General features: G+C 39.2%; 1 protein-coding gene across 1 annotated transcript; it reads left to right on the top strand.

Annotated features, from left to right (window-relative positions):
* Positions 1–18,875: 18,875 nt before the first annotated feature.
* LOC142102050 (uncharacterized) lies at positions 18,876–61,736 on the top strand. The gene is made up of 21 exons (XM_075186583.1): positions 18,876–19,054; positions 21,800–21,927; positions 25,122–25,204; positions 27,390–27,485; positions 30,937–31,041; positions 31,431–31,483; positions 33,105–33,244; positions 35,356–35,402; positions 38,286–38,375; positions 40,882–40,995; positions 45,144–45,199; positions 45,617–45,753; positions 48,618–48,685; positions 48,871–48,966; positions 49,916–50,014; positions 50,755–50,807; positions 52,747–52,868; positions 53,895–53,944; positions 54,028–54,132; positions 59,056–59,149; positions 61,506–61,736. The coding sequence occupies exons 1-20, from the start codon at positions 18,947–18,949 to the stop codon at positions 59,145–59,147; spliced, it is 1,842 nt and encodes a 613-aa protein (XP_075042684.1). The 5' UTR covers positions 18,876–18,946; the 3' UTR covers positions 59,148–59,149; positions 61,506–61,736.
* Positions 61,737–72,089: the final 10,353 nt, after the last annotated feature.

Below are 72,089 nucleotides of genomic sequence, written 5' to 3'. Positions count from 1 at the left end.
AAAAAAATATATATATATTTCTTGAAGGAGAAGTGACAGTTGGGAGTGGTTGGTGGTTGCCGGGGGTGACAGTGGGGAGTGGTTGGTGGTTGCCGGGGGTGACAGTGGGGAGTGGTTGGTGGTTGAGGCCTGGGCTATGGCCCAAATGCATGACAAGAACCTTTTTAACACCTTAAGTAGCTTGATTTGACTAGAATGCATGAGTATCATGCACGGGTTAACTTGTGTATATATATATATACATACACACACAATCATTGAAAAGCCCACCAGATTGTTTTTTTTGGGTTAGTTCTGTCTTATATATTGTTGTTGATGTTATGTTAACATGTTATGTTGTTGATGTTATGTAATAGGCAAACAGCTATTTTGAAAGCTAATTTCTTGCAACAGAGTGTCTTTACACAATTGCTGTTACTATTCAAGATGTAATCTATATATTTGTTTTTAGACACCCTCCTAAACCAAACATGCGGGACAAAAGGAAACAATCTGCTAAGGGACTTGTTGACATCCAACATATTGTAAAGCTATCAGACAGCTGCATGGTATGTCTCTGACCCTTGCTCTATGATTGTACATTTAAGTACATAACCAAAAAACTGATTCCTTCCTAGTATTGTCTGCTGCCAAATAAAGCTAACAGTCCAACAAGGACACTGACCTCACTGATTGCAGGTAACCATCATCAGTTCCTACATGAAGCCTTCTCTTGGCAGATTGAAATACTGCAACGCCAGGGTCAACTGTAGACCAGACTTTGGACTATCCATACCTGTAGCAGATGCGGCAGGCATTGGAGTCTGAATATACATGTTCACCTGACTCTCCAACACCAGATGAATCCTGGGAAGTGACTGATGCAGATATTTGTGCCCCTTAGTGGGTTTTTTTTTATTTTTTATTGTAGAGCTCTAGACAAGGAAAACAGTAAAGGACATAGATCAAGTGCAGCTTATTAATAATTAGAAATAAAGTAATATACACTCGTACCGGCCAAGTAGTAAATATATAGAACAATTTCAGACACGTTAAGTAGAGTAAGAACCAGGTTAATCAGAAATTATGTTCCTGCTACGCGTTTCGGGGACCTATCCACACGTCAGGCAGTCCAGAACACTGGATGTTAGCTCTACCACTAACGTCCGGTGATACCATAGCAGTGGAGAGAGGGATTGGTTGCTCCAATGAAGTTTCTTAAACTGCATGATCGCCCCTAATCAGTCTAGCAAGAGCAGAATTGAAGTCTCAACTCTGGCCCTGATTCAGAAGGAGGTTACGGCATTTTCTCCTGAAACAGTCGTATTATCTGGAGATAAATCAGCATTACGTTCACTGGATATGTAATTCATATTGAGCTTTCCCAATAGGTCCCTTCCTTAGTATGTGGATTTCATAATAATTTCTCAACACACAGCAAATGGATGCCAACTGTCTGTAATGATTGGGAAATTCCCCAAAAAATGGTTATAGTTTTTCTTGCTAGTAAGACCCCACAAATTTTCTGACAACCTTTGGTAGCACTAAATTTAATATATCATTCACCATACCAATAGTTCTAGTCTGAATTGTGTATGGATCACCCTATTTGCCGTCCCTGAACACTTTTTAATTCTATTACAATTTAAATTTTTTGAGACGTTTTAGAACCCCGTAAATAATGTGTCAATAACAAATAAAGACTGTTCTGTAAAACTGATGCAAAGAGGATTATCTTCCACACCAGAGTCCTTTAATCCATTTTATGTAACGAATGATTGACACAGAGTGGCCCAAACATGATAGTGGTGTCTAAAGCTGGGTACACACTACAGAATTTTTCACTAACTTTTTATGCCGATCGATTTTACATGCGATGGATGGTCCGATCGCTCGGTCCATGGACTGCATACACACTAGCCTTGTTTAGGACCATAAAGGGAAGAGAGGACGTCCCTTTAGCGACTTTTTACAGCCATGTTGTCGAGAGCAATGACTGTAATTTCGTGCTCACTGTTGTGGATCAGTCGGAAGTTTATACACACAACACAGCGGAATCGAGATTGGAACGAAAATATTTAACAGTACGACCAACCAAATGAGGCGACAATCGTCCATTTGGGCAGACTTTTGACCATCGTGTCACTACACACACTGACCCGACTTTTGAACGAGCGGTCGTATGTTGGCTGATTGAGACAATTATTGGACAAAAACCCTGTAGTGTGTACCTTGCTTTAGTTGTAGTACAATAATATTCTTACAGAAATTTGATAATGAAGGTGCTGCTTCCTGTAGTATGAATTCATAGTTTTCTGAGAGAAAGAAATACTAACTGGGGAAGGCACATTTGCTTATTCTAATGATATCCATACAGCTATTCTAAATGTCGAGCATGTTATTAAATATAGCTTATTCAAGGATGTGATTTCAAGTTGCAAGAGTCTGCATGGACATATGATTTGTGCTGCCTGATCGCGCTTTAGTTTGTTATCCAAACCAAGTAGTTAGCAACAAACAAAAACTCACTGATACTTCTAAATAGATTAAATCTATAATGTTATTCCTATTACAGAGGTAAGAACTGAATGAATTGTATACATGCCTGAGAAGGCAAACATCTGTTATGAGCTGTATTTGAACTGAAAGTAAATATTCTAAACACTCCTCAAACAGAGCCAATCTGAGCTAAATCATTAAACAACTACTTGCTAAAAACCTGACATAGGTTTCGTTAACGATTCTACAATGAGGCCTCATATGATTACATTATTCATTATTATATTTGGTTCTATAAATTATATATACAATTTTAACTCATACTTACCGACTTTCTGCAGCTCTTTTCCCGGGAGCCAGCCAGTGGAGGTGGGCGTGAGGGGGGCGGGGCGGCCAAAATCGCGTCCCCCGGCCCCATTTGACAGCGGGGGGCGGGGCCAAATGCCGCGATTCACCGGGAATCGCAGCGTTTGGGATCTAATTCTGCCCACTTCACTAGGAAGTGGGGAACTTCCTAGTGAAGTGGGCAGAATTCGGGAGATTGCCACACTCGCCCGGGAGACTCTCGCAAAATGCGGGAGTCTCCCGGACATTCCGGGAGAGTTGGCAAGTATGTTTTAACTTATACGAATACAATTTTGTTTTTATGTGTTTCTTTCATTCATCTCAGGTCCATGAGCAATATAAACTATTAGATAAGAATTTGGGAATATACTAACCCTCATTTAAATTACTATCTGACTACACATTTGAGGTGTGCCTTCACCAGTTAGTATTTCTTTCTCTCTTCTTTTTCTCAGAAAACTGTTCTGTAAAATTAGAAGGTAGAAATATTTTCATGGGTTGGAGACCATACACCAGGTCCTTTTCTTACACGATACAGTCAGTCTGAGCTGATAGTGAGAAAAGCCGTATATGTTCTACCAGGATTTCTTAATGATGATGCAGAGAAGGGTGATCAGTATTGTGAGGGAGGTGACTCGTAGAACTTCCATGATGTACAAGAGAGGCTCCGTTTTGCAGTCACATTCTGTTGATGAGAAGAAAATTAATATTTTACAAGCCCTTGAGGAAGAAAAATCTTCAGTATTCCTTCTTTGAGTAAACAGTGGCAAAAAATAACAATTAATGTTAACTATAATACAAATACTTAAAATAATAAAACAGTATTACTCTTGTTTTGATCTTCTTCTTTCTCAATATCTACCGATCAAACACAAGTATTGTAGAAGATTAGTTTGACCACCAACCAGTCCAATCTTAGAACAGTTACATTTTTCAGGACATCCCTGATTATAAGTCATATGGATAAGTTACTTCCTTTTTTATGAATAATTGACTATTAATTTTAATAATAATAATAATAATAATAATAATAATAAAATTTAACTAGTGGAGAACATTATTGAAATGTTTTGACTACCAATAGAGCCTAAATAACAAAGGACATTATTAGCATACAAAGCATAAGGTTGTTTGTTGGTCATTAAGCAACATTTTTAAGTGAATTAGACATAAGTGGGGCATGGATAATGTACACTGCAAATTTAGCCTACTGTGTATTCAGTGGTTGACTGTTATATGGTGGCATTCCATACCGCCACTTCTCCTACTGCCTTAATTGTAAAACTATACAATTCCAATCACCCACACTTTCCATACGGCCACTTTCCACTTCAACCACTGTATATATACTGTGTACAGATAATATACATATATGATATTGGTAGAGTTCAGTAATGATCAAGTCCAAGAGAATGAACACTACTGCTGATAACAGGCAGCTGGCTAGTGCTACCTTACCAATACCATCATCTCACCAGGCCCCAGTAGTGGTGCCTACCTCATTCTAAATATCTTACCTAGCTCTACTAGACAGCATCATACTCCTGCAACCAAATATGCTTAACAATAGTGGGGTTTTGATGTTTTCAAATGTCTCTGCTAAAAAGTTTTGCTGGCACAGCCTACGCAGTGCTTACGTAACACTACTGTACAAGAATAGCAATAGAGGAAGAGGGAGTTATTGAAATGTCAGGTTATGTGATGCCTGGAGCTTCTGGATTCTTGGTTTACTCGGTTTTTGTTCTGTACTGTTTTACCCTGTATGGTCAACTGCTTGTATTGTGTACGGATCTGTGGAAATCTTGTGGCGCCCTATAAATAAATAATAATAATAAAAATAATAATAATAATAATAATAATAATAATGTAATGATTTCCTGCTCGGCTCTTTTTTCTTTCTTTTTGACCAATTTTGAAGGCTTGAAGAACCAAAAAAGTCACAATTGCCGCAATGGAGCTGTGAAATATTTAATCTTGGCATGTTCTAATGTCATGTATTTCACAATATATTACACTATATATAGTGGTATAAACCAGTGTTAATGTATATGATATGATGAGGAAGAGCATTCATTGGTGTTATATTAGGTAGATTTATTAGTACCTGTACCACAAGATTTCCTTGTCACCTCCAGTCTGGTTCCGTTTCCAGCTATTTTCCCCTCTGCAGTCTCTGCATGACAACAGTATATTCCTGAATCCTGCTCCGTCAGGTTAACTATTGCAATTATACTATTAAATGACTGATAGGTCACTCTGCCTCTGTAAGCTCGTTGGTCACGGAGAGGTGTTGTATCGTCGCAGCCCAATGTCCAAGACAAAGAGAAAGACGACGTTGGAAAATTCAACGTGCAATTGATGGTCACCGAGTCTCCAACGTTGGCTCCGATGAATGCCGGCTGCTTCACCATATCCTGGGTGTCACCATCTGTTTTTAGTATTGACAATAGCAGAAAGTGAGACAAATATTTGTTGTCGTGCATAAAACATTATATCTGTGTAGAGCTAATTTCATGGTTGTAATTAAAGATGCTGATAATAAAACATGCAACTAATAATAAAAACTATATATTGGTTCTCATAGTGCTTAAATACCCCAGGATCCAAATTTTTTCTGTGGATCTTCTTTCCTGGGAACCTGGGTCTGGCACAATGAGCAATTTTAGAGGTAACGGCAAGTACACCCATCACTTTTTGTGGTCGAACCTTACTGGCTTTGGGCAACTCAGTCCCTTAGGGACCTCCTGTCCATTTGGGGCATCAGAAGTAAGTGAAAGTTTAAGAGATTACTCAAAAGCTAACTTTTAGGAATTATTTAGAGTCAGCCTATAAAATGGGTACCGTTATGTTTGAACACATTTGCAAGTAGGTTCTTGGCATCTCCATTCAATGTTTCTCCCAAAAAAGACTATGAAGCCTATCCATGTGTTGGGTCATGACGGATGTTCTGAGCTTTGCTTCCTAGGTGATTTTGATCCTTTATACACTTGACCATCCCCATGTTATCTATGTCTCTCAGCTTGCAATGGCAAATGACCTTTTTCCTATGTCTTTAATGTCTAAAATTGGAAACTTTTTTGAAGGTGGTGGAAAACTAGCATCCATGTCACTGTGTGCCTATGAAACATTGCACTTTCCTACACAGTAAATGTCTTCTATTATCATTATTATTATTTTTATTATTATTATTATTATATTTTATTTATGAGGCTCCACAAAGGGTCCACAGCGCCGTACATAGAGCATGGGATAACAGCACAGGGCAACAATTCATGACATACAGGGTGGTTCAAAAGCAATATGCAGTAAAGAACAAAGGGTAGTAAGTATAAACAAAGTGCACTAGGTGTACCAGATTAGCAGAGAAAGGTGCACAGGGCAAAGAGGCAAAAGTAAATTCCTGTGTACAGATAGAAAGAGAAAGGAAGGAGGGAGGTGGGGAGTGAATAAGGGGTTGAGCCTGTGCCCAGTAGAGTGGGCACCACTTACAGGATCAGGGCAGAGATGGAGAAACAGAGGTAAAAGAGAAGAGGAAAGATAGGGGCAAGAGTCAAGTGATGAAAAGGAGAGAAGAGGCTGTGGGCTAAAGGCAGAGGTAAAAAGGAAAGGAGGACACGAGGAAAGAGGGCCCTGCTCAAGGGAGCTTACAATCTAAGGGTGAGGGGAGACTGACAGGAGACACAGAGTGCCAAGATGGGGTGAGGGACGACAACACTGAGAGGAAGGAAGCATGCAAGTAAGTAGGAAGGGGTGAGGTGTAGAAAGGTTAGTAAAGAAAGATAGAGAAGAGGGTTGGAGGAGGGCAGGGTTAGGTGGAGGAAGGGTAGGCTAATCAGAACGGATGGGTTTTGAGGGAGTGTTTGAAGCTTGACAGGCTAGGGGAAAGCCTGATAGAACAGGGGAGATCATTCCAGAGAAGCGGGGAAGCACAGGAGAAGTCTAAATTTGGGATTGAGAGGTGGTGACCTGGGTGGGAGAAGAAGCGGTGGTCATTGGAAGACCACAGAGGGCGAGAAGCAATATGAGTGGAGATGAAGTTGGAGACATAAGGAGCAGTGGAGTTAGAAAAGGCTTTATAGGTAAGGAGTTTGAAAAGGATTCTGAAGCGGAGGGGGAGCCAGTGTATGGCTTCACAGAGAGGGGAGGCAGATGAGGACCTGCGAGAGAGGTAGATAAGTCGAGCTGCAGCATTTAGTATTGACTGAAGAGGAGTAAGGCGAGTAAGGGGGAGGCCAGAGAGAAGGAGCTTGCAGTAATCAAGGCGGGAGATGATCAGAGAGTGAATGAGAGTTTTGGTGGCCTCGGAGGAGAGGAAGGGTTTGATTCGGGCTATATTGTTGAGATGGAAGCTGCAGGATTGGGCAAGGGATTGAATGTGAGGGATATAGGAGAAGGAGGAGTCAAGTGTGACCACCAGGAGTCATGGGGGGATGGGGTGTGTGCTTCTCACATGTGGTTAGTGGAGAAGGAGATTTCTTTTACGCTTTTAATTGGGCCTGCTGAATGGCAGTTCCATCTAGTTGTGTGGTTGTTTCCTCTTCATATTGATAACTTCACGCAACGTCAATAGCAGTTTCTGACATGGTCTAATGTTATTTTAGTTTGTGACACTATGGGCCCGACGAACGTATAAAATTTGCACTTTGCTTTCCCCATGGCTAGGACCTAACATATTGTCCTCAAAGTCTGTGTGTCTAAATAAATAAAGCTGTGTCACGATTTAATGAAGGGGAAAAAAGAGATTCACAAGTTTCACAATCAGAACTGCCAACATAGGCCTTCAATCCCATAATTCCATGAGTTTGACTCAGATTTACAAAAACTTAAGTGACATTTGTAAATTTTGGGGGGGAAGAGGTGAGGGAGTATTATTCTTTTCTTCATGCATGTCACAATCCTCTATAAAGTAATTGACAGTCAATACAATAAACTTGATATTGGGGCTTCCCGATACAATGAGGGCTTCAATGAGACTGGATGGACAGACTGACTGGTGACGGTGCTCTGTAAATAAAATACACCAATAAATATATCTAGACTAGGTTAATCTCAATCGCTGCATTGTAAAATTTAAAACAGTTGAGAGAACTAGCAACATACAAAATTTTTCTGGTATAAACATCTATGAGCTTCATTCAGATTTAGGTGCAAAGCAAAATAAATTTGCTCCTGAACAAACCATGTTGCTGTACAAGAGGTTCCAATGCATTTGAACAATTGGAAACATTTGCATAAATCTCTTGGGCTCCACTTGATTGTGAGTCTAACTAAAGCTGGTTCCACACTACAGAATTTTCCACCAACTTTTTATGCCGATCGATTTTACATGCGATCGATGGTCCGATCGCTCGGTCCATGGACTGCATACACACCTGCCTTGTTTTAGACGATAAAGGGAAGAGCGGACGTCCCATTAGCGACTTTTTACAGCCATGTTGTTGTGAGCAATGATTTTAATTTCGTACACACTGAAGCAACATTTGCGGGGCATGTAACAATATACCAAAGACATTAGCATAAAGGGGCAGAGCTTTCACTATAGTTAACATCCAAAGCCGCATAAAAAGAGAAGGCAACACTGTCTCTTCATTCATTTCTATAAAATAGAGGTTTATTACCATACATAAAATTTAGAAAAAACATTTAACTTGTAAAGTGCAATGCAATGATTATTCCCTAATAATAAAATCCCTTTGTGTGTAATGGAATGCTCCATTTTCTTCGCTCATCATCGCTGATTGGTTCACAGCAGAAACGAACGCCCATGTCTGAGTGTATTTGTCTGGCACCAAAGAGAAGATGGCGGGTGAGGAGAAGGTGTCAGTGGGGGTTGTGGGTGAGGAGAAGGTGTCAGTGGGGGTTGCGGGTGAGGAGAAGGTGTCAGTGGGGGTTGCGGGTGAGGAGAAGGTGTCAGTGGGGGTTGCGGGTGAGGAGAAGGTGTCAGTGGGGGTTGCGGGTGAGGAGAAGGTGTCAGTGGGGGTTGTGGGTGAGGAGAAGGTGTCAGTGGGGGTTGCGGGTCAGGAGAAGGTGTCAGTGGGGGTTGCAGCTATGGAGATGGAGACAGAGTCAGAGATGGTGCTGGAAGGGCCAAAAATTTTTGAAAAAGTTAAGGCGGTGGGGGATGGAGATGCTCAAGAAGAGCAAAGAGCAAAGCCAATGAGCCCAAGAGAGGTGGAGATGATGGTAAAAGAACTGTACAAGTACGACTACGACATTAAAAAAAGGTTAGTAGCGCGTGTAATGTACCTGTTCGAAGGACTTTATTTTATTGTAGTTTCACACGAAGCAATGTAAACGCCTAATTTTTAACATTTTTTTTTGTCAGAACGAAGAATTTACAGTGAGAAGACCAGTTTAGATACCACTGATACCACTAATGTAACACCTGTTATCAAACAAGAAAAAATTTGACGTTGAATACCAAGATATGAAGGAAGTTATACACGATGGTATTTCAGTGAACATGTATAGACAGCTAAATGCGTTGGTCACATACGTTATAATTTACCAAAATGGCGCCTGTTTTCCATATATGGAGGTTAAGTCCGCTATTATTGCGATTGCACCACAGGAACCACAACATAAACTGATCTTGAGCAGTGTGCAAGGTGACCAAATGAGAGTATTTCTGGTGTTGGATATGAATTACAGATATAAAAGTTTACTGGTAAACAATTTTTAGTTCCTTGTTTCGTAGGTAAATACATCAAAGGAATAGAAACCCGAGCGATATTAAGAAACAAATTAAAAACCTTGAGAAAAATTTTGTTGAAATGTGTATTGCTGTTTGGAACTGTTCTGCCACAAACCACTGGCACCTTTAAAGTGTAATATTATTTTTTTCACTTGTCATATTCTGCAATAAAAATTGTTGTACTTTTTTTTTTAATGCAATAAAACTGTTGCATGAACACTGCGTGGTTTATTCTGGGAATTTTACAAATATTAGTTAATAAAGGTTAATACGACTTTATAAGTTTAATAGTTTATAAAGGTATAAGTTTATAAAGGGTAAATATGAATAGGTTTCCAACATAGATGCAAAGGGTAATAACACACGTGCTTTACACAAGTGTAATGGTCTGCAGCCAGACAGGTGCAATACACATCTATACAAAACACAAGTCTGTGATGTGCGGATACCGCACCATGTGGGAATGGTACAGGCGTCACAAATTTACATACACACGCCCCCCAGGTCGAGGAAGTATCGGAGGATTGTCGGGGATTGGTCGGAAATTTATACACACTACACAACGGAAAGGAGATTGGAACGAAAATATTGAACGGTACGACCAACCAAATGAGGCGACAATCGTCCATTTGGGCAGACTTTCGAACATCGTGTCACTACACACACTGGCCCGACTTTAGAACGAGCGGTCGGTCGTATGTCGGCTGGTTGAGCCGATTATTGGACAAAAACCCTGTAGTGTGTACCCAGCTTAAGGGAGCACAGAATAGAAGTGAAGATGAAGATTAGAATAACGAGGGACCAGTCCAGAGGCACAGATCACATCATAGTCACTAATAGCATTCACAGATGTTTACCCTCACAACAATCCAGGAAGAATAAGGGCCAGAGGGTGGCTATTGACTATGTCCATGGTAGTTGGTTTCTTTATCATCAATGCTCTCTAGTTGGCTTCATTCTCCAGGGTGAGTAAACTATTAAGGAAAATTTGGAGCGAATCTGGATCAATTCATGAATAGCAAATTGCAGAAATTTGTCAGAATTTCAGAATTGTCCAAATTGATGTGCTCATGTTTTACTCAGGACTGCTATTTAAGCTGTGGCGTTGATAATGCCTATTATAGTAAACTGACGAGCTATCCAACAACAACACCTGTTATTTAAGCACTGCAGTTCTGTAATAAGCCAACTATCCTGGGGCTTCATTAATTCTGTAGCAGAATAAATGTTAATCTCTATTTGAATAGGGTATGTGTGACAGTGAAAGCTTTAAAATAGGTTTCCTTTAGTAAATGACAACAGCTGAGCTACCTTGACATTTCAAGATAAAGTGAATTCAAATGCTGCTGTGAACAGCAATTCAGAGTCAAGTTTATATTATTAGAAGATTTTTGTGAAACTGGAGTTGCCAGAAAATCTTTTATTTCACACAAATGTGTCCAGCAGGAATTTAAAGTACAACTTTCATCCTCTTTACCTGAGCAGGTACCTGGACCGGCTACTACAGAGCACTGTGTACACTGTTGGATATTGCTTGTGAGCATGATTTGTTCCTTCTGAATATAATTTAAAAAGTTCACCTAAACATGCTGCATGAAATCACATTTCGGTCACCCCTTTAACTTAATTTGAAATGTTCCTGTTTTTCAAAAATAATGGTTTTTTTGACCCTCAGTTTGAGCCCTAAATAACTTTTTGATTGGACATTTTACCATAATTTATCCATTCTATGAAATGCAAATACTTTTCATTGTTGGACACTTTTCTATTATTCTGGCACACACTTATGTTTTGGCTATTATTTTTATTATCTGGACACTATTTATTGTTGTGGCATCTTGGGTAATTTTCCAAACCCAATTAAAGCATTTGATTTTAATTATATAATTTGGGATAATCATGTTTTTTTATTGCATCACTTTATTGCATAATTAAATGTATTAATTATTTAATATTAAATATATTCATTGTTTTGGATTTTAAAATGAATTTAATCTATTTCTAGTATGGTGGTTACATTGGTGTCCCAATTTTCCTATACAGCGCTATACACTTACGTTTTTGGCCTCCTGAGAATCTATCATCGGATACTCTGACAATAAGTTGTGATTTTGAGGCTGCCTTTATTTTAAATCTTGATATATTTATTTTTTTATTTATTTTTATGTCATTTAATTAGTTATATGTGGATATGTATCCAATTCATAAGGTAGTGTAAAGCTAGGTACACACTACACAGTTTTCATCCAATAATCGGCTAAATCAGCCGACATACGACCGCTCGTTCAAAAGTCGGGTCAGTGTGTGCAGTGACACAATGGTCGAAAGTCTGCCTAAATGGACGATTATCGCCTCATTTGGTTGGTCGTACCGTTTAATATTTTCGTTCCAATCTCGTTTCCGCTGTGTAGTGTGTATAAACGTCCGACCGATCCACAACAGTGAGTACGAAATTACAGTCATTGCTCACGACAACATGGCTGTAAAAAGTCGCTAAAGGGACGTCCGCTCTTCCCTTTATCGTCCTAAACAAGGCTAGTGTGTATGCAGTCCATGGACCGAGCGATCGGAACATCGGTTGCATGTAAAATCGATCGGCATAAAAAGTTGGTGGAAAATTCTGTAGTGTGTACCTAGCTTAACATCTGCCCATATTATAGTGTTAAAAAGGCTCTTTCAAACAAGTCCAAATATACACAAATATATCTCAATTATATCTCAGTCCCCTGTAGTTCATTAGAATATCTTGGCACCCAAAAAAAAATTTCAAACGGTTTTAGCCATCCTGGCAGCTCCAGCGACACACCGATAATGGGCACAGTTTACTTAATATAATCATATTCTTCCAGTATCAGTAGGAGAACAGTCAGGTGCTGGTTGGAGTGAGGATCTCTCAAATTGCAGCAGTCCACATAAGGGGTTTTAAGGTGGGATGATGGATTTTTTGAATTAAAAAATATTATTTAACTGGGGCTCTCCTTTAATGTTGTGCCCTATGCTTTGCAAAACCATCCCCGGGCAAATTACTATTCTATGAGTTGTGATGTCATCCCTTGCTCATTAATGAATTTTGTGTATTATATGGATTAATGCACTACCTACTGTGAATGATTATGGATATTAGAAGTCGGAATTCTGTGACCTCTCGGTTTACAGCCTCATTTATTTATCTGGTCACAGAACTCTTAGATTAGAACATTTAGGGGCATATTCAATTCTTTTTTTTCCGCTCCGCGGAAAAACTATTACCGTTAATATGGTAATAGATAGCTGGATTTCAACTTGCGGCTCAGGGAGTAAATCACCGTATTAACGGTTTTTCCAGCGCACGATTACTGTAATAACAGTAATCGTGCGCGGACCACGAGATTCTCTGCGTTTCCGCTGATAATTGAATATGCCCCTTAGTGTCCCTATATTTTACAGTAGGGTGCACATTATCCTATATAGCTTCTCTCTTAATCACCATAAGATATAACCATTGGGCCCATAAACACAGATATCTAAAAAAAATGATTAAAAATTGAGTTTGTTTCTGTGTGTTTTCATAAAATTAAATAAAATGATATGATATGATTATGATATGCCACAAAAAAATAAATAAAATCTGTATTTGCACAAAAACAGAAAAAACACACTTAAAATGTTGATAAGATTGTACCTTAATACTACATGATATCAATATAAATCATATAGAGAGATGCTGGAGACTTTGCGGAAGTGGGGCACGCTATCTCATGTTTTATGGAACTACCCAACACATCAAGATTTCTGGAGAAAAACACTTTGTTTCATTAAAAAATTTATGGATATTTCTATTCCTCCTTGCCCTCCTTTTCCCTACTCTGTCGCTCTATTCCAGAGATAAACAAAAAGGTATCTATACTTATTAATCGCATATTAAGTGCCGCCAAATTTTCAATTATGTCTTTCTGAAGCAACAAGAAAACTGAAAATTGTTCACCCATAGATATCTAATTTTGTGGCCTCAACACAAACATTAATTTGAAAAATAATGATTAAAATTACTATCTATAATTTTCCCTAAGTCTCCTATTTGATTTTAAAAGCCATAACTGCTATTTAAATCCTCCCCTCTAACCACTACTAACCTTCCTCTCTTCCCATCCCTATTCACACTCCCTACTGTATAAAACCATGATCACGACAATATATCATCTTTTATTCTTAAAATTATTTCTTTTAATTTGTATCAATGTTAAAGAAATTTGTTATCCATTTTATCATTAAAATATTGTTTATTCTTCGTTTTGTAATTTCAATATTATATGTTATTATTCTATATATTGTTAAACAATTTCTTCCATAAATAAATGTATTTTTTTTTAAAAAAATGAAGTAATATTTAATCAATTAATATTTCAGGTTTAGACAGAAAGTTTTCTAAGTGCTCTCAAAGTGGTCTATTTCTATATTTAATTTTTTTCTCTCTCTCTCTTTCTCTTGCTCGGCTTCTCTTATACTCTCTCTCTCTTTCTCTCTGTTTATTTCTGTATTTTAACCATAGGACATTAAAAAGATAACTACAGTGACAGAATATGACATAGCTTTCTAATATAGCACACTGTGAAGATACAAAAATATATATAATTAATATATTATATATTATATTATTATATATATATTTATTATATTTATTATATATATATATATATATATATATATATATATATATATATATATATATATATATATATTATATACTTAATACATAGTATATTATAATTAGACAATGATCTCTCTGTGATTTTTCAGATCTTACCTGCCCACTGGGAAAATGTGAGATGTTGAATGATAATTAACACAAATGAAGATCTCATTTTCTTCAGCTGTCGAAGGAAAATTATGTAGAACGGAGGTCAGAGCTTCAACCTACTTTCATGAAATGATTTCTGTTCCGGTTTCATTTGTGACATAGTGGAAACTATAAGTATCTGCCCTCTGACCACCACATCGTGGTCATACCATATTTTTATATGTTAACTAGATTGTTTTACTTTCAGCATGTGAGGTCTGCTCTCTTGGTAGGCTTACAGTACAGGATTTTTATGATTTTGTGACTATTCAGCGACAGAAGCGGAAACCTCAGGCAGCTGTCTCGGGCAGCACATTTTGGGGGCAGCAAAAATAAGAGAATTCATTTTTTAAAATGCCTAATTTTTCGATGATATAGAATAATGACCGTTAAGTACCCCATTGGTCGATCTAATACTATTTTTGGTGGTTTGTTTAACGGATAAGGGATAGTGGGCAAGGGATAACAATTTTTGGCATACTTCTGAGTACCCTCTACTGGCTGTGATAAGGTAACTGCTTTCTTCCAAATAACAATGTGGCCAAATGCACGAAAACAGAATGATATTTAGGTACTGACCAGAGTGCTGTCCCCAAGTCTGCTGTAGTCATCTTTTACCCTGTGTCATTAAATGTCCATGCAAATTCATTGTGGTCATTCCTGTCCTGTCTCACCAATGTAAGGTACATTTACACATTTATGTTTTTATGTGTTTATTATGTTATGTAACTTTTAATAGGTTTCATGCGGTAACTGCAAACAGCAATTTGTACTAACATGTTAATATTGGATATTATTATATAATCAGCTTACACGTGTTTACCAAAAATGTATGTAAATCATCCATGTCTGCACTAGTTACATTGTATGAGATATATGATATCACCAGGGGAGGAAAAGTACATCCGGGGGCAACATAGCAAAATTTGGATAGGGGTGCAGTGATCCGGGGGCCCCATTTAAGCATGCACCCACTGCGCATGTGCTGTTCAGAAGAGGACTCCGCTCTGCTCTTGGGGCCTCGGGAGTGCTGTGGGGCCCTGAGGGGGGCGTGCATGGCCTTAGATGGGTGTGGGCGGGTGCAGGCCTCCTTCACCTCCTGGCACCACAGTGCACAGCCTGCTCCAACAGAAGTATTGCAGCTGGATATCACAACAATACGATCTTGTGATGTTAAAAGTCACTGTTGAATGTGGGAGACTTGGTGATACATTGATGTGGCTGCATTCTTTGCAGCCAGCTAATTCATGTTTGTCTCAAGCTAGCTGGTTTCCTGACAGGTGTCTCATATAGTATCTTCTTCTAGTTAATTTTCTCTAATCACTTTACAGTTGCTATTATCTTATGTATACCTTCTTTTCTGTATGTTGCTATTAGCGGTATAAGTGTATTATTTTCTTGTGAGGTTTTCAGTGCTGCATTCATCACTATATTTCTTATCCTAGGATTGTGAAAGTATGTTGCAGACGTTCCGGAGATACTTTGCAGTGGAGATTTTGACAGAAATCTACAATCGTTTTTCCTTGCACCCCATAGAGGTGCAAGAAAAACTGAGACAAAATTTCTACCGTAATTGCCGGCAATGTGTCCGGTACAATGTCCGAGCGACACAGCGCTGGGAATTGAATCACCACCTAAGAGCTATTTACTAACCACAAAATATGCAAACATGTAGTGCATTTCATCTTGCGCCAGTGCTCCCATTTGCCCAACTAGTGAAAAAAAGGTCTACCCCCATTTCCCAGTTTGGGAGCTGTCCCCATGCATCATTCTGCAAAACTATTTGTGCAATAGTGTGTCCAGGTGGAAATGAACATTGTGGAAAAAGTAGAAATAGAATTTCACATTTCTGCCTACTATCGCTTTAGGACTGTCTCTTTCATTAATTAAATTAACTTACATCTTTCTACTAAAATATTGCTAAGTCATGAGAGTGAGGGTTCAAGCTGAGAGTTTTCCAGTGGGTTTGAAAAACCAATCAGATTCTAGCTATCATTTATTTAGTGCATTCTACAAAATGACAGCTAGAATCTGATTGGTTGCTATAGGCAACATTTCCACTTTTCAAACTCACCAGAAACCTCTCAGCTTGATACATTTACCCCCGGGACTCTCATTATTACATGAATCATGTTTCTGTTATTGACATATTTTATTACATTGTGTATTGTGAACATTAAAAACACGCTTTCCTGCTAAAGTTGTCTAAGGATCTGGCTATGCCATTCGCGCCGCTGGGCCCCCATTCTGCTCTCAATAGAGCAGAGTCGGGCCTCTTATGAACATGAATGGTCCGAAGCATCCATGAAATGCGCTTGTGTCACTCTGAAGAGACCTCAGCTCAGCTCTTTGGAAAACAGACCGGGGGGTAAATGTATGAACCTCCGGATTCTTCATCTCTGGCGAGTTCAGTGTCTTCAGCGCTTAAATTTAAAGCAGCGCTGCATTGTAAAGGGAAACTTTAAATTTAAGTGCTGAAGACACTGAACTCGCCGGAGATGAAGAATCCGGAGGTTCATACATTTACCCCGGGTGTCTCCAGGGAACTGGAGGCCCTGGAGTGGGAGGCGACTTAGGGCCGCCCCCACTTCTGGGCTCCATACCGCACCCCTACAGCACCCCTTATTGCTACGCCTCTGTTTCCTGCATAAAGTGGACCAAATAGTTGTAAAAGGTGTCCCAATGAAAGTATAGGAAACTCTCTGATTACCCCAACTCTGAGGATGCATAAAATAAGCTGCTTTTGTCTAGGGGGATGGGGAAGTTTTGTGGTCTCCTTCTCCCAAATTATGCATTCAGCAACCCTAGAGCTCACTTAATTATTGCACCCCGCGTCATAAAATCCCAGTGATAGTGATCCAGCATTAATTTGACAAATTTGTTGTGTAATCTATTTGTCACAATATTAGTGTGTAAATGTGCAAATATCATTTGTAGATCAAGTAAAAGTAGGACTGCAACATCTCCGTAGCAACAGTAACCTCACTACAGTTCTATAAGATATGAAATTAATAAATATATATGGATATTCGAAGGGTATACGGAGTTAAATATATGCTAATAGCTGCCCTAAAAGGAGGGAAATACAAGGTATATAACAGACTAATTATGGATTGTAAGCTACCACCCTGATGACATCACTCTGGCAAAACGCGTTGACCTAATACTGCAGCTGAAAACAAACTCCATAGTGAACACATCTACAGGTGAACAGTCTAACTGCTCTCTTGGGCTAGTTGTGGAAGAGTCAGTTCATGAAGCAATGGAGGACCCAATTCCACCATAGTGCTAACACTGTACCAGGACTTACTGTATTACTCATATGAGAGATAAGACCCTAACTAAAGATTCCTTAAATGTCTTATCTGCTATAGATTTGTATTAAAGAGTTTGCTGTCCTGGTATCCATCATCATCATCATCACCATTTATTTATATAGCGCCACTAATTCCGCAGCGCTGTACAGAGAACTTACTCACATCAGTCCTGCCCCATTGGGGCTTACACTCTAAATTCACTAACACACACATAAGCACACACAGACAGACTAGGGTCAATTTGTTAGCAGCCAATTAACCCACTACGATGTTTTTTGAGCTCCAATGATTTATTTGCAATTTAGTGAGATCACTTTGCTGCAGCAGATGCAAGATTTTTGCACGTAAGTCATAGCAGACAAATTCTACATCTGTATCTACACAATGTCTGTGATTGCAAAGTTGTCGCCTTTCCACGTATAAGGCGCAAGTTGTTCTTGTGTACACAAGTCACAGGCTGATGACCAGTTTCCTCTATAGAATAGCTGATCACTTGCAATCCGCCAGTTCTTCTATACTAGCGTTCCTGATTCTATTCATCCTCTGATTGGTTACCTGTGTTTGACCCCTTGGTTTTGGACAACTACTTCTGTGGCTCTTGACCTCTGACTATTCCCTGGATAATTCTATTGTCTGAGTTCCAGACAAGTCAGTGCATTCCATTACAGAAATATTATAATTGACATAAAATACAATGTACTTTTATGTCCCCTTATTTTCATCTATTAAAGTATAGTAAAAATAGGGTGAAATTAACAAAATTTTAGGAGAAAAACAGGAAACTGACATTATGGAGGGGGAGTGCCTAGTGTGATTGCAATCAGCACTGTGTACCGTTCCCAGAGGATGAACAACCTTCTAGCCTTGTGACACATTTGGCAACATGCAATGAATTAATCTGTGATGCACTAATGTTAAAATATTTAAACACATAAAACCAGAATTGTGAATACATCTATATATGTTTAAAACCAAAGTGAGTTACAAAGTTATTTAATAATTAAAATATAGTTCACACTTAAGGGCAAGACATATAATTAGACAGGTGTTGCCAGGCATTGTGTAGAAGCTGCACACATATACACCATGAACTGTAGTATTTAAACAGTCTGTTTTCCCCGGTTGCAACATTAATATTTACTTTGGCTGTATTTGCACTCTGTTATCTTGTCCCTTTGGGACCTCTGACCTATGACCTCTGGACAGAGCATAGCGTTATATTCCGGAATGCTCATGGAATCTTCTCATAGACTGCATCAGGGAGTCAGATCACCATTGTCGCTGTCACATTAAACCATGGGATTCCTCAGTCTCTGCCTGTCTCTGATCTACCTCCTACATGTCACCTGGGAGAGTCCGGTGGACTTCTGCTCAGAAAGATGGATACCAACTAATATCACACAGGTAAATCCTTAAATTACATGTGTACTTACATAAAGGACATCTACAATGTGCCAAAGGAGGGCTGGGGATAAGGAAAGGCCATAAAATAACGTTAGTAAATGCGATGCAAGGAGAGAGAAGCGAGGAAGATGTAAACGTTACTCCGCATAGTCTGAAAGAAAAATAAACTAAGTATAGATTTCATGAAATGTATATTCTTTATTGTTCCAATATATTATTTTTTTTAAATTTAAATAAATCGTTATTCATGAGTTGTGGAAGAAAATTATTTCAAAATGATATCTATACTTGGTTTATTTTGCACACCTGAAATGATCTCCTAAAGGCAAATGGATCAAACGGCGGGTTTCCTGCGGGTATGAAAAGTGGGGGTGTTGCCCTTTGTAGAAAGTAAATAGTAGTAAATAAATGATAACTAGAATCTGATTGGTTGCTATAGGCAACATCTCCACTTTTCAAACCCGATGGAAACTCACAGCTTGATACCCTAGTGTTTGATTCCTACAGTGTTCCAATAGTTCTTTCTGATGATTTCCTATCCAAGATGGACCATGTTAGAAACAGTTGTCTATTTTCTTTTTCTATCTCAGTTAGATATAGCAATGAGCTCATACATATAGGTTACATATAATAACAACCCCTAAAATTGATTGTGAATTGTCCCAAATCAAGTGTGGGGCATTAAATAAAAATATACTGTCAAAAGACATTGCTAGACTATTATGAATGGACTTCGCTGATACATTGTAGTTTAACAGAACCACTTCTAAACTATTGTGTCCAATCATTTGTCTTTACACTATAATGCTTCAAATAAAGTTATCAATTAGCATCTTACCTTTAAGAGTTTTTTGCACTTCAAAAGAGTTATATGGTTTTGTTTATGAGTTACCTCAGTGTTTATATTGCACATTGCTTTGAGAAAATATTACAGCGGTTTTAATATTTTTACCACTAGCACAAAATTTAAACAATTTCATTAGTTGCACTGACTTTATAAATTGATCAGGTTGTCATAGCACTAGAAATAAATACAATTTGACACACTAATTTTTTTTGTCTTGTTTTTGCTTCGCTAATCGCCAGGCACTCAAGACTGCTAATTCCATTATACAGAGTATTTAAAGTTCCAAAGTGTCAAATTAATGCTGGATCACTATCACTGGGATTTTATGACGCTCCCAGCTGCTGTGACTGTAGGGTGATTGCTGTATGAGGTCACACACGATTCTAGCCCGCAGTCTCTCTCTACCTATCACACAGGTTATAGACCTACTGAGTCGCCCCCCAAACAGCACTCTCACACCCCCACACACTTCAGGTTTGTCACCACCTATTGAATACGGGCAATAGGACCCCGACATGCTATCCCACACTGGCGCACAAGGCTTCTAGCTGCTCATAGACTAGCAAGACCCACAGCAGCAAATAAATGGTTAACTCTTCACACCTCCAGACTGTTACACAAATGTAAATGCAAGCACACACTAAGCTTGTTAATCAAATGTATTAACAAATCACACACTGGCATTCAAAGGGTTAACTTGGTCGAGCTATAATCTTCTTAACAGGCTAATGGATTCGTTAGCGTATTAAGGACGCAACATATTAAATTATAGATTTTATATACAAAAGTACAGGGCATATAGATATAAAAAATAATTAATAAACAATTAATAGATTGAGATAACATACGCAAGCAAAACAGTTTAAAATGAAAAGGATTAGATTCAGAGTACAACTAACATCGAAGTGGTATATTCCGGCCAAGGGAAATTGGCTTGGAAGATGGACAGCTTATCAATGTGAATTGATTTCCCAAAGTCTGACAATTTGTGGTAACTGGTCTCAGTTTTTTAAAGACACTTCCACACCTCTTTCTACCCCCAGGGGGTTGTGGCCTGTGACACTTTTTTCAATCACCATTTGCATTTTACCTGATTTTCTAACCAATTCTACTATGTGACCTAACTTTTCTGTGGAGCGTCACACAGATTCAATTTTATCATTAATAAATCCCCTATGAACTGGTCCATCTTTTGATATCAAACATGCCCAAATACAGTGTAATCGTAGAGCTTATACTCATTTCCTTAACGTCTCTGTGGAGCAGAATTCTTAATTTAACATATGAGCTGCTCTTCATCATGCTATTGAGGAATATGTGGTTGATCACTACTTTTATTGATTTTAAGTGACCTATTTTAAAACTGAATTATTTTTGTCTATATCACATATAGCCAGCATCAGCACATGGACAACATGCTGAGTGGTTCCTAAAAGTCTATTCAGGTGTCACAACTGCATTCCAGGCCAGGATATAGTTCACCGCAGGAGCTCTTTGAAGCTGCCAAAGGTGACACTTCTATCTTCTCACACTGGAATGTGCAAAGCCATCAAATTCATTTACATCAGACTTTCTGACATTAAACACTTTAGTAGCTAAACATATCAATGGATTCATTTGATATAACATATTTACCCTGCAGTTAAGATTTTAGGCATTATCCCCCACCATTATGTGATGGGTTAGCCCTTATAAATAACTGTAAATTCTCTATGTTCACGACACAAAGAAATTATTTAAGAACCAGGTACAGGAAACAGGTCATGATGATGCCATCATGCACCAGATGTTAGAACAGCAGCAGAAATTCCTGTTGGCAGCTGTGCATGAGACTGGGAAATGTTGAGAACACAAGTGAAGAAAAGGAAAGTTGATATTTGTTTGTCATTTCTCTACAGATAAATGGCCTATGGAACCTGAAAGCATTCAATTCACTTACAGAAGCTATTCCAATTGAATTATCTTATTCGTACGCAAAAGTATCCGTATCAGAAAAAGAAGCAAATTTTACAGTATTCCACCAACCGTGAGTTAATGATTCTTTTTAATCGTATTATTTATCATATCCCCTTGTTTTTGAATGAGAATCAGCCCAGATCGCTGGCTTGAGAAATGTGTTATTATTGATTTATTTATATACCGGAGCTTCTCTCCCTTTCATTTCATAAGCCCATTCACTTCAATGGAGTACACATGTGGGAAACACCAATGAAATGCATGGACCATTGAAATAACTGGAAAAAGCAGTGATTTTCAGAAGCACAAAACAAGTTAAGTCCCCAGATACTAACAATTCAAGATTGCCCCAATTAATTTGATATAATCGCTATTAGAGAGTTTAGCCAGTTTTATTATCGCAATTTTGAGAGATTTTGAACAAAGCCTCCCCTTACTAGCTCCCCCCACCCACCTCGAATGCCAAGACTACCACATAATAGATGTACATGAACGTACTGTGCACAGAGGACTTGCTTCATTAAGGCACACAAAATGAACATAAATTGCATTATTTTTTTTTTAAACAAAATGCACGGAAATCAGGCATATGTACGTCTGTATTTAACTAGGAGTTGATCTGAGATACATCTGTTGTTGATTACAGGTCTAAGTGCGGGTCTAACAGACAACATACTGCAGAAAACCTCCAATACATAGGTGACATATAAAGTCCCAAAAGAAAACACAGAATATAAAAAAAGTATTCAATTAATGTCACCTGTTAATAATAACAGATTAAAAAATAATAGAAAAAAGTTTTTTATATATATTTTTCTCCATAAAATACATGTAATTGGATGTTATGAATGTCTACTGTACATAAAATGCATTTTTACAGTTGCTCCTGATTGCAAACACATGTTCTAGCATGTACACACAGCCGTCATCACTATCACTCGGCACTTACTCCAGACCTGTAGCTCGTGCAAGAGATATGACAGAAAATAACATACCTTTGAGATGCACAAAGCTTGAATCAAACGTTGCTGCGTGTACTCGAGCTTGGCACGCCCTTACAGTTCATTGACTACGTGCATAAGCCCATCCCCTCCCAGTTTCTCATCCCAGTTCAGCCCATGGGTTGTAGTATGGGTCCTTTACACTCTTGATTTGTTTACATGAAGCACCCCTTTCTGTAGTATGCATTGTGAGGGTGTATATACATTGAAGGATGTAGGTGCTTCTCATCTCTGTGCTTGGTTTTCAGTGCCTCCTCCTGAATCACTTATTTCTCTTCTGGGGGGTGTTCTTGAAATACACCAGCCGGAGATTCGGGATACCCCTTTCCCAGTACTAACACACTGTGACACACTTATTGAACTAGAACCACTAAACTACAATATATTGGCAAACACACACATCATCATCATCATCATCATTTATTTATATAGCGCCAACATATTCCGTAGCGCTTTACAATTGGGGACAAACATAGTAAACTAATAAACAAACTGGGTAAAACAGACATAGAAGTGAGAAGTCCCTGCTCACAAGCTTACAATCTATGGGACAATGGGAGTTTGATACATGAGGTTAAGTCTACATTTGCAGTCGGCCCAACCAGACTGCAAAGGTAAAAGGGACTCATAAGCTAAATGATCCTGTCACACAACAATGGTGATCAAGGGGTAGTTGTATAACAGGTGGTAATAGGGTAATGTACTGAGGTTAAGAGGGTGGTTGAGGAATATTATAAGCTTGTCTGAAGAGGTGGGTCTGGAACACACCACACAGATGGAGCAGTGCACTGCAAGTCAGGGCCCTTCTGTATGGAGGCCAGCCTGGCATGGATGCAGCGTGTGTCCAGTTTGCAGCTCTTAGGGGTCTTTCATTCACTTGCAGTAAGGTACAACAGTCACAGTATGCAAAGGGATCACATTGTGGTATAAGGTCAAATGCTGATTAAACAAACACTTGGTGCACATTTACCTGCCCACCCATCTATCCCTGACTCTTCAGCCCTTGTGGTCAGATATAGTCTAAACCCCACTTGAGTAATAACAGATAGGTAAATTAACCACAGTTACTTATCTCATACTTGCCAACTCTCCCGGAAAGTCCGGGAGACTCCCGAAATTCGGGTCAGTCTCCCAGGCTCCCGGGTGAGCTGGCATTACTCCCGCATCCCGGAATTCACGAGAATCACGTAATTTGACGCGATTCTCTGTGAATCACGCCATTTTGCAGGGCGGGAGGGGGCGGGGCGAGGCCAATCGCGTCATTTTGGCCCTGGCCCCCGTGATGTACATTACTGCTTTGCGGGGGGCGGGGCCAAAATGACATGATTGGCCTCGTCCCGCCCCTCTCCCAGTTTCTGGGAGTAGGCAAGTATGACTTATCTGCACCAGTGTGGGTCCCAGGATCTGAACTTGATTCCCTCCAAAAAGGTTGACTTGCAAAATGTCCATCCTCAGAGGTGCATGCAAACCTCCTCCTTCAGCTTCAAACTGTGACTTCCCAGCAGGTTCTGTTCACCACTCCCCTCGGCTCTGATATCCCTCAAGACTGTCTGTTCTCTCTGCTCCGACCACCAACCCAGTGCCCTTCTGCCTAGGGTCACCTATCTGGAATTGTCACATAGCTCAGTCTCTCTCAGGATGTTCTTCCATCTCTCTCCCCCTCTGCTCTGGGGTTTCTCAGTTTCCATAAACACAGGCCTGTTAGGCCCTGCCCCTTTTTCACAGTAGCCTCCTGGGAGATTTAGTTTCTCTGCTCGGACTGGTGAAAAAACAGTGTTTTATGGTTGTACCTTCTGTGGTGTTTGACATTGCAAATTTGAAAGGCATCCTGGAGATCTTAGGTAGGTCTAAAACCTCCTTGATATGTTGGAGAAAAATTTCTCTACTGTGTATTAAATGTGATTACTAAACCACTATGGACAGTCTCATTGGTTTGTACAAACCTGTTAGGAACTCCTTGAAAAGGCTGATTGGCTTACATATACAATTGCAAACTTGTTCACCTAAGAAATCTCTTTTTGTTATTTTCTCTTTAAGTTGCAGTCTGTGCTCTTTTTACAATTTTCCTTAATTTTATCTTCATTTAAACAAGAGAAAAATTCAACAATAAAGTGTTAAATATACATCAGCATTGGTATTGTTTACTGTGTTTCTTAACTCATTTTCAACACAATTACAGAAGTTTTGATAATACTGTAGCATATTGCCCATAATACTGTCTACAACAAACAGAGGAAAAATGTCTTTGTCTGAACAATTGCAGTATGCTTGGAGGGGGATGGCCCGACGTGCTTCTGAGATTGTACGATGAGACTGACACTCTGACCTACGACTTCTCAGTTACAGGTAAGACACAATCATTTGAGATACAATAAAATAAAACAACCCACGCATCAATTAACTTGTGTCTGGCTATTGTGACTCTCTCCATTTCCTGGCAAAAGCATTGAACAATTGTAGTGGAGCTGTAGTGGCCTCTATTTAAATCAGTATTGATTTAATTTTAATTTGTTGATGCAGCAAGAAATTTCTGGCCGATGTAACTGTCCTGATAGAGTCAAGTGATACCCTGACATAATCTTGCTTACATCCAAAATTTGATAGCTTGTTAGGCCTGGAAAGTACTGTGAGTAGACTGGGGATTGCTAGTCCCTTCCCTAAAAGGGGATCCCTACATTTTTAGTTGCCTAGTAGTTGCTTCCATATTACTCTTGCCTCACAAAACGCATTTAACTAGTGTTCTCTAACTTAATAAATAAAGAGACATGAGACTTGTTATGGTGAAGAAAAAGTCAGAAAATGTATTGCAAATAAATCATTCAATTAAAGTGGTGGCAAATAAAAAGTACGGCCAATCAGCTACCAGCCATTACTGGGCCAAATCGTGGCAACCAAATAAAAAACATACATTGACACTTGTGGCATTTGGACCGGTGTCTTTTTTCAATTTCATCAACTATGTTACTATGTTACCTGTGTTCCTCAGAGCACCCAACAGACCAGAGGCACTCCAGATAGTTGTACCAACCTTTGAGACTTTGAGGGACTTACTGTACCAGCGGTCAACCATGTTGTGCCAGAAATGATAGAGGGTCCAGGAAAAAAATTCTCAAAAAAAAGACCACATAGGGTTAACTGGGACAGAGCTCCAGATGCCCATGGAGTAAAGATTTTTACACTCCCTTTGTTAGTAGAGGAGGTGCCAATAATTCATCTTTCAGTTCAGCTAGACTAACTGTTGCTGCACACCACAATTTACCTGATGTTACTTGATGACTGGGGGAAGAGGCTAGGAGACAGCCCCTTCATTAGGCCGACACCAATCTCAGGGGAGGTAAGTTATCTATGGACTGCCTTGCTGAAGCCATGCCACTATAGAACCAGGCTGGATGTAAAAACAGACATCGCAGAGAAACTCTCTGCTAAGCTTCAGTAGTTTTGACTACGGGTTATGACTCCTGCTAGACCAATTGATGCAACATGCAATTACGGTATTGTGGAAACCTCTGTGGATCTACACTTTTTGCAGATCTGCAAAAAGCGGGGTGACATTGAACTGAGTCCCTATCAAGCTGGCTTAAGATTGTGGTTTAAAATTCCGGACAGTGCCACTGTTTCGTGTCAACTATAGCTCTAGGTGGGGTTGCATATTAGGCTTGGTGTGGTGACCCACTGGTATTGTTTGCCATAATCCTGTGTGTTATATTTTGACCAAAAGGGGTTTACTTGACCCACTAATTGCCTATGTGATTTTGTATCCAATTACAAAGTACCAGAGGAGCCAGGTTGACACATAAGGCTATTGACACTTAAGTCAAACCAGCCGGCTGAAAAACATTACCATTATCATCACAATGCTACTATTTTCATGGTTGTAATAACATTAGGATGAAGTAGACGCCCCATGATTAAACAATTATGGATAAAAGTGGTGAGATTCATTAAATAAGTTTTCCGTCATCAAGCTCTAGGAATTGGAATTACTCTAGTACACTGTCTTGTTTAGTGATGTGAAATAATTAAACAGATACCAAAGTGCTCTATTAAATTGCAATACCACCACCTCATAATTGCCTCGTGATGGAAAGCAAATCATCTGCCAGGAAAAGTGGTTGTAGCCCCAATTAATTAACAATAATATAGCTATCTACTTGTAGGCTGACTTTGATTGGATTTGCAAATGTTACGCTAATAATATAATGCAATTAATGTGTACCAGGTTCTGGGACACAAGACAACTCTACATGCACTGGCTAAGCAGATTTGAACTTTATTGGGGGAAAACATGGCGATAAGGAGGGGGTGAGCAATGAAATATTTTGTCCTAGAGTTGTGTAATTGACATTTTGGACAGTAGGGGTCGTGATGAATCCAACAAAACACTTTTAATCACTAAACTAACAAGTAGAATGTACAGATCCCTTGAGAAAGCAAGAATCTGTCATGAGATCCACAAAATTCAGTGTTACTCACCGCTGACAGATGTTAAACATACAGCCATATACTAAATGTTTTATCTTTCTATTTTCAGGTGCTAATAGTACTCTGACATTTATTCAACCTCATCCTGACAGTTTAGTCATAAACCGTATACAAAATGGTAAATTGAAGGTGTCAACTTTATACAGTAAGTAGTGTTACGTTAGACACAAATAACATGATTTACATTAATAATGCGCACTATATTCTTATGCATGCAGTTACATTGGCTATTTACTAACAACGTGCAATAACCCATAGCAGACAATCCAACATTCCCTTTACCGACTTACACTAGAAGATTAGCTAAATACTGATTAGTTGTTCATTGATAAGGCAATTTTGCACTTTTCTAACTTGTATTCTTCGCTTTGTGCTTCGGGTCATAGGATTGCAGTTTACTGCTTGTATCGTCATGAATACTTTTTTCCATGGACGTGAACTACAAGTTTATCTCTTCCCCCAATCCTTCAATGATAGCAGTTTCCTCATAAAAAATAATGGATAGCGGACCTCCAACGACGTTATTCCTCTTGACCTACCAATACCACCATCTAAGACACCTTTATCACTCAATCCCAACTTGTAGAAGTAAATCCCTCCCCACTGGCTTAATCTCCACCATTTACAATCTTTTGGTGGCATTTCATCAACCTGTCAAAGATCGTTATGAATTAAAGTGGGAAGAAGACCTTGGTGTGGTACTAGAAGTGGATGAGTAGGCAAAGATCAGGACACGAGTCGCCAAGAGCCCTATCTGTGTGAGAACCAAGGAGAACTCATATAAACTGCTATATAGATGGTATTTTGTCCCCACCCACCTAAAAGCCATATATCCTGATTCCTCTAGACTATGCTGGAGGTCCTGTAGACAGGAGCGCTCATTCCATCATTCTTGGTGGTCTTGCCCCAAGATAGGAGATTCTGGTAGACAATTCACAATCTAATTTATAGAGTCACCTCACTACAACTTCCCCCCTGTCCTGGCTATGCTCTCCTACACAGACCTGTACCTAATATTGACAAATATACAATAATGCTCGTGGGCCATATACTTAATGCCACCAAATGCGCAATAGCAGCTACCTAGAAAACAATTTGAACCCCCTGCGCTGCCTGAAGTGATCAATAGAATCTGTCAGACTTACCGCTGTGAACATATCACAAGCATCATTAACGAAAACCCTGGCTTACCTCTTACGGAACAGACCAACCAGGACCCTTTTAATGCTAACACTTACGTTATTGAATCAGTTACAAACCACATACTGAGGACTTATCAATCACCAAGATGCCAGGCCGGGCTCCGGCCCCCCTTCCTCTTTATCCATTGCTAACACCCTTTACTTTTCTCCTTCCCCTTCCACCTTTTTTCCCTTCCTCTCTTATGTTACTAAGAAACCCCCTCCTCCCTTTCGTGTCCCCCTTTTCTCTCTTTACCTCTACCTTCATTGTTGTTGGGGGGTTTTTCATAACGATGTTCTCAATAATTTTTTTTATTGACTAATTGTTCTTTGAAAGCTTATCTGTATACTGTTAAAATTTTGAAAAACTCCCTAATAAAATATGTTTAAAAAAAAGAAGAAGAAAATAATAATGGATAGTGCATGGTCTAAAAAATTGTTGAAAGAAGGGCTGTCAAGGCACATCGGTGCTTTAGGTTGGTGAACATTGGTGAAGTATATCTGAATCATTGACTTTGATATGGTATTTTAGCAAAGATGAGTAGAAAAGCAGCAAATTGGGTAGAAATTTGAAAAGTACACTCAAATGCACTTTTTCCAATAGTAATATAACAATAAAATGCGTAAACTATACTGAAACATTCCGACCTTCACCCTCTAGATGGGGCCTAGGTGAAAACTTATGTCAGAGTATAAGAATCGTTTATAGCTTTATCTTTGCTCGACTTCCCTCATTAGATCAACATACTGTTTATTTAAAGATTTTACTGATTGTTCGACCCATATTTTAATATTAACAAATAGAAGTAATGGGGAAGCTTGATGTGTTTCATTGAAGGCATTTCAGCTTAAAATATTTAGTTAGATACTTTCCCTTGAATTAGATGCTTTCCCTTGTAAATTTCTCATAAAACATAATTATAGAGCACAATCAACTGAGCCATAAAGATCTCACTTACTTATAACATGAACATAAATACAATTGGTGAAATTGAGATGGAAATTAACTAATTTCAGTTGACAGAAAACTGAGTAGCAACCCACAGTGCCAGGCAGCAGCTGCAAAAGCAAAGCAAAAATGTAGGGATGGAAAAAAGTGCATCATGTAAATATAATATCATCTTTAAGTAACTAGCTAGACCACATCTTAAAAATGGGGTACAGTTTTGGGTACCTTATACTCTGACAGCAATATGCTGCCAGAGTCAACTTTATATAGGGTCTTGAATTAGGCGCTTAGTGATGTCACTGACCGCCAACAGCATCGGGAAGGAGCGCGTCCCATTGCCTGGCCATGGGTGCGCATGCGCACTGTGACCTGCCGGCTGAAAAAAGGAAGTAGCCTGGGCTTGCATCTCGTTGCTAGTTAACGAGACACAGCGATCAGAGCAGCAAAAAGGCGTGCCTCTATGCAAGGGAGCAGGTGAGCGGGGACGGTGCATGACACTACAGAAAATAAGAAGGAGCAGAGGAATAGGGGTGCCTTGATCTACCCTATCACATACTTACCAACTTTTTTAAGTTGTTGTCCGGTAGACTCTCTGTAGCAGGTGGGCGTGCGGGGGGCGGGGCGCCGAAATCACGTCATTTTGACCCCGCAACGTAATGACGCAAATCGCGTCATTTGACAGCAGGGGGGCTGGGCTAAACGCCGCGATTCCCGGTGAATCGCGGCGTTTGGGATCTAATTCTGCCCACTTCACTAGGAAGTGGGGCACTTCCTAGTGAAGTGGGCAGAATTCGGGAGATTGCCACACTCGCCCGGGAGTCCGGGAGACTCTCGCAAAATGCGGGAGTCTCCCGGACATTCCGGGAGAGTTGGCAAGTATGCCCTATCATGGCTCCTACAGAAGCAGGCAATGAAGCTTAATATGCATTGCCACTGTCTTCTTTTTCAAGGACAGTTGGTAGCCAGCATAAAAGTAACCCTTTAGCAGAAAGCTGCAGTATTGTTGCAAACATGTTAAAAAAAAACCAGTAGTTCTTGCAGTCTGCTATTGTATTGAACATGGAAAGGGAGATAAGATCTCAGACTTTCCAAACTTAATTACTACATTGTCTTAATAAAAACACCAGCTCACAAGTGGATAGGCTAGGTTTTATTTGTTCGTTGCTTTTTATTATTATTTTATATTTATTTCCCCCCTAGAAGGTTGCGGAAAAGTTATTAAGCATTTTTTCAAATATTCTTAATATCAATTTGGGACAGAAAGGTTGGAGCTCCATACAGTTCATATAAACTTCATGCATCCTTCTTTTAAATTTGCTATTGAACAGCATCTTAACAATTAGCTTTGTAGATCAGAGATGATCAGCCAGTTTAGGAAATGGGTTTTTACTACTGAATGATTGTAGCCTATGTGCAAATTTTAAATGTTGAAACTTCAACTTACTTCACCTCCTTTCTCTTCCTAGTCAGATCAATTTCAATTCCTGAATCCGAACTGGGGTATTTTAAACAATGGACCAAATGCAACAATTTGAAGCATTTCAAAGAGTTTCCCGTCGCTATCAATTATGGTATGTAACCGGTTTCTTTGACATAATCAGTAGTTGGGATGTATGAAGGGCAGATAAATCAGCGATACATTGTGTTAAGGTCAGGTAAGATAGACTAGCGAAAAACTGTTGACCATACTCACCAATACTTGGGAGCCTTTTTTTTTTCCACTAAATGTGCCGAGATCATGTCCTCAATCTAAGGGAAACCTGGACTGTTTTGTAGAAAACAAGAATGTCTACTACTAATTTCTTCTCCTTTCCCCAAAGGCAAACTCCTTTTTTACGCTGTTCTCATTGTGTAACTTTACAAGTATACTGTACACAGTGTAGATAGTGCTCTAAGGCCAGGAGTTATTGTAGACACTGTTAAGTAGGTCACAGTTAATACATGTTTTTCTTATATTTAGCACAGAGATGTCACGGACTATTCGAAGAACCTAAACCTCTGCATCAAGTTCAGGTTAGTGTCTCTTTGGTCATTAAGGAGAGTAAAGCAAAAAAAAATGCAGAAACTTTGCACCTCGGCAAACCCATGTTGCATTGGAGGGGGAGGTAAATTTAAAATGTGGGGACAGCTTTATAGTTGAGTTAGGGCATGTCCTAGATCAACTTTAAATTTCAGTGTAAAAATAAAGGGCCTGATTCATGTTAAAGTTAAGTAAAAAATTGAGTAAGTTTTCTCCTGGACAAAACCATGTTACAATGCAAGGGGTGCAAATTAGTTTTCTATTTTGCACATTAGTTAAATACTGTCTGTTTTTTCATGTAGCACACAAATACTTGATAGTTTATTTGAACACTGAAATTTAAAGTTGATATTTGTGTGCTACATGAAAAAACAGTCAGTATTTAACTTATGTGCAAAATAGAAAACTAATTTGCACCCCTTGCATTGTAACATGGTTTTGTCCAGGAGACTACTTACTCAATTTTTTACTTAACTTTCCTTAATGAATCAAGCCCAGAGTTATCAAGTGTTTGTGTACTACATGACAAAAACGTCAGCATTTACTTTAGGTGTAAAATAGCAAACTAATTTGCACCCCTTGCATTGTTACATGGTTTTGTCCAGGATCAAATTTACTCCTTTTTTCACCTTACTCTCCTTAATGACTCAGGCTCTTAATCTGTTTGTTTAGTATCTCTGTGTATCACTGATTATCTTACTTCTTGCCCTTTGTTTAGAACAATATAATGGCCATGTAAAGCTGGGTACACACTACAGAAATTTCAACCAACTTTTTATGCCGAGCGATTTTACATGCGATGGATGGTCCGATCGCTCAGTCCATGGACTGCATACACACTAGCCTTGTTTAGGACGATAAAGAGAAGAGCGGACGTCCCTTTAGCGACTTTTTACAGCCATGTTGTCGTGAGCAATGACTGTTATTTCGTACTCACTGTTGTGGATCGGTCAGAAGTTTATACACACTACACAACGGAAACGAGATTGGAACGAAAATATTAAACGGTACGACCAACCAAATGAGGCGACAATCGTCCATTTGGGCAGACTTTTCGACCATCGTGTCACTACACACACTGACCCGACTTTTGAACGAGCGGTCGTATGTCGGCTGATTTAGCCGATTATTGGATGAAAACTGTGTAGTGTGTACCCAGCTTAAGTATACATTACATGCAATGTTTATACCCTGTAGTTTTAGGTAAAAGCCTGAGGGATGGGGACCGTAAATATTATTTTTGCCATGAAAAATGGCACAATGGGAGACATTGATATTGATAACACTTCTTCTACCACTTATACTATTTCTATATATATATATTATACCCCCTAATATAATGATCACGTCAGTTTAAAAACCCACCCCTCCCCATATTTGTGCAAAATTTAATGGCATTGGGGGATCTTTTATTGTTGAGACTCATAAATGAGCCTTAAGATGGAACATTTTTCATTTATGTGTATATGCTATGCAGACATTTGGAGGTAACACATGAAGCACAGTGTGTAAACTTTCATACCATTTTCTAAACTTGCGAGTAACTACAACGGGGAAGTTGGCCACGAAAGACTTTCCTTTGTCACATGCTCTTCTCTCCCGTCTCTGCTATAGGATATATTTACCTCTTGGCATCTTGTGGCTAAATCTTCCAGTACCACTGACCACCGTTATGATGTTAAAATCCTCTATACAGCAAGACTAGAGATCAGAAAGAATCAAACCGAGTATATTATACAGGAAATCATCACAGCGTGAGATCTTTTTATTTCTATCTGCTTTCACAGTGATCATATTGTTCCCACATATATATATATATATATATATATATATATATCATAGTTGTGGTCATATTGTCTTGTCAAGCGATAAGATTTAATATTATCCAAGAAGTTTGTCTAGGAACATGGTTGAAGATGAGGGAAAATCTTCAAAACTGTCCTGCGAAATATTCACTTTCTAACGCGTTCTGTCGGCAAAATTCCACAACCCAACCACACCACATGACAGAATGAATTGACCATTCAATCCATACACTATAAATTCTGGAAATGTGAATTAGCAAATAAAGGGGAGGTTGGCATTCGCTGAATGGCAGAGCAAAAACAGGAAGGGTAGATGGTATTGCCAGAGCTTTCTACCTCTCCAAAATGCTCTGTTGCACCACAAATTTTAAATTGACAGTGCTTTGACAAAGTGTGTATCTGCACAGTTTAGCATATGGATTTGCATTTTACCGAATATTTTAGTCTATGAATGGAGCAAGGATGATGGTCAATGCTGTGTGGTGTGGCATTATTGGGGTAGGAGTGTGAAAACATAAGCCCAAATTGTGTCAGCAAAACATGCACAGTTTTGCAAATTTTGCTTATCCCCAGACGAGAGAAGTTTACTGCTTCTAAATGGCTTCACTAATAGGCTTTGTTCCCTCTAACCTGTTCACTCTGGAAACATGAGAAAAAAACAGTAAAACACGTGGTCCTGAAGGCTGGCATTGAGAATCCACTGCAAACTGGAAAGTTTTCTAGTTCAACTTTTGCACTATTAGTGGCCGATTCACTCTGATGCAAGCCCAAAGGGAATTGTCTTTGGAATTAAATGGGAAAAAATTATAAAGCCAGTGCAACTACTCACATTAAGCACTGAATATCTGACACCCTTAGCCGCTAGCCAATCACAAGCAGCCAGCATTGGAAGAAGCTTGTGATTTGCTGAATAGCTAATTGGACTCTTGGCAGATTACAGTCATACTGCAGTGGGCGCTTGTAGCAAGCAGTTTCGCTGGTGATTACAAATCAGAAATATTTCCCACTAAATTACAAACACAGAAGAATTTCCCATTGAATAACAATAACGGATCAAGATTGTATTTTAATTAAAGAGGATCTGGGGCGTGTTTTATTCAAGTAGACTTTGAAATATGTTTGTTTTATGGACTTATTTATATCCTTTTTTATACACTGTTGGTCTAATTGGCAGGGGTCTTAGGAACCTGATCAATTATACTGGGACCACTGTGGTGGAAAATGTACTACTCCAGGGGGTAAATGTATTAAGCATCAGTTTCTGCAAGTCGCCGGATATCGGCAACTTTGAAGGGGAAATTTAAAGTTTTGCCTTTGCTGCTTTAAATTTCCCCTGGAAAGTTTCCGATATCCGGCAACTTGCAGAAACCAATGCTAAATACATTTACCCGTGTTTTTCGCTTCGTCCTATATAGTAAGGGAGTTACAACTGACAATAACCCCAGTATCACCAGCTAAATCTCAAAGTATTGTTGGCTATTATCTGCAAAGCATTGCTCATGCATTTGGGGGGTGTTATTTGTCAAATATCGAGGAAATGACATTAACAAAAAAATATTTATTAATTGATTCACTAATTAATTTTTTTCTGTACTCATTTGTTTATAATAATTAGAGACCCATTTTTTATAGGGTAGGGGAAAAATGTACTGTAATATACAATAATTTATTATTATATCCACTGCTATACATTTTTTTTTATGTATAGAAGCTTTTTTATTAAAAAAAAATCTTTTGTTTAACTGTTATTTTTGTTCTTATAGCAGTATAACTGAAAGCTCTGTCTGGCTCGGCCTTCTCCCTTATTTGGCCCAAATCACACCATAGAGAAGAGAATAAATTAATACTCTTAACCTCGTTCTATTTATGCAGATTATATAATCTCAGTGCAGAATCCTGGTCCCCAGAATTCCAAAGCAAAAGAAAACTTCAAAGACTATATTGGCAGAACTTTGTAGCTCTAGAAAACAGTCTGTTCCACCGGGACACTTGATTTATATGAAATTTCACTGCAACTCTGCTCAGCTCTAATACTGTTCCTCTCCCTTGTTTTCATTTAGGCCAACTGATACCATCCTACGAGAGCTGAAGTACAGACCTTGTCCAGGTACAGTAAAATGACTTTTATGGTAGTAGCAAATAGGCTGAGCAGGCCAGAGTATATTCAGCTAAGTGAAATGCAGCCTATTTAAGAAATGTCAAAAGTCTTTTCAGTGTAACAATTGAAATTGTTCAGCATTGACGGAATTTTTAAACATCGATTGTGAAAAATCAATGGGGTAAAACTAGGGATGTTCAATGACCCCCATGTTTTGGTTTTGGATCTGTATTAACTTCGTGTTTTGGTTTTGGTAAAACCGCCCTCACGTGTTTTGATTTTAGTTTTGGTTTTTGATCTGCATTTTAAAAAAAAAAAAAAATGCTGAAAAAATGTTAAAATCAAAAAATGTCGCTCTTTGTTTGGTCCTACATTATTTTTAACCTCAATAACATTAATTTACAGTCATTTCCAATCAATTTTTGACAAGTGGCAAGAACCCTGCTACCCCTCCTATTTCTGTGTGAGCAATGGCACTGGAGACTGGAGAGTGACAAGAACACTGCTACCCCTGTTTCTGTGTGAGCAATGGCACTGGAGACTGGAGAGTGACAAGAACACTGCTACCCCTGTTTCTGTGTGAGCAAAGGCGCTGGATCTGCTGGGGAGGGAGGTACTTATGGAATCGAAAACACGCAAGATCCGAAGACGCAACAATGATGTTTTGCCTCAATTCAGATTCGAGGAAGCGGGAAAGTACAGAGCCGTCTCGTCTCAGTACTCGGATCTGCGATGTTCGGGTGGGCTCGGATTTCGGAAAACCGAGCCCAACCATCTCTATGTAATACAAGGGAAAACCAGCATCAGAGAGAATGAAGAAGGACTAGCTGCCAAACCCATACATGTAGGTCCCCCTGTCAGAGTTCACACAAATATACAATCCCCTTTTCTCACTATCCTGGGACACCAGGCAGGGGTGTCCAACATCTCTCTTTCTTGGCATCAAACACTTGATGATTCTGGTTAGCTCCTCATCTCGGTTTGGTCAGCTTTAAGGTGGATCATCTGGAAAATTTCATATTGCTGTATGCTGACACCTGTAGCTTGGGGGCCCAAAGGAGTCCTTGGCTATTATATTTGAATTTATGAGTTCTCTGGGTTATGTGTCAACTCAGGGGAATCCGATGTTATACTGCTTGATGTGGCCTCAATGCTCATCCTCAAAATGCTTGTTCAAATTGTAATACTTGGAGTTATACTGTCCCTTAAGTTGTCGAGGTATATTGATGAAAATACTCACTTTATTACTTTTTTTATTAATCTGCTAAGACATTGCTCTCCACTACCTTGTACTTACTGTGAAACTGATTTGATTAACATAGACAATTACCTACGTACTTTTTTGCTTAAAACCCTCTGTGGGATGATTCTGAAGATAATTTGGTGGTCGGCATTGGGTCATGAAACTTTAATTTCGATCTGTGGATGGTTCTTTCCTAACACATGTATGGACTCTCTCACTGGCTAGTTGGTTCTCCATGACATGTTTGGTAGTTTATCACTGGGCACTTGGTGCCCTTCAGTAACCGTGCAATGTCCTTGGAGGTGGTTCCTTGGAGTGATTGGTGTGAGTGGGTTCTCTACTTGGCTGTCAGTTCCCTTATTGATGATCTTGAAGGCCTGGCCCAGAAGCTGGAAGTGTACTGCGCTGTCCCCTAACACTTACAGTGCCATATGTACATTTCTGGTCCTCAGTGGAAATAAATACACTCACAGACTGACTTTTTCAGGAAAAATCATAGACTGAACATATGCAGTTCAAATATTTAACATTGTTTGATTAGTTATTGGCTGAAATCCTTGCAAAGCTATCAGCCATACAAAGTGTCCAATACATGCTATGTACCTAACAATTGATATGGCTTTCTCTCTCCGTGGGAAAGAGAGGTTGGAACCCTTTTCAAAGAGGACATAGATAATATATTTGAAGCTCTCCTCATGATCTGCAATAGCACTCGGGGACTAAAAAAAATTGAGCCGCATAGTAAGGTAAGCCATGCCTTGGGTACTGTGTTAGAATTCATTTGAACACTGACTGAAATTTACACTTTGCTGGAAGTGCGGATTATGGTTGCCTTGATGCGGACCAACATATATAGGTGTCAGTGCAGTGGCGGAACTACTATTGGAGCAGCAGGTGGGGTGCACCAGCATCCATGGGGATAATGGGGCCTGCTGCACAGGGAACTAGTGAGCTGTGGGTCCCTGTTCCCTCCTCCCTGCTACCCTGCACCGGGGCTCACAGCTCGCTAATTCCGCCTCTGTGTCAGAGTGTACCTTCACTGCAGGATATTGGGCAGCATGGTGGTTCAGTGGTTAGCACTTCTGCCTTACAGCACTGGGGTCATGAGTTCGATTCCCGACCATGGCCTTATCTGTGTGGAGTTTGTATGTTCTCCCTGTGTTTGCGTGGGTTTCCTCCGGATGCACCGGTTTCCTCCCACACTCCAAAAACATACTGGTAGGTTAGTTGGCTGCTATCAAATTTGACCCTAGTCTCTCTGTCTCTGTGTGTGTATGTTAAGGAATTTAGACTGTAAGCCCCAATGGGGCAGGGACTGATGTGAGTGAGTTCTCTGTACAGCGCTGCGGAATTAGTGGCGCTATATAAATAACTGATGATGATGATGTGATCTTGTAAGTTAAAGCTAACCCAAATGGTAATGGGGAACCAAAGGGCACGCTACTTTTATTTGTTTTATCTATAGTTATTTTATAACAGCAAGGCTGTTTTATATATATATATATATGTATATTTGTTTACATTTCACTTGTAAAACATTGTCCAGACAAATTAAGTGTCGGCTTTGGCAAATGTGTTTGGTTTTTGGGTGTTTCTTTTCTTATTTTAATGAACATTGGTAACTAGCGTTTTAATTATTTTCTTCCTAGATTGTCTGAGAGCCTTCACATTCAAGACTGAGAATGATTTGTTACTTTTGGGAATAGAAAATGCGGTAGAAAGGACATTATATTTGGCATGTGAGTATATGTTTAGGCTTCGAGTGGAACTAAGCCCAAAACTTGGAAACTCCATATTCTCGCTGTTCATAAGAGTTCAGTTACTGCCATGATGATAGGTTCAAGGGAAGTCAAAACTGTCCTCCAAATATAAAAAGAAGAGATAAGAGTGGTCGCTTACTACTAAAAAAGTATATATGGAAACTTTGGTTATTAAAAATAAATCACATCATTTTAGTCACTCTGTGGAATTATTAGTTGCTGAATATTTTAATTTCATCATTTAAACCTGAACAGATACTTTTCAATCAGGGACAGCTGGATATTATTAAAATAAAAATTGTATTTAAAGGTCTTTTAAATATTGCAAGAAACATACAATTAACTTGGGCACCAACTCTCTACCTCACACTGTCCAAAATATGATAAAGCTGAGACACAAAGCTAATATAAATTACCAGTTGAAAATTATGTTAACTCCCATTCATCTTATCCAGCAGAAGTATTAGCAGAAAATGAATAATACTTTGTATCTAACACCACTTGATAAATGTCACTTAGTACATAAGTTTGGTGCAAATTCTATTGTGTGACACCACAATCTATTGTTGTATAAATACCTCGATTTGATGGGGACATACAGGAATTTGTGGATTATGAATTTTGGTCTGAAAAGCAGGCTGCATGGTTGCAAAAAACATGCAACAAGTAGATTTCACACTTTTATGTGACAACACAGTGTTGCAAAGAATCTAATACGCTTTTCAATCATAAGTATGTATTACCCAGTATTGTCTTATTAATGCTTGTTCCCAATTGTAAAGCGCTACGGAATTTGCTGGCACTGTATAAATAAATGTTGATGATGATGATGATAAGTCACTCATTATTGTCGATTAAACCCTTTGGCAAAACCTCAGTCTGTAGACAGGGGTACTTGATGTGTATACGGTGTGGTTTTGGGAAAGAAGGTGACACTACCAGTAGTGTGAATCACCATTGTCACCTTCCCATAAGTCCATCACCATTACCAATAAGCCATACACCTTGTAAAAGTTGGACCTATTTGGAGGTATGCTACAAAGGCCTAATAATTCTTATACCAGAGCTATTCTAGCAATTGAAGAAGGATACACTTGTCCATTTGTACGTGTGAGACAGTTAAGGGAAAGTGTTAATTTTTTGAATATACACTGTGAATGCTAAAACAAGCAAAGTAGAACCATAGCTGGGAGGGAGAACAATTAAATATACTGAAAAGACCACAAACATTTACCTACATATTAGTTTGTGTTTTGTGTTTCATCCTCTCCAAGAGAGTGTGGTGTTCCGAGCTGTTGGAAATTCCGGTGGACCTTTATATTGTGAGGTGTATTGGAGAACCCTATAGTCACTGCCACAGCAACTGATACAATGGACTCAGCGCTGGGATATCTTATCATTTAGCAACACGCAGATCAGGGGCACAGGTTAGAAAAGCTGACGCCAGAGGCACAAGCGTACAACCGTTGTTTCAAAACTAGCAAAGCTCAGCTCTGCACAAGGACAAAGGCAACACTAACCTGACAGACAGAGGAAGAGACCATGTCATACTGTGAAGGTTAGGAATGGATAGGAGCAAATCCAAACACCAAGAGATACACATTGGGAAGGAAGGGTTATTACACAATGTATCATTTTTTAGACATTATTACCATATCTCATATTCTACTATAGACATTATGTACCCTGTATAAAAGGGCTTGGCATGATACTTAGGGCCTGAGTCATTAAGGAAAGTAAGATACAAAAAAGGAGTAAATGCTTTCTGGGACACACCATGTTACAATGCAAGGGGTGTAAATTAGTTTATTATTTTGCTCATAAGTTAAATACTGGCTGATTTTTTAATCTAGCACACAAATACTTGATAGCTTTATATTTACACTGAAATTTTAAGTTGATCTAGGACATGCCCTACCCTAACTATCAATCTGACCCACATACGGGCCCCCGTGTCCCCCGGGCTCCCCCCCCCCAACAGCAACACAGACTTATCTGGGGCCCGCTGGTCTCCGCTACTCTGTCTTCAGCCTGGCTGTCACCGTGACAGCCAGGCACCAGGATGCGATCGCAGGGGTGGAGGATTCATTCCCCCTGCGATCATGTGATCTGCCTGTGACAGCCACTGGGATACTTTAGCAGTTATTTAAATAAAACAATAAAAAACTTTTTGAAATAAAGGCATCAGAGTTAAGGTCAGAGGGTCACTTAGGGATTGGAGAGTCTGAACGAGACCTTTGTCCCGACCCTACCCTAACTCCCCACCCCTACCAGGTCAGTAATCAGAAATAATGTACCTGTGCTGTAACTAGAGGACATTTGCAACCGATAAAGTATTTATTTCTGTAGAATATTGCAGGGATTTGTTATGTGAATATATATTTAAGGTAGACTTATTTTTATTGCCATTTATAATAATCAATAAACTCCCACTGTGTCAATATAATTTATGACCATATTTTGATTATTCCTTTCTGTCTTGCAGCTAGAACAGGAAAAGTAACACAATCTGTAGTTGACAAATTTAAGGAACAGGCCGTCTGCTTTGAAACAAAATATAATTACTTCATACCTGGCAGCATAAGGATAGCTGATCATGGTGAGTGAAACTGCATTGTTCATTAGCAGCACTAATTACAATAAAAATTTAATAGCAGCTGAAAATGAATGGGCAGAAATGTTTTACATTGATATAAGTGCATTAGTATGGGGGAGGAGGAGTTGTTGCAAATGCTACTTATGTTATGCAAATGTTCCACCAATAAGCTCCACCCCTTTTTCAGAATACACCATGCCTCGATCTTGTGACACCTAGTGGGAGAGGAGGAAATTGCAATTTACTGTGCACCCCGCAATTTAGGTCTAGTTCTCTGCTGAGTGCCATAATTGTGAGACAATTATTTCTCAAAGTGGTTTCACAAATATCTCTAATTACTTGTTGGAGAAAATAAAATGGGTAAAATAGTAGCAAAGTATTATAAAAGTAGTATAGGCAAAAATGAATATTGCACCCATTAGCCAAATTATAATGGGAAATTCCAAGCCTCTGATATTTTTACAAATGCATATTATATTTCTTTACATAATCTATTTAAATTAAAAATATATCTACTTTAATAAGCTGCCAAAAAAAATTAATTAGGAATTGTCCGATAAAATATATATATTTGTAAAGCACTGCGGAGAATACTGGCACTGTATAAATAAACGTTAACAATAAAGTTTATAATATAAAATAAACTTGAATGCAAACGTTATACTAAGAAACTAACACATAGCATTAAGTGTGCAGAATGTTCATTATTAGCAGCCGCAGCTATTTATTAAGTGCGCTTTTCTAGCAAATGATGACAGTTCTAAGATGAGCTTCAGGGTTATTCCCACACGTCTCCAAAACTGTGACTCAAAGTAATAAACAGCCATGAAAGAATAACAGGTGCGCTGCATGAACAGTATTCGTAAACTTTTTGCTTACGCGCTTTTCTTTAACATTTTCTCAACAAGTAAAGGGTGACTTCGGGGGTAAGTACCTGAGATCACTAAACACAAATATTAAAGTATATTTCTTATAAACAAGAAAGAGAGGTTTCAATTAACAAGAAGTTTAGTGCATTGATAATAAAGACATTTTTTCTCTATATGATCAAACCCAAATATTATTCTTCATGATGATGTATCTTATAGAGGTGGTAGTGGTGATGGTGACCTGAAGCTTGCAGCAGGGGAACTTGGTGGAGGTGACATTTTGGAGATGGCATCTGGCATCAGTAGGATCTTCAACAATGGACGCTCTACTATTTCCATTGATTCCCAGTTGTGTTGGGTATAGTAGTGTAAGACGGCTGTTGTCATCTGTCAAATACTTACAAGTGGCATAAACTATCTACGCGTTTGTATGAGCATGACCGAATAGTCCTGAGACATCACGATTCGGTTATCATCGATGGTCAGCTGTTTCAGGCTCCTGATGTCAGCTATAATCCTTTCTTTGACTCTAAAATCAAGAAATCGGACTATATTTGGGCACAGTCTGGTGGCATTCCTCTCCCTTTTCTGGCCCCAAGCGATGGGCTCTTTCTATTTGAGGGGTATCCCTCTCGTCTTAAATTCAAGCCTAGTATTAAGATCTGATTCAAGAAGGAAAACAACCCTTGACCTCTGATTTGCACTGGTTTTCCTATAAACTGGAGACTGTTTCTTCTGTTTCAATCCTCAAGGTCATCTAACTTTTCATTGAGCTGTATTTGTTTTATTGGGTTTTCAGACCTGTTTTGTAAATATTGTTTTCAGCGTCACTAATACGCAGTTCTAACCGTGTTAACATTTTTATTAAGGCAGAGTCAAGGAATGATGTGCCTCAAATTTTTTTTATCAACAATCAGTAAGATATTCAATATATCCTTTTCTGTTTCTGTACCTGGAACAGAATTTTCTTGTAATAAAGAAAGGTTACTGCCGCACTCTGAATTATCGTGTTGTGGAGGTGACAGAGGGGGGTTCAATTTTCAAGTACCAGATTAATTTTTACCCATCTTAGTCTGTTCTGACCTGCTAACAGGACATAAATGTACACAATGTGTTAAAACAATTATAAATGCAATATTGTACAGAAAAAGGCGTTAATCACAGTTACAGAATGTCAATTAAGAATAGAATCTATATACATAATAACACCAACGTAGACTGATCAAATATCTAATTTGCAAAACATTGCAAAAACAACGGTACTAGTGGCATTGTGGAGTAGTTCATGAGTATTCTTACGTTACGTTGTTTTAAAGCCTGGGCACGTAGAAGTAACACAGTGTATTATAACCACAAGGTGTCAGCAGAGATCCGTATAGATAGCTGTTTAATTATATATAATGACTTCTCTCCGTTTATACTAAAAGTAACACTGTAATATCTGCCAGCTGTAATGCATAATTTTATGGCTGTTCTTCTTCAGTTGGACCAGCATGTATAGTAATAATACGACTCTTTGTATTGACTGAATGATGGTAGGAGATCTCAAACTGCTTGTTGAGATGGGGGCCACCTGGTCCTCGGCACTGCAAAAAAGGGTGTTATATGCCCCATAAGAAGAGACAGTGTTTGCTCCCCATTGTGTACGACTGAACTGGGGATTGGTAATTGAGGAAGGCAAGTCAGATTGACTTTGCAGTATTTAAGCAACAGTCTGCACTCACCCTTCCGCTGAAAATGTGTCGACGATAGGAACCAAATACAAATTCAAATCGGTGGTCTTAGAGCTTCAACCTAGGGAGTTCGCCATTGTTTGTGGATGCAAGGCTTTATTTTCAATTTTTCGCTACCAATAAACATTGTCCAATGCGATTATTGTGGTTCCAACACACAAAAGAGATTTAACTGCAAAATATAGCTGGATTTACAGCGAGCCATTATGACGTATAAAAGATGTTATAATAAACAGGAAAGTATAAAATCCGAATACATTACAGTTTCACTAGCGCTTCACCTGGGCCCAGGTCCATGTAGTTTTGCATTCAGGAAGGCAGAGAACAATGGCCCAGGGAAGCTTGTTTATATGCAGTTTCAGTTGATACAAAAAGCACTAATGCTAGTCACAATATATATGCTTTCTGTCTGGGCCCTGTAACCAAAGTAAAACAGACAAAACAAGTTATCCTGGACTTAACAAGACTTTGTCATCGCATTCGCTAAAAGGGTTCCAACATAAAACCAGGAAGTACAAATGTTTGTGCAGTTTCAAAGTGCAGTGACAATGGCAAAGAAGCCTTCCTCTGTTTGTTATAAAATCAATACACAAATGGAAACATAGGTATCAAAATCGTGAGACTCACCAACCAACATGGCACAATTATCAGAGCACAGTCCAGAGTGGTCATAGTTCACAAAGGCAAACTGTTCCCAAGGAGAACACATGACCAGAAAACAAGTCCTCACCTGGACTGCTGCCTTGTGTGCGGTCTCCACTAGTAGGTCTCCCTGCGTTCTCTTTATTCAGACCTTCAGATTTGTGCTTGTTGAGCAAACACCAGCTATCTGCCTTATACTCAGAAAGGAGTTCCTGACCTTAGTTGATATCCAGCATCAGAATTTTCGGACCTTAGTGATCTGTTTCTCTGTCTCTATTACCACTCTAGTGGGATCTAATATTAAGCACCCACACATCTCAAGTGGGGACAACATTCTTCCTAATTCGTGCTACATTTGGATTCCTCGGGAGACTGCTTCTGTAGTCAGGTTCATTTTGGACTGTGGTTTTGATCTTGTTTGATCTACAGTGCTGGAAGTTAGTCTGGAGTCTTTTTACATGTCACAATATATTATATTATTAGTCTTTATGTGGATTGTTTTTATTGTTTTTTTACTGTGCTTTATTTTTATTTTAATAAGAATTTTGTATGTTTATTGTATCTATTTAATTACTGATTAAATGTGTTTATAATTTAGAGACCTATCTTTTTCATTTAGATATTTTGGAATCCTCTATACCTACTTTTTATTTGGATACTTTGCAATCCACAGCGCTGTTCTTAGTATGTTCATGTTTGGCTGTTAACAGGCCCTGATAATTAGCTGCAGTGTTGTTGAATTGTTCATTCAATCGGTGATGTTATTTTTTTTCTTTATCAGGATTTCTAGTTATTATATGGTACTGTTTAGTCCTTACCTTATTAGTGCCGGAGTGTTCCCTTTTTTGGAAAAGGATAGTTATTTTCAAAGGATTGTGCCATTAAGTCTTGAATTACTGTGTTTCAGAAGGTGACACTTGTGCTGACAAGCTGGAGCAGAAAGTCCCCATTAATTTCCGAGAAGTATGTATAAGAGTGTGTCCTTGTGATCTGTGTTCCCATGTAGAGAAGGGTGGAAATGGTGGAAGTGATACTGGCTGAAAAAGATGTTGAAATAAAAATTCACATTTGATTGTTAATATCAAACGTGTGTCGTTGAGCTTTCATTTCAAGCTCTTTTCCATCCATATACTCTTTTAAAGCCCGTTCTTCTTTTCTCTCTTCCGTTTGATATTTGTTCCACACCATCTTCATCCATGTTGATAGTGCAGCAAGTAGTTTATTCCTAATACATGCTTTATTTCTATTCTACAATAATGTATGCAAGTGTAAACATGCATGTAAATAATCTTTTCAATGACAAACGTCTTACGTAGAAGTGTCTATTTCTGACGCAATCTGTTTTATGGACGACTTTTCATTGTGTGCTGTTCATTTTAGTCCATAGGTAATTGGGTCCTCGCAGTTGCAGCCCACAAAAGTACAGAAGTGTCTCTACCTGACATATTACCCACCCATGGCATAACACAAATTGATATTGCAGATGATAACGTGCAGGTGTCACAAACCACTGTACAGTGAGTATAACTCTTTTTTCTGTCCTCAATGTGGTTGCCCAGATTTCCATAATCCCCTCTGTTGTCCAAAACTGGGGCTGACCCCTTCCTTGCTAATCTGCAGATCAGTTCTCTTACCCAAGATGGCTGCAGCTCGCTAGCAGACATATTGTTCAATTTCACAGGAAGACACTGTACACGCGCAGATTATGTATATTAACTGTATGGGGTTAGTGGCTCAGTGGTTAGCACTTCCGCATCACAGCACTGGGGTCATGAGTTCAATTCCCAACCATGGCCTTATCTGTGTGGAGTTTGCATGTTCTCCCATGGTTGCGTGGGTTTCCTCCGGGTGCTCCGGTTTCCTCCAACACTCCAAAAAAACATACTGGTAGGTTAATTGGCTGCTGCAGCGAATATACAGAGTTAGTGGCGCTATATAAATAAATGATGATGATAACTGGGAAGCGGGAAGATTTGGTGGGACAGCAGGGCTAAAAAGTATACTGATTACAAACCATATTTTGTGAGAAATGAGACGATTGATGGTGGGCCCTTTCTTTCTCACAGTGCTCAGTGAATGGCAATGCTCATTGAACTAAACATAGGAATCAATAATTCCTATGTGTAACAAACGCACAGACCTTATGCAGTTTTTTTTACATAGAAAAGAATGCAGACACATTACCTCAGGCTCCCAAGACTCTCCCAGTCCTGTCGACTCCACCTCAAAAACATTGCCAGAATACGTCCTTTTCTTACTAATCATGCTACCAAATGCTACCAAAACTCTTATCCATTCTCTCATCATCTCCCATCTTGACTATTGCAACCTCCTGCTATCTGGCATTCCCGACACCCATATATCCACACTTCAATCCATCCCAAATGCTTCTGCAAGACTGATCTTCCTCTCTCACCGCTCCACATCTGCTGCACCACCTTGCAAATCTCTACACTGGCTCTCTGTATCCTCCAGAATCAAATTAAAATTACTCACCCTTACCTACAAAACCCTCAACAGCACCATCCCTTCATACATCCCTCCCGCCCTCTTAGATCTACCTCTGACCTGCGCTTTGTCTTGTCTCTGGTAACCACCTCTCACTCCCGCCTGCAAGACTTCTCCTGTGCTGCTCCCCACTTATGGAATTCGCTACCACATAAATTCAGGCTTTCACACAGCCTTCAAGTCTTTAGACATTCTCGAAAAACCCATCTCTTTTTAAAGCTTACCTTATCCCCAATACTATTCAACTGTCCCATTCTCCACTCTAAGCCACACTCACTCCTCTTGTTTCAGCTGTACTCTCTTCCACTTAGAATATAAGCTGTCTAATAAGCAGGGTCCTCCATACCCTTTGTTTTCATGTCTGCGTTTATTTTGTCTACCTTGTTTGTCCCTATTTTATGTATGTCCTGATTTGCTTACAGATCTACAACAATAATAATAATAATAATAATAATAATAATAATAATAATACTAATGATACACATACACTAATTTGACTATTTGTGGCTCCTCATCTGTTCCCTAACCAAGCTGAATACATCAAGTGAGTTGCATCCATATCTATTTATTTTCTGCGTGGTTGTCATATATTCTGTATGAGCCATTACGCAGTCCCCACTCCCACCATATTTCTGAACCTCACCCCAGCCCTATGAGGGACAAATCATGGTTGGTGAATATTACAGATGGAAGCTTAGTCATAGAAAAGTAACATGCAAACTATTCAAATCCATTTTTAGCACGGTGCTCCTGTGGGCGTGAAAAACTAAACATAGAAATGCCTAATGCACTCATTAGCCAAACAGTAAAACAAAAATGCATTTGATGCAAATATTCAAAGCAAAGGGCTAAATCAGCACCAGTCCCCAAACATATACATGGACAACACTGCCACAACAAGGTGTCTTTGTAATTGTTTTGTACCTAACTTTAGAAGTGAGAGTTACCATGGTGGCTTAGTAATTCTAAACATTGAGATCAGCAACATTGCTTTATATATATATATATATATATATATATATATATATATATATATATATATTGTATATATTAATGGAGTTGTGTTTCTGTCTCCCTGCAGGGTGACATAGACAGATGGGATCCATGAGTCCATCCCACTATTCTACAGGGTTACACAGTGACACAGCCAGGGTGCAGTGTGACCTAGACTGATGGGTTTATGAGCTGGTCCCGTTATCCTGCACAATAATCCATGACACAGTTAGAAGAGGGCTATAAGTCTGTCCCTCTAGTCTGAAGGGTGACACAGTGACACAGCCAGAAGGGAGTTATGTGTCTGCCTCCGCCCCTGCAGGGTGACCTAGAATAATGGGTGTATGAGCCAGTCCCATCATCCTGAGCAATAGCCCATGACACAGACTGAAGAGCATTATGAGTCCATCCCTCTATCCTGCAGGGTGACCTAGAATAATGGGTGTATGAGCCGGTCCCATCATCCTGCACAATAGTCCATGAGACAGACACAAGAGAGCTATAAGTCCATCCCTCTATCCTGCAGGGTGAAACAGTGACACAGACAGGAGGGAGTTATGTGTCTGTCTCTCCCCCTGCAGGGTGACATAGACTTATGGGTATATGAGCCGGTCCCATCATCCTGCACAATAGTCCATGAGACAGACAAAAGAGAGCTATGAGTCCATCCCTCTATCCTGCAGGGTGACATATACAGATGGGTGTATAAGCCTCTCCATCAATCCTGGAGGGTAACACAGATAGAGGGGAGTCCTGTGTCTGTCTCTACTCCTGCGACGTGACCCAGTGACGCAGACAGATAATAAGGAGAAACAATTAGACAACTCAAACATGAACCAACAATTACGCACACTTTTAATCTGCAAATGTTTGCTTTCAGCCATGGGACAATTCACGAAATGGAGCATATAGAGGTGGAAGAAAATACTGGATATATTATATACAAAGGTAACTCTGGAATTCGCCCTGCATATGTATGAATTACATTAATGTTTCTACGGTGGACTGAAGATGATAAATTATGTTATTTGTGCTATTTGCATGTTTGCATTGATAACAGTTTCATTAGTCCAGGCTTAATTAGGCTGTTTATAGCTCCACATGGACCTTACAATCTTTATCTCTCTCTGTAGATATTGCATGGACCAAAAGAACCTCCATCCACAAAGTGAGCTCCAATTGCATAATGTTCTCTCCTGAGCTTCTCGTTGGCCTCATCTATCTTAATTGTATGTAACCAGCCACTTCCTGTACACTGATTGTACGCCAGAGTGCAATAGACATTGTTATAGTTGTTCTCTATTTCTTGCCGACCAGATTGTTTGCTACTTTTTTATTGTGTGCTCATCCAGTCAGGAGAATAATATGTAACAAAAACACCTACGTAATGTGTCTTGCAGCAAAGTTATCTTTAATTGTAACCAAACCTACATTTTAGTCATTAGAATAAGAAGAGGTGAACATTTTGTGAATTAATTAATTTTTAGAGATAAGTAAATTAAACGTGATTTACCCAAAAGTTCCAAAACAGGCTCAGCACAGGGGTGAGAAGTGAGGAAAGCCTCAACATCGTAGGGTTGATACAATTGCTGTATCAATTATATTGTATGTATTAAATTACCTGTTTCCTGCATCTCTCTCTCTGTTTCCTCTTTGTAGGGATACTTAACTTACTGTTGTATCTACTTACATTTGATCGATTTTATAATATGTCCCCTTTAGTATATCATATGATCTTGGGCCTGATTCATTAAGGATCTTAACTTAAGAAACTTCTTATTTTTGTCTCCTTGACAAAACCATGTTACAATGCATGGGGTGCAAATTAGTATTCTGTTTTGCACATAAGTTAAATACTGACTGTTTTTTCATGTGTATGTATATATATATATATATATATATATATATATATATATATATATATATATGAAACTTCTTGGGACCTTTTCTTTAGCTGCTGGACAGGGCATGACCCCACCAAGTTGGTGGCTCCTCCCACTACAAGGGAGGGGCCCAGGACCCAATACTCTATACCTGCTCCTCCCCCTCTTAAAAAGCGAAACATTTGTGTTTATTTTACACTAAAAAGACACATGCTGTGAAAGGGGAAACTATTGCTCGGAATTAAATTTTTGTTCTGATTTAGTTACTTTTTAGTGTTCCAATCTTCCACTACAGGTCGCTCGGATGTGGCTGTTTCTGTAAATGAAACTAGGAAATTTGTAGAGTATGCAAATTGTCGAAAATACAACAACATTTTTGTATGGAAACATGCATGTAAGTATGAAAATAAAGACCTGGCTACGGGTAATCTAGAGTCAACCTAAAATGGAAATTATTCACTTACGCAGTGGATTTTGCTTCTTATCTCCCTTTTCTGGGCATGCACAAAGTGGATTTGCTTAAGATAAGCAAAAGATGGCAGATAAGAACACTAATGAATCAGGCCCATTGTGCCTCTACCCCATACATGTGAGGCTACTGGTCCATGGGCTAATAAATAATAATAAAAAAAATAAAAAAAAATTAGTCCAAAATTTGAGTAAAAGTGACTTTAGCAAAAAAAGACACATTCTTCAAAAATGCAAATAATTTTGAAATATTTTATATTATTATTATTATTATATAAATTATATTATGTTTAGCTATTTAGAACTATTTTAAGAAAAAAAATAACTACACAAACAAATATTCTGCATAATTAAGTTTAGATTGTGAATACAGCAAAAAAAAAAGGAATAAAATAAATTACATAAAATAATAAAATGTACATATTATTACACATTTTTAAGCATTTTTTTGTATGTAAATTATCTTAGTACTATTTTTATTTGACGTTCATTGCAGAGGTTTTAACTAAGGTAAGATAATCTAACAGTATTTGTATAGAATATGGTGTGGTTTGCAATGCAATGTCAAAATGCATATTGGGAGAGTTTATGTCCCATGCAGACAGATTTGCACTGTGGCAAGGTGCATCAGTATAATTAATATATTATATTTTTTTTATATTTTAGCGCTCAAGTGCACAGACCTGCCGGTTGAAGTTAAAATTCTAGATGTGCAGAAGGTAACATTTTCCATTGATATTTTAGCATAAGAATTGGAGATGCTCGGGTTTCTGAAAACCGATGCCACCCGAACTTAGGGGGAGTAGGCTCGCGAGCCGACTCGTTACTCTCGCGCATCCTCAGACCTGAATCTAAGCAAAACATCATTGTTGCGTTGTCGGATCTCCCGGGTTTTGGATTCCTTAAGTACCTCCCCCCCAGGAGACCCTCCAGTCTCCAGTGATATTGCTCAGTTCCATTGCTCACACAGAAACAGGAGGAGTAGCAGTGTTCTTGTCACCCTCCAGTCTCCAGTGACATTGCTCAGTTCCATTGCTCACACAGAAACAGGAGGGGTAGCAGTGTTCTTGTCACTTGAAAAAAATTGAGAGGAAATGACTAGAAATTAATGTTATTGAGGTTATTAATAATAATGTAGGAACAAAAAAAAGAGCCAAATTATGTGATTTTAGAAATAAAATAGGGATCCAAAACCAAAACACGCGAGGGCGGTTTTACCAAAACCAAAACACGAAGTTAATCCAGATCCAAAACCAAAACCAAAACAAGGGGGTCAGTGAACTTCTCTAATAAGAATTCAAGTGTGTAAGCTTGGAGCTTGCATTTTTTCCACATTGTGGACGGCGTGGCTTGCATAACTTTCACCGTAGTTTCAAAGAAAATGTGTGCAAGAAGAGGCTGCCCTCATATCTGTGGAGAATTGGTTAATCAGCGAATCCTGAAAAAAATACATCCAGCACAACAGCATAGGAGGTGATGCATAAAAAACATTGCCGATCCACACAGAGTCACGTGAGGCCATGCCATTTATGGCTACTGTAAATCCAGATCTGTGCCAGGAAAATTGGTTCTATTGGAAGGTGTGGAAGTGCATTAGGGGGTAGGGCAACAGAACGGCTTGTGGCCAACCAGATTTTTTCAGATAGAATAATTTTCCTCACTCCCACAAGATAAGATTTCAGTACGCATTGTCTTTAAGAAACAGGTCCAGTTATGTGTGGCAGTGCATATCCAGACACTGTATTCCAATCAAGCTAGTCCAGTTAATATTCAGTTGTGCAGTAGAAATGTATATAGTCTAACTTTAAGGTACTTATGATTACCTTGGTCGTCCCCTGTGATGTCCACCATGGGATAAGGAATGCCCCAGGTTGTGGAGATGGCGCCTGTCAGGAGATTTTCCCTGTTGGTTTACTAGAGGGAAGAAGGGAGAAAGTGGGGAGAGGGTTTTTTCCAGCGCAGGACCTGTTCGTGGATTCTGCGTACGCATTTTCACCTCGCTGGTCTGGCACACTGCAGGGCTCTACACTATAACTGAATCAGCAGAGGTGCAGGTAGTCCACCCTTGAGTAAGGGGTCCCTTTAGGTGGATTAAAGCAGCCTTGAAGTTGATCTTTTAATAATGCCACGCGTTTCACCCCAGACTCTGTCGGGTTTCTTCAGGGAGATAGTACAAGATGAATTGTGTTCCCAGCGTGTGTTATATAATTAGCAGTGGAGAAACAGTGTAATTGTCTGCAGGGTTTATTATGGTAATCAGCCCATCCAGGTGAAAGATGATTAGCTATCGATTCCGCTTATTTAGCAAATACCACTGGGATTTAATGGAAAGGTTTCTATGATCTCCATGGCTAATGCATAATAGAATGCCCCTACTTGCCTATAGGGATAGTGCATATACCTCAAGGTGGACAACATGATAAGGATACAAGTAGATTACAGTATACATGAAATTACAAACTTAGTAGAAAACATGAAACAGTCGTATGATTTGTACGCAGACAAAATGCATGCCACCACCAGTGGTTTTAAACCCTCTCTATCTGAAGAGTGGGCCACTGTATCTAGAGATCTTGCCCCTGGGAAGACCTACCAAAAGGGTCTGGGCTACTTCTTTAATTGACAGAATGTTGACTGCATTTTTTTTTCACCATTCAGATCACTGGCATGTGGAAGCTGGCTGCTGTCGCATCCAATGTACCACAAAGTGATGTGTTGCTACCACCCGAAATACAATTTATTGTGAACAATGAAGAGATCATAATCACAGATGGCACATGGTAATTATCCTTCTGTACACTTGTTGCCTAGTTGCACTGCATGCTGCCACAGAAGGTCCTGTGACTTGTACATTGTATGGGAAAGCAGCGAATGGAAAGGGTATAGTGAGCAGAATAATTACCCAGACACCATATTCAAATGAACAACAATAAAGGTTTTGAATGCCGTTTACGTTCCAAACGTCTTGCTGTGTGGGCAAACCCACAGCAGGAAGCTTGTTATCCTCCCTGCTCACTCCGGGCACTGCATCTCCTCTGAGCACAGTGCTTACAGGAGATTGCACAGTGGCAGCTAATAGGTTCTGCAGCAGTTGCTAGCATCATAGTTACGCCCATGGCGGTACCTCTAATCCATGTTGGAGATTGGACTCTTTACCCGCAGCAACATTACTCGCCAGCCTGGGTTTCATTCTACTCTAGCAGGATCACTACAGATAGGTAAACAACAGCCAAACCATCCCCACTCCTCCACAGGTTACTACACATGCCTTATTCTTCCATAACTTATATCAGAAACGAATGGGATTGTTGAGAATATTTCACTAGTTACCTATTCAGCATTATACTTTTTCTTAGTGAAAGTACAACATCTGGGTGAGAGAGTTTGAGTTCAGAAGTGTAAGGAACGGGGTTTGGCTAATGAAAATTGTGGACGTGGGTTATCTTGAAAAGGGTGTGTTTTACAAATGACTACTACATATCTACCATATTGATTAAATAACCAGTAGTTCACATATTTTGGTGAAATGTACTATGCACAGTGCCTACAAACATAAAATAGCAAGATGTCTACCTTGTTCAGGGATGGCTTCCTGAAATTCCAGAACAGGCTGATATTGCAGAGTATCTTACCCTACACTGAACCCCGAAAAATTCCAAGCATCTGTGGCCATATTTTGGACCCCACAATGATCCAACTTTTGTCTAGCTCTGTTGTCATACTTACTCCTAAAATAATTGTTTCAAGTTATGTATTCTGTGTTGTGAAATGTCATGAAATATATAATTATGCGAATGCAATTACAGGCGCAGTACTGCCGGGAAAATAGGAGACAGACGACTACAGTTTGCAAAAGGTGGGATCCACTTCATAGACCTTTCCCATTTTTTTTACATGAAGATCCACCTCTTTATCATATATATTTTGATATCTTTGCAGTTGGTGGTAGTGCGATGGAGATGAGATTTTACGAACCTCTGGGAGATACGTTACTTTCCTGGGTTGGCAATGAAGCAGAGCGCAAGATCTTCCTAGTCCTGTTTTGTGAGTGTCTGTGTTCACTTTCTAGAGTATAATGACAAGTTACAAATGATCAAAAATGTAACACACTAAGGGGATACTCCTTTAATCATAATTCAAGATTATTATGCCGAATGAACCAGTGGTCCACTATTCTTTGTTACCAGCCACAGTGTTATCTGTCTTCAGTAGTCATCAGTAATAATATGACCCTGCTAAACTACACATAGAATGCGCTACACCAATGGCTTGGCTTGAGTTTTATATCCCAGTAGCATTCAGAGACACCATGAAGCCTATTTATTAAGCATTAAACCATGCGGAAACGGCTGTTTTACTAAGCTCATTGTGTGTTATCATCCTGTTTTCCACAAGACCATTCATTACACCTATAATGGGACAGCACAGTGGCTCAGTGGTTAGCACTTCTGCCTTACAGCACTGGGGTCATGAGTTCAATTCCCGACCATAGCCTTATCTGTGTGGAGTTTGTATGTTCTCCCCGTGTTTGCGTGGGTTTCCTCCGGCTGCTCCGGTTTCCTCCCACACTCCAAAAACATACTGGTAGGTTAATTGGCTGCTAACAAATTGACCCTAGTTTGTGTGTATGTGTGTGTGTGTGTATGTGTGTGTTAGGGAATTTAGACTGTAAGCTCCAATGGGGGCAGGGACTGATGTGAGTGAGTTCTCTGTACAGTGCTGCGGAATCAGTGGCGCTATATAAATAAATGGTGATGATGATGAATCTGTACACTGTATCTAGTAAACCAATGTTCTGGACAAGAGACAACATGCGGATTAACCACCGTAACTCACATCTGCTGACATTCGTTATAATCTAATAGGCATCTGCCAATAGCCTCTTATCGAATGCGCTGTCCCGCTGTGATTTTTCAATAAATATCTGTGTTATATCAACTCTTAATCAACTCGCAATTAAAGGGGGCGGGTGAAAGCATCTATTAATAAATAGGCCCCCTTGTCCTCTAAATTTTTAATAATTTAATTTTACCATACATTTATATATTACATAAATAATGCCTGTACAATGGTAATGGAACTGCTCATAAATTTGCAAATCAAATCAAAAATTCAAGGATAGACCCATTTTTCTCAAATCCTTTTAAATAACCAAAACAATTGGACCTTCCAATTGATAAAGCTTAACTAAAGGTTTAGTTTATTTATGCCACTTAGGCTAACTTATGCTAACATATACATAACCATATATTACACACATTTCTCAAACATCTGGTTAAAGAAGAACTGCATAGTTAGTAATCATTAGTGCTGTAAACTTATAAGAATTGCCATCGATAAGATATAATTTTTACCAGTGATCATTATTATTATTACCTTTAATTATAAGACGCCACAAAGGGTCCGCAGCGCCCTACATGACACAGCATGATACATAAAGAACAAAAGAAGAATAAAAATATATACACACACAGGTAACAAGGTAATGCAAATCAAATTATTACTGGGACAATGAGTGAAAATGATGATAGAAATCAGCTAGGGAAGCAGGCCAAGAGGTACAGAGGGTGGTGGAATAGTAGAAGGAGCACACACGGAAAGAGGGCCCTGCTCCTGAGAGCTTACATCCTAAAGGTAAGGGGGAGACACAAATAGGGTGGTACTAACTGGGGGAGAGAGCCAGGACAAGGAAGTTAGGAGGAGGACTGATAGACTTTAATAAAGAAATGAGTCTTAAGGGCACGCTTGAAGCCTTTGAGAGTAGCATACTCCAAACACTTAAATTAACTAAGAGATCTCAGATCTACCCAAAATCCACAAAATTACTAAATATTGCTAAATATACCAATAACTTCATTCATCTCTAAATCAGTGTAATAAGTTTACTGAATATAACTGTTGTAAGAGTGAACTCCGAAGTTTACGTCTATTAGTTAGTTTCATTTTTTACCCAGCAGCCGCTAACTTACCTCATATCTACTGACCCTACTCTCCGGACCCAGAGTTTTGCCCTTGCAAAAATGTCGCCAGTTATTAAAAATGACCATCTTCACTGAGCCAATGTTCTGTAAGCAGTTCTTGGGGTTTGATTATATACTGTCTATATTATAAGTTGAAACTGACTAAAGGAGAGCAGTAGTATTACTAGCCACTGGTACATGTGCCCAGGGTGCAGACAAGACACGATTGAGAGATGGCAGAATATAAAGAATTTCAGTGGGGTTCGTCAATGACAATGGAGCTGGCAATGTAATTGTGCAATGAAGGTATAACTCTCAGTATTGTTTTTCCCCATTATTTACTGTATGTAGGACTGCAAAGTGCCTGTACTTTAGTGCTTTTACGAATGTTGATATATGGTGACATAGTTGTCATAGCCTTGGATGGCATCACTTGAGGAAATAGGGATATGATATGGTAAATAGGGGATGTGCTAATGTGGGGTGTAAGTACAAAACTTTGCAAAAATTCACAGTTCAATTCCAAATATAGGAACTCTAAATTTGTACGCCGCAAACCTTGCCAAAAGTGTATCCGCTGCCTGTTCACAGTGGAGGCAATCTTATTCAAAGTACCCTTGGAGAAACCTTTGACACTTAGTGCCATTGACAAGAGACCAACACTGAAAGATTCTATGCATTCCTATTACATATGGGTATTTTACATAAGAAACAAATCTCAATCTTTGTGGTTTTAGAAGCCTTTAGCCTATTACCCCGTGGCTTCAAACGTATACTCTTGTTGTTTGATTAGAGCTCTGGCTTCAATTTGTGCCTGAATAAAGCAGTTACCAATCCCCCTTCATTCATGACATCTATAGGGGATTCTCTCAGCTGTTACTTATCATTGCCCTTACTCTCATGTTTTTTCTACGCCCTATGAGTAAAGCCAGCTATTACCAAAATCAAGATGATGTCTGAATATATTAAAGAAAACCTGGAAAGAGTTTTCATCTGAAAGTCTTCCTCATTGAGAAGAAAGACCATTCTCTTAGACCCGGCACAGAATACTGAGGACCCAACAAAATCACCACCTTTGATAGTTAAACTATTTAATCGCATTACTATGAATGCCTTGTGAGTGTCTTTCAAACACTTTAATGCACAAGAGTAGTGTTTAAACATTTTGGTAACAAAATATTTTGTGACCTTTTTCATTTTGTCATTTTATTTATGAACAACATTGACATTTTTTGTCCTAATTGGAAACTTGTCAACATAGTTCTTCAATGCCTTCAAGTCAATGGCCTTTAAAAAGGTTCAACAATCCTGAATTGACCTCCATAGGTAGGTCTGAAAGCCACTCAGCTTTACCAATTATTATCACCATTAAAAACTACTCTTCTGTGATTGCTCCCATTTCCATGCTCCAACCATCTCTGCTTTCCTTTCCTTGAAAATACATTTCTGTTTAGCTATGGGACTACAGCGCCCAGAGCCCTCTTGTCCTTTCTTAGTGGTAGACGCTTACTCAGTTGGAGTAGGAGCAGTAACATGTAGACGTTAAACTAGTATTACAAGAGCATCTGTAGGAAGAAGCTATATTTCCCTGTCACTGTTTATACGAACCACAATCATCTTATCTACAAAACTTCCAGACAGCACAACGTCTGAACTACAACTAGAATGGTGGGCAATTTTCTTTTCATTTCTCATTTGGTTTTCTGCTATCTTTCGGTTTCAAACACATGAAAGCGGATGCCCTTTCTGGTTCATTTGATAAAAATTACTCTGAATCTCAGGAAGAACTCTCCCACATTGTTTAACCATTCTGGGTCTTTGTGCCTATCTCTCCTTAAAGGGTCCTCCAAACAAACTATTTGTAGCTGAGGAGCTTCAGAACTTTGATTTAAACTACTCTCTTGGGCTCACAACTCCAAGTTTGTTGGACATTCGGATACATAACGAAAACTTGGAAATTAATAGTAATAGCTATTGGTGGTCAGGTCTATACAAAATATATTACAATTTGTTACACCTGTGCACAAAACAAGGTATCTTGTCACCTGTAGGGCCTCCAGTACCGCTTTCCATTTTGCCCATATGGAAGGTCTTCCTTCTGCCACAGTGCTTGCCGATATCTTCATCAAGAACATTTTTCATTTATAGGGGCTCCCTATAGAAATGATCTCAGATTGGGGGTGTTACTGTATGGCCAAGTCCTGGAGAGCCTTCATCATCCACATTCCGATGGCTAGTCCAAAAGCTATATTTGAGGTCCATGATGACTGGTCTGATTTGCTACCACTGGCTAAGTTTGCTCGAAATAACTGTAACATTCTCATCTTCTGGACTAAAGTCCACCAGACAATTGACAAAGCTGCTTCCCATGAAAAGGGAAAGTAGAGGTTTGCTTAACTTTGATACATTTTGATAGCATACAATCAGTCCTGAATCAGCACCGGGACCCCAGTTAGCTCTGTAGCCCTGTAGGTTGAATAATGAATACTTTTCAAGTGATCTTCAGAAGACTATATATCTTCATCCACTAGAGAGATTCCGAAGAAGCTGTCCAATGTTTACTGTTTCCCGTCTTATAGATCGAATTCTCCAGTCTCATAGTGTATAATTAAGATGCAATACTAACTTTAGATGGCGCTCTAAGTATAAAACGTGAACTGTTTGTACCATTCATTTTAAATCTATATAACATTATAAAGGTATATTAATGTTTCACAAGACCTGATTCAATTGCACCTGCAACTCTTTCCTGACCAATCAAGGGCTTTGCCGTTGTATATAATATAAAATTCCTAAGCGTCTATAAATCTTTCTTTATTTGTTTTATTTGAGGTTAATACAAGCGTATTTGACTAGTCCTTTAACTTATGACATAAGAGTAAGCATACCTACCATTGTAAGTAACTGACCTATCTGTTTACATATGATAACATTGCTATATACATAATTGTTTATATTGATTTGTCTGTATTACTCACTGGTTGATAACCAAACACATCTGTTACAGCTAAATCTGGCCATGCGGACCCTGGTGACACTGTAAAGTTTAGATACTTTGCATCCTGTTTGTCAATCGATGTGACATTTTCAAATGAATAAAGGTAAGATATGTAAATGAAGGATATGAGAACCACAAAATATTATCACAAAGTGACTGCAACTTAACGAAATGACTAAATAAACTGTATGTGATGAAAATTAGTTATTTGTAAGAACACTATTTGTTGCCTTTTATGACTTCACTATTCATTGTCAGGAAATATCAATACACGATTTTTTGCAAGTTTTTTTCAATCACGATTTTGTGGGTGTATTTTGTGACCCCCCCACCACTCACAAACCTCATCAGATTTGGACTGAGTTGTGTGAATTGCTTTTTGTGCTACTCTGTTTGAATCCAATGGCGTTGACCAGATGAAGCTGCCTAGGGGGGTGGGCGTAGAGTAAGGGCTTATAAAAGCCGGCCCATGAAGGTGGGAGCAGTTACAAGCTATAGTAAGGGCTATATACACTCTACTAGTGAATGTACACAATAATTTCTCACACACAGCATCAGGGGCAAACGCAGGATTTGTAGAGAGGGGTTTCCATGCCACACTGCCAGTGGGCGTGGCAAGCATGCTTTGGGGCGTGGCTATAATTTTAGACAGTGCTTGGCTGCTCTCCAACTCTTCCTGTCCCCATCATATACCCGGGCAATGCTGCGTGCTCAACTTTTAGGGGCACACAGCTCTCCCTTTTCTAGCAGAGTTGTGTGAAGCGGGACATAGCTCCCAACTGTTCCTACAGTCAGGACAAGGTCCTGATGAGTGTGTCAGAACAGTTGACAGACTGTCCTGCTCTCTCCTACCTGTTCTTGCTGCTTCCAATACTTGTTGGGGAGAGATGGCTGTGAACAGGATCTGCACACAAGCTGCATAGTGGCTGGTCCTGGAGCAGGGTCCAGTCACCTCAAGCATACAGTACCCTAGACTGGGAGGGGGTTTCCAGGCACTAGAAACCCCCCTCCCCCCTCGGTTTGCCTATGAATATAGGGGTTATAGTTACAGTAACACGCATGCATTAAACAAAATGCAGATCTCAGCTAAATCCATGTTTATTAAACATGCATGGGCTCCATGTGAATGAATGGACACTCATACAGCCTTTTTTCTCACTAGTAACACATACAATGGCTCACATTTATCATAGTGACTTTGTTGGGTTGGGTTTAAAGTCTGTGTTTAAGAAGCACAACCAGGGCCGCCAAGAGCAACCTTGAGCCCGAGGTGTGGGCAGTTCTGCGGGTGCAGCCTAAGACATGTGACCACAGAAGCTATTGGTCCTCAAAGTCACTTACTGGGTGTCTGGATCAGATGGGGCTTGTTACTTTGTACTGTATTAGTCTCATACAGTCAGGACTTTCCCAAACATCTGAATAGTGGATCCATATAATGACATTGTTCCTTTTTAAAAAAACAAAATCTGTAAACAAAAAAACAACAATCAGTTTTACAAAACCACCCTTCAATAAGCCTCTGTGTCCTAATAATTCTCCTACTTGTAGTAGTATCAGGAAACCTACGAGACCCTACAGAGCTGACAGTTCTATGCAGCGTGTCAATGATATGGCTTTATCCCTGTGTTGGCGAAACTGTTCTTCAAATCCCTTTTATTTTACTAAACAAATTATTTGATTAATTATTTAGTTCATTGTACTCATGTTCCAGTAATGTTACGGCAGTTACAGGTCTGTGCCCTACGTCCCACTTAATCTTGTTCTGACACTTATATCGCGGCTGCATTCTCTGGAAAATTGTGGTAAATGACAGAGAAGTACTGAGGACCAAAGACACAATTGTCTCAAAGATCTACAGGATTATTATCTCTATTCTGCTGCTAGACCCACTGAACTGGATTGTCACTGTCCAGTAACACCATTTCTCCATGGAAATATCACTATTTTTAATAAAAGATGAATTTAGTAAATTCTTACCATCTATTATAACACCCTAGGAGTAAAAAATTAATATTTGTTAATGAACAATAGCTAAAATTTGTAAAAAAAAATAAAAAAAAAATGACATCATAATCGCAGAATGTAGTGTTACAAGAGCCATAGAAACACATCATGTCAATAGTACTTAGATCAGTGATGGGGGACCTGTGGCCCTCTGAGCCTACGCCTGTGGCCCTCAACCCCCTTGTGTCAGATTTCTTTATTACAGCATGTGACATTAGTTTTTCTTACATTAAGATGTCTGCTGATATGTTATTGCAGATAGGTGTCTCTTTCATTAATTAAATGTATTTGTTTAACTTCTTACTTAGATTAAGGACAATAGGCTACCATTTGGAAGGTTATTAAGTGTTATCAAGTTGCCCTTTATTTAGTGTGTCTGGATATTATTTAACAATGTCGCCAACTATTTAATTACTGGATACAGTAAAACCATTTCTCTTTTTTTTTTGTTTCAGCGTTCTTTAGAAAATACCAGTACTGCATACTGCCACCCAGTCACATGACGTGTGGCAATCTATGGCCACATTAACAGCGGTTTAACAAAAGAATATCTGTTTGTACTTAGTCTCTGCCGGTGGGGAGAAGTGTGACAGAAATGAGAGGAAGATATAAGACATAACTGGGAATATAAACTGTTTGCAGTTATAGAAATGTGTCACAAAGAAAATAAAGTATGTAAAATCGCATTGTATTGTGTGTTAATGCACGTTGAACAATTATGTGTGTTTTATTTTAAAGAAAGAAATTACTTTCTGATGGTAGAATATGATTGTCTTCTCACTGTGCTACATTCAGGTCATTCTCTTCTCTGTTTTTTATATCTGTAAGTACAGTACAGAAGCTTACTGAAGTTGCACTGATCAATCCGTCCATTACAAATACAAAAGCAATGGCAACTCTCTCCGCCACCTTTTCAATACGCCCGTCACTAACGTAACCAGGACTGTGTGTTATAAAGTATTGCCAGTCCGGCGGCATTGGCTGGTAGCGGTAAGAGAAGTCTTACCTCTTTGCAAGCCAGCACTGTATTTCTACATTTGCAGAATATATAGTCTATGAACAGAGCCCAAACAATGTCTCTTAACTAATTCTGCTGCGTTGTGTGATTGGGTAAGGACTGTGAATAATTAAGCTTAAATTCCAACGACAAAATGTGAAAAACCTCTTGGCCAAGGTGAATATTTCAGAACAGCTTTGAAAGGTTTACTCATTTCTGCAAACCAATACACAATAAACAAGCTTCTGAGTATTCAGCTTTGTGCATAATGCAGATTTGGAAAAGGCCACAAGATGTCACCAGAGAAACATCATTCAAGTGCTCAACAAAGTACATGGATGGAGTATTACTGCATTGTTGAGTCAGGTAAGTTAAAATGTGCAATATAATTATATCTATGTTATTTCAGAAGCATAGAAATTGGTAAATTATTTTCTGAAAGACATTTTTAAATATATCTAGAGTTTTAACAAGGTACAGGAGAGAAACATTCTTCAAAGGGAGAGAAGTATTAGAACACGAGGACATACACTGACACTGGGGGGAAGAGAAGTACTAGAACACGAGGATATGCACTGACACTGGGGGGAAGAGAAGTATTAGAACACGAGGACATGTACTGACACTGGGGGGAAGAGAAGTATTAGAACACGAGGACATGTACTGACACTGGGGGGAAGAGAAGTATTAGAACACGAGGACATGCACTGACACTGGGGGGAAGAGAAGTATTAGAACACGAGGACATGTACTGACACTGGGGGGAAGAGAAGTATTAGAACACGAGGACATGTACTGACACTGGGGGGAAGAGAAGTATTAGAACACGAGGACATGTACTGACACTGGGGGGAAGAGAAGTATTAGAACACGAGGACATGTACTGACACTGGGGGGAAGAGAAGTATTAGAACACGAGGACATGCACTGACACTGGAGGGAAGAGAAGTATTAGAACACAAGGACATGCACTGACACTGGAGGGAAGTAGGTTCAGAGGAAATTTGAGGGAAAATTATTCACAGAAAGGGTAGTGGGTAAGTGGAATAGCCTCTAATCGGAGGTGGTAGGGGTTAATACAGTACAGTAATTTAAACATGCTTGGAACAGACATAAGGATATCCTTACAAAGAACTATCCTTACAAATAGGGTTTGAGGTTATCATAGGTTAAATAATTGGGCAGACTAGATGGGCCAAGTGGTTCTTATCTGCCGTCAACTTCTATATAACAATGTGGAAAACTACTTTGAGACCTATTGATGTTACAGCGCAAAAAAAGATTTTTCACTAATAACATGTGTTTCTAATAGTGTGCAGTGCGGGTGATAGTGGTACTAGAGAAGAGAGGCTAATTATCTCCTCATCTGATGGTCCTGCAGAAATAAAGGAGGCGTGGGCAAATGGGAAATATAATTATTTGAGAGGACATACCCTTTAGGACATCACCCATGGCCTGATTGAGAATCTAAAATAATCTTCTGTCGGAACAATAACCAAACTTTCTATGCTGAGCTCGTGTCATTCTGGACAACCCCCCCGCCCCACACACACACACACACACACACACACAGCAAAATGCCACCATTGCCTCATCGCTGAGGCAGGGTCAAAATGATGCTATTTGCTGTGCCACGCCCTCCCTACCCTTGCCACTTGAGAAAATACTAAGTTGGCAAGTATGGCATCTGTCAAACTGGGAGATATAATGGACCTGCGTTTAAAAAATAAATCCCTGTGTACAGATACAAGCGGATCTCAAGAAATGTTTTCATTTGAATCTGGGTACAAGTACTCCTTGGCTATACATTACTCGCTGTATGTAGACAGAAAGATCACAGCGCAAGGTAGGCACATGCATATGTGCTATATCAAGTCCCACAGAACTCATTTATAAAATCAAAATTACAACTTTTAATACTATCATTAATACAAATATTTTTAAAAACTTTTTTTTGCAATTCTTTTTTATTTGAAATACAAAATTCAAAATGATATGAGTGGGTTCTGTACATAAAATGCATTTATATAGTTTCTCTTATTTGAGAACACATATTCCATCACACATACAGGACGGTCATCACTATCTGTAAACACTGGCACCTGCCCTGTAGCTGGTGTAAGTGATACGGCTAAAAAACACCTACCATTCAAACTCAAAACTCACCTCTTCCTCAAAACCAACCATCCACTTAACCCCCATCTCCTCCGCTCGTTCTCCCTTCTCTCCCCCATGCCTCAACTGGCTCCTCTTGTGCCTGGTCTGTTTACCCTCCCTTAGGATGTAAGCTCGCATGAGCAGGGCCCTCTTTCCTCCTGTCTCCTCACCTATTCTTCTGCTCCGTCGTAGCCTGCCTGGAGTTTCTGAAGTATTGGTACGTTTCGTTTCTTGTTCTGTACTGTTTCACCCTGTATAGTCTATTGTTTGTACTGTGTGCGGCGCTGCGGAAACCTTGTGGCGCCTAGCAAATAATTGATAATAATAATAATAATAATACCATAGAGATGACCTGAATTTCAATCGACTGTATGCATTCACTTGCGCAAGTCCTGATCTGGCGCACGTGCAGAGTAATGTCACACAAGGTACGGCACCAAGATGTGCTTGTGTTTGAAGATGAATCCGGCCCATTGTGTTTATAGATCTGCATCCTGTTCAACCTTGTAGGTATTGGTATTATTCATAAGCAATGTCCAAATCCACAATCAACAGCCTGATCACACCAAACATGTAAAGTCCCAATCTCAGTGCGATAGCACAACGATGGACCTTCATGGATAGGAGAAGCCCTTTCTCCGGCAAAAACACCTATTTTCTTCAGTGAAAGGACTTTTTTCTAAATAATAAATAGACCCATCCCCTTAGAATTGAATGTTCATCAATTTTTGTGGCATAAATGTAGACATTCCCTCTAGATTTACTATATCCACTCCTTGAAATGCATTTAAAGATCCTGTCCCACAACGCGCCATCTTGCTTTTGCTTGTGGCCACAATACAAGGCTCACACTTTGCCTGCTTACAGTAAAACCCCACAATACGCTCAGTTTTAGCTTAGTTCCTCCCATCATAAGCTGCAAACGTTTGCAACCACCCGGAGATACCACCAGCTTGATACACTACTCCATGCGTTCCTATGTAAATGGACATATTTGAGAAAAATAGACACATAGGCGTAAGTCTTCAATAGACCTGCAACTTTGCAAATGACTCTTAAAGAGCACAGAATATGAGTGCATCTCTGCATGAGCAGCATATGCACCTGGTTTGCGATAATTCATTATCGAGTATTTGCACCTGCCGTCTAGCAGGGGCAAAAGAGACGCAACCTGCGTGTTTCGCCAGGTCTGCATGAACAGCATTTACATAGGACTAACAAGAATCGGAATTCCGGGGAAGGTTACACGGTATGGTAAGTGACTACACCTGCCTCTGATACCTGCCGTTGTTGACTAACTTTCATTTGCTACACAACTTCAGGACTATCCAACCAGGCATTAGCCTTGCATCTATTCACGCAGAGAGACATTTCTAATACAGCTATCAGCATAGGATGGCACTCTTATAAAACTGAGCTCATCCCTTTCTACTGGTGTAAGCTGCTAATACCACTATATTATATTTGTGGACTATATATTGCATTGTACTATTAAACATTACTGGACATTATACTGCGCCCAAGTACTTTGCTATGATGTAATTCTACTAATGTAATAAGTCTATTTATCAATATTGTTACATTATTTTGAGTCCTGTTATAATTTACTCCCCACTCCCTATAGTTATATATGTGCAGCCCCTAACTTACCTTTAGGTGCTCTTTTGCAGCATCACTACACAGACAGACAGGAAGTGAAGTGAGCACTTCCTGCCTGAGGCCATTCAGCAACAGGCAGCCTCCCGATTGGCTGTCAGGGGGCTAAAAAAAAAAAAAGGTAATACACAAGGTAGCTTTGGCTTCCAAGTAGCCTTGTTAAGCCACTGGCCTACCGGGAAACTTCTCGGTAAGGCCTATGGTCAATCCGCCCCTGATCAGCCCCTTAATGTGTCTCCCTCTGATTTCTAATCAATCTAACAAGCCACGGAAATCATGGAATCTGCTTGGCTTATCTCAGGCAGGTAGAGACTAAACACTGAAAATACAGTGTTTCTGCTGATATTCTGATGCATGCAAAAATTTTTATTGTACTTAATACAGGTCCAGCACAAGTCTGGCTTGAGGTCACCCGTCTCTTCTGCCTACAACTTGCCCATGCGCAATTGCACCCCCAATTTTAATGCATAATCTATGCAACTATACTAAGTTTTATAATAATATAATAGTGGTGTAATAATATAGCTAATATATGAATATATAAAAATGTCTAACAATATGCAAAAATTGTCCCTTACCCCTCAAAAGGGGTCTGGAAACTTTTGCCTCTGATGCCAATGTCAGTGCTCATTGCGTTTCCTCCTAGTGTGGCGTTTGTACTGGGAATCACTATAATCTTTTTTTTGTGTATTTTTGAAATAAAAAGAAAGTTTTCTTCTCCTAATCAGACTTTCCTCCCAATGCATCATAAAGTTGTACAGGATGCAGTGAGAAGGGCAAAGGAAGTGGTTGTATTTAAAAGGAAGAGATTAAAATCAGTATTTCCCCTCTCTGAGCAGCTTTGTCACTATACAGTGTATCACAGTGTACTGCATCTAGTGACTGCAAGGCTCAGTATATATGGATAGATACAGACATCAGAGTACATTGTTTTGGCTTATGTTCAACATTAATTAGCTTTTAAATGACTCGCTCAAAAATCCTCCAAGTCAGACATGCAAAAAGTGCAGTGTTATTGTTGGGATGAAAATGAGGGGGGCGGGGGGGGGGGGGAATAATTTTTTTTAAAACCTTTCAGTACTTTTCACAATTTTAAAAAACTTGCAAATAAAATGGGACATCTCTAAAACTAAAATGTTACAAAACACTAGCATATTACTCAAAGACAATAGGGCTTCCATTGAACAATATATGAAAACAGTTACCCTTGGCGATAGCATTGTGTGATAACACTGGTACGATTTGCCGGGAAAGATTTGCATGTGTAAGCCTGGTTACCAAGTACTGCCGATATACCTATTCTGTTGTTACCAACTACATCAAACTGCAATTTTGCTTAATTTCACTGCTCAAATATTCCTCTGTGAGTTAAACTGCCTTTGACTTGTTTGTTAAGTTGATTAAAGGCCCCCAAACCAGCCAAAATCATTTCAATGCCATATTTTGCTGAATTTGTTTTCTCTTATCTCTATTGCAAACATAATTTCACTTAACTTATTTGCCAAAACTACAATCACCACAATCTGGTATAACTGATAATATATGCAATTGGTACAAATAAGTCAATATAGGAGCTGCTTTCTCTATAAACAGAATAGAGAAACGGCGATGAGGCACGGTCCCTACAGCAAAGAAACATTTAGGAAATATTATATTATCATAACATACATGTCTGACGCATTTATATAACTATATAATAGGTAGGGTCTTTATAAAGTGCATAATTATTTATTGTCAATATATAAACTAACAAAGTAAAGAACAATCTGAGATATTAGGCAGGTTTCCTGATTTTCTTAAAAATCACGTTAAAAGTCCTGCTACACAAGCTGAGTGGTTGAATATATGTCCAATTTTATCAGACATGTCTGTCTGCCAGATAGGACAGTTCCAGTCATTCAGCACTCAGGTCCCATGGTTGGACGCAAAAGGAGAGTGAATTGCTCTTTAAAAAGATCATGGAAACAATTGTATTTTCACCCATACCTGAGCCGTACGCACCTTGAGATGTGTCCGACTCCCCAACATATGTGTCTGGTTTACGATAAGTCATCTGAACCTGCTTATACGGTACAAAATATATGCCTTCTAACAGGCGTATACGTGTATTCCTGTGAAACACCTTTCACTGTACTCAGCTCCCCGTCCCGCCTCTTCAGGGTTAGGCTTGCGTGACTGCTAGTATCATCTAGTCTGCATAGTCTGCACAGTCTAAATTCCCTAACATACATACACAGACAGACTAGGGTCAATTTGTTAGCAACCAATTAACCTACCAGTAGGTTTTTTGGAGTGTAGGAGGAAACCGAAGCACCTGGAGGAAACCCACACAAACACAGGGAGAACATACAAACTCCTTGTAGATAAGGCCATGGTCAGGAATTGAACTCATGACCCCAGTGCTGCAAGGCAGAAGTGCTAGCCATTTAGCCACCGTGCCGCCCTTTGACTTGAGGGGCGGAATGGGAAAGGGAAGGAGCGCACTAATGTAGGTCATGTACAGTGAGGGCGTACCGAGGATGTTCCAAAGCCAATGCGGCCGATTTAAGTCCTGGGTGTCTGAGAAGTACACTTAGTTTCAGCCATATCATTGCACCAGCTACAGGGAAGGTGTAAGTGCCGACTGATAGTGATGACTGGCACGGCTTAGTCTTTATGTTACAAACTACACGTACGCCTGCCACTAGATTCAAGTAATATAGACTATAAAAATACATTGCATGTACAATACGCATTGAAAGCATCTTGTTTTTTCTTTTATATTCAATTCATAAATAATTTTTCTTTGAAAATCCAAATTTATATTATTGATTATACTGTTAATAGTTGTTCATTTATTTTATAACACAATATTTTTTGTACGCGTTCTAACTTTATATTGCACATATGCATGTGCGTATACTGTGGTATGTTCGTCTGTCTACAGTCATGGCCAAAAGTTTTGAGAATGACACAAGTATTGGTTTTCACAAAGTTTGCTGCTTCAGTGTTTTTAGACCTTGTAGTCAGATGTTGCTATGGGATACTGAAGTAAAATTACAAGCATTTCATAACTGTCAAAGGCTTTCATTGACAATTACATTAAGTTTATGCAAAGAGTCAATATTTGCAGTGTTGACCCTTCTTCTTGAAGACCTCCGCAATTAGCCCTAGCAGCTGTCAATCAACTTCTGGGCCACATACTGACTGATGGTCGCCCATTCTTGCTTAATCAATGCTTGGAGTTTGTCAGAATTTGTGGGTTTTTGTTTGTCCACCCGCCTCTTGAGGATTGACCAAAAGTTCTCAATGGGACAAAGGTATGGCGAGTATCCGGGCCATGGACCCAAAATGTTGATGTTTTGATCCCCACTTTGTTATTACTTTTGCCTAATGGCAAGGTGCTACATCATGCTGGAAAAGGCATTGTTCGTCATCAAACTGTTATTGGATGGTTGGGAAAAGTTTCTCTTGTTGGATGTTTTGGTACCATTCTTTATTCATGGCAATACAGATCCAAAACCAAAACAAGTGAGTGCGGTTTTGGCAAAACTCAAAACACAAAGTTAATACAGATCCAAAACCAAAACCAAAACACGGGGTCAGTGAACATCCCTACTTGAAACACACCTTGAGATCCACTTGGATTTGAATACAGGAGATACTACGCTCAAGGTCAATGCTCTTTTTAAAAAAAATCAAAAAGAACATGAGTAAGGCCCAGAGACCGCTGGAGAATTTTTTTGGGGTCTCGTGCATAAAACCACACGAAAACCATCAAACGTTAACAGAACTTTCACTAGCATTTGATTCATTTGATTGCTGTTTCTATTTTTGACTCACTACTTCTCTGTTTCACTTTCTGTCACTTTCACTAAAACCTCCCTGTCTCCGTCTGTGTCATTCGTACTTTCCTTATTCCTCCCTCACATCTCTGTCTTGTTCCTTCCATCTTTCCCCCTAGTTTACTCAATTGTTCCATTCAGAATCTTATCGCACATTTCCCTTTTTTTCCTTCATTTTGAACTTATTTTTCACCCGTTTCTCTAATTTCATACCACCAACATGATAAATTGTCAAAAAGAGATCTGTTTACCAAAATAATTTATACCTTAAAAAAGTACAAGCATCGAACAACTTGAGCTGTTTATTGTTTTCACAATAGTTTGTTGTCAGTTGTTTAGATATATTTTAGCCATTTTTGTTTATCTATTCAAGAATCAATGTACCATTAACTCTGTTTTTCCTGCTACTTGTTTCCACAAAAATTTTCTCTGTTCAGTTCAGCTACAACCTATTACTTCTTATGGGGAAAGTACAGTCATAGCCAAAACTTTTGAGAATGACACAAATATTATTTTTCACAAAGTCTGTTGCTTCAGTTTTTATGATGGAAATTTGCATATACTACAGAAGGTCATGAAGAGTGATCAGATGAATTGCAATTAATTTCAAAGTCTCTCTTTGCCATGACAATGAACTTTACCCCAAAAACAACATTTCCACTGCATTTCAACCCTGCCACAAAAGGACCAGCTGACATCAGGTCAGTGATTCTCTCATTAGCACAGGTGAGAGTATTGACGGGGACAAGGCTGGAGATCACTCTGTCATGCTGATTAAGTTAGAATAACGGACTGGAAGCTTTAAAGGGAGGTTGATGCTTGAAATCATTGTTCTTCCTCTGTAAACCATGGTTATCTGCAAGGAAACAAATGCAGTCATCATTTTTTGCACAAAAAGGGCTTCACAAGCAAGGATATTGCTGTTAGTAAGATTGCACCTAAATCAACTATTTATCGGATCATCAAGAACTTCAAGGAGAGAGGTTCAATAGTTGTGAAGAAGAATTCAGGGCGACCAAGAACATCCAGCAAGTGCCAAAACCATTTCCTAAAGTTGATTTAGCTACGAGATCCAAGTTCCAGGACCATTTTATAAAGATGATTCAGCTGCGTCATTGGGGCACCACCAGTGCAGAGCTTGCTCAGGAATGGCAGCAGGCAGGTGTGAGTGCATCTGCACGCACAATGAGGTGAAGACTTTTGGAGGAGGGCCTAGTGTTAAGAAGACCAGCAAAGAAGTTACTTCTCTCCAGGAAAAACATCAGGGACAAACTGATATTCTGCAAAAGGTACAGGGATTGGACTGCTGAGCACTAGAGTAAAGTCAATTTTTCAGATGAATCCACTTTCAGATTCTTTGGGGCATATGGAAAAACGCTTGTCCGGAGAAGGAAAGGTGAGCGCTACCATCGGACCTGTGTCATGCCAACAGTAAAGCATCCTGAGACCATTCATGTGTGGGGATGTTTCTCAGCCAAGAGAGTGGGCTCACTCACAATTTTGCCTAAGAACACAGCCATGAAAAAGAGTGGTATGAAAACATCCTCCAAGAGCAACTTCTCCCAACCATCCAAGAACAGTTTTGTGATGAACAATGCCTTTTCCAGCATTATGGACCACCTTGCCATAAGGAAAAGTAATAGCTAAGTGGCTCGGGATCAAAACATCAACATTTTGGGTCCATGGCCAGGAAACTCCCCAGACCTTAATCCCATTGAGAACTTGTGGTCAATCCTCAAGAGGCATGCAGACAAATAAAATCCCACAAATTCTGATAAGCTCCAAGCATTGATTAGGCAAGAATGGGTGGCCATCAGTCAGTATGTGGCCCAGAAGTTGATTGACAGCATGCCAGGGCGAATTGCAGAGGTCTTCAAAAAAAAGGTCAACACTGCAAATATTGACTCTTTGCTTAAACTTAATGTAATTGTCAATAAAAGCCTTTGACACTTATGAAGTGCTTGTAATTTTACTTCAGTATCCCAAAGCAACATCTGACAACAAGGTCTAAAAACACTGAAGCATCAAACTTTGTGAAAACCAATATTTGTGTCATTCTCAAAACTTTTGGCCATGGCTACACTATCATTGAAGTCAATAGGAACATTTATTTATTTAGGAACACTACTGTCAATGAAGTCAGAGCATTCAATGAATCATTTGTGATGTAGCTATGAGAAGAATTGCCCATTTGAAAGGCTCTTTAGTTTTTATTTTTCTTATTTGCAAGTATTTTTTTATTTTTTTCTTCTAAATGTTATGCTTATTTATGTTTGTCAAAGACCGAGTTCGCACAATGGGTGTATCGGTCCGGAGACTTAAGAGGAGTCCAGTGGCAAGAAGGAAGGTTGGCCACAAGTGGATTATATAATAAATAATGGTCAAGAGTAGCCAGGTTTGGTTAC

The sequence above is a fragment of the Mixophyes fleayi genome, chromosome 9, assembly GCF_038048845.1.
Source record: "Mixophyes fleayi isolate aMixFle1 chromosome 9, aMixFle1.hap1, whole genome shotgun sequence".
NCBI classification, from domain to species: Eukaryota; Metazoa; Chordata; class Amphibia; order Anura; family Limnodynastidae; genus Mixophyes; species Mixophyes fleayi.
Note: the sequence above shows the minus strand (reverse complement) of the source record. Positions and strands in the feature narration are given on the sequence as shown.

Bases quoted from the DNA above. Each gene is read 5' to 3' on its own strand.
- LOC142102050 (XM_075186583.1), top strand. From the start codon at position 18,947: ATGGGATTCCTCAGTCTCTGCCTGTCTCTGATCTACCTCCTACATGTC. The intron at 19,055-21,799 runs GTAAATCCTTAA...ATTTCTCTACAG, and splicing joins TACCAACTAATATCACACAG to ATAAATGGCCTATGGAACCT. The intron at 25,205-27,389 runs GTAAGACACAAT...TTCTATTTTCAG, and splicing joins CTACGACTTCTCAGTTACAG to GTGCTAATAGTACTCTGACA.